Source organism: Sitophilus oryzae, unplaced genomic scaffold (assembly GCF_002938485.1).
Source record: "Sitophilus oryzae breed Bouriz unplaced genomic scaffold, Soryzae_2.0 scaffold_690_pilon_pilon, whole genome shotgun sequence".
Classification (NCBI taxonomy): Eukaryota; Metazoa; Arthropoda; class Insecta; order Coleoptera; family Curculionidae; genus Sitophilus; species Sitophilus oryzae.
The window spans coordinates 1,064,356-1,128,261 of NW_022147296.1; the positions used below are offsets into that span (position 1 = coordinate 1,064,356).

At 32.4% G+C, this 63,906-nt stretch overlaps 3 protein-coding genes across 3 annotated transcripts; all 3 read right to left on the reverse strand.

The window, feature by feature from the left end:
• Window positions 1-1,476: 1,476 nt before the first annotated feature.
• Window positions 1,477-20,056, reverse strand: LOC115888278 (UDP-glucuronosyltransferase 1-7C-like). Its single transcript, XM_030907951.1, has 4 exons — window positions 19,094-20,056; window positions 16,228-16,489; window positions 13,272-13,455; window positions 1,477-1,771 (listed from the first exon to the last, which is right to left on the reverse strand). The coding sequence occupies exons 1-4, from the start codon at window positions 19,904-19,906 to the stop codon at window positions 1,495-1,497; spliced, it is 1,536 nt and encodes a 511-aa protein (XP_030763811.1). The 5' UTR covers window positions 19,907-20,056; the 3' UTR covers window positions 1,477-1,494.
• Window positions 20,057-26,865: 6,809 nt separating this feature from the next.
• On the reverse strand, window positions 26,866-41,061 carry LOC115888277 (UDP-glucuronosyltransferase 2B33-like). The gene is made up of 4 exons (XM_030907950.1): window positions 40,186-41,061; window positions 36,673-36,895; window positions 35,830-36,049; window positions 26,866-27,937 (listed from the first exon to the last, which is right to left on the reverse strand). Exons 1-4 carry the CDS (start codon window positions 41,023-41,025, stop codon window positions 27,640-27,642), a joined length of 1,581 nt encoding a protein of 526 aa, XP_030763810.1. The 5' UTR covers window positions 41,026-41,061; the 3' UTR covers window positions 26,866-27,639.
• A 2,426-nt stretch (window positions 41,062-43,487) lies between these two features.
• LOC115888279 lies at window positions 43,488-53,770 on the reverse strand. The gene is made up of 2 exons (XM_030907952.1): window positions 52,854-53,770; window positions 43,488-43,650 (listed from the first exon to the last, which is right to left on the reverse strand). The coding sequence occupies exon 1, from the start codon at window positions 53,702-53,704 to the stop codon at window positions 52,988-52,990; it is 717 nt and encodes a 238-aa protein (XP_030763812.1). The 5' UTR covers window positions 53,705-53,770; the 3' UTR covers window positions 43,488-43,650; window positions 52,854-52,987.
• Between the last annotated feature and the right edge of the window lie 10,136 nt (window positions 53,771-63,906).

The following is a 63,906-nucleotide window of genomic DNA, read 5'->3' on the forward strand; positions in this document are numbered from 1 at the left end:
TACACTCCGATTATCGTTTCGATGGCGTTTTTAGGTCGGTCGACTGCAGGTAGCGGCTTCCATTTTTGCTGCCAAGTCTAGTTCTGCCGCTAAAGTGTCATAGTCCAAGAATTCTTTGTCTAATAGCAGATCAATAACAAACGTTAATCACGTTAATGACCAGCAAAACACACAACATTCAAAATCGTCCTTGTCAAACTTTTGCTGTTTTAAACACTTGAATGTTGAAAGTCGAAAATGACATTTGCTTTCAAAGTGAAAAAGTGAGGTTAGGGTGTATAATGTATATTCATCAATGACTAAAGAATACAAGGACAAATAGCACCCGAGACCAAACTGTGACCATTCTTCCAAACAGTGCCATATTCTTCCAACTTCCAACAAATATTTTACTTAACATTGCCGCTTGAAGGGATATTTATATTTTTGATATTATATGTTTTCACTACGCCTATGGTGTATCGGGTGGTATCATACTAATTAATTACGAAAAAAACGTATTAAAATGCTGACAAAAAGTACATAACTAGTATCGACGTATAGTACATATCAAGTACATATAATATCAGAAAAAGAATTATCGAATTCAATAAAAAAAACGCTAAAAAGGTGTAGGGGACTGTTTATTTCCCTATAAAACGTAACTCCTGGCTCTTTCTTATCATTGCGCCTTTTACACTTGAAAGCTGAACAAATTACCATTGTAATAAAGTTTATACAAAGTTCACTACACACAACCAACTATTAAAAATCGCTAAAATTGTCGCTGATGATGTCGTTATGTCTAAAAAGTTGGCGTATAAGGTCACAAATTCTGCTGCAGCCCGTATATGGGCGTTACATGTCCTTGTATTCTTTAGTCATTGATATTCATCCATCTTCTTCTTCTTCTTTTTTTTTCCCTTACTTACTTACTTGATGATCATTACTTTTTAAAAATTTTCGGCCATAATTTCGGGGGGGGTTTGAACCCCCAAAACACCACCCCAGATACGGCCCTGGAAACAGGCATTTTATGAGATCACAATCACGTGGAGCACCACGAACATCTCGCTCCGACTGTTTGCCATGTTTCTCGTGTTTCACGTGTTCGTTCGGCCTGCTCGCGAGCTATGTGGACGCAGCTTTAGGAATAAAAATGACACTTTTTGCGGAACAGCCTCGCTGTTCGTTTGACATACAGGCCAGCCATAAAAAGTCACTTTTACTCCGAATAGAACAAGCATATTGTTTTCAAATGCCACAAATAATTTTTTAAATCATTTCAAACGTTCCACATAATATGAAAGATTTAAAAGTAATACCTTGTATGTAATATGTAATTATATGTATATCGAGAAGCTATAGTTATGGCTCGTTGAAATTGACACTTCATGTCAGTTTAATAATATATTTTGGTCCTTTTGTGCTTAGGCGTAAAAGTGTTTTACTTTTATGCCTGATATTGTGTTATTATCAGGAATTTAAAGACAACAACATTTTCAAACTCTTTTATTAATTGCTTTTCTGTTTTTTCTTTGCTTTAAACCGTTTTGAAAAACTAGAAACAATCTTTTTACTTATATAAACGAATATGTAAAAGATGAAACCGACAAAAAGATAAACGTCTAACAAATAATACTGGTAGAAAGGTAACGTTAAAGTTGCCGGTTGCAAATGCGACGCCCCTTTGTGCCTGATGACGTATTCAATCCAAAATACTGCTGTGTCTAGTGCTGACAGGGGCTGGTCTCGCATTATTTCTGCTAGTTTTATTATGTTCGCCTTGTACCTACAAAACAGATATACTTATGACACAATTAATACTAATTGCATAATGATTGAGCTTTGATTGTGAATGGGTGAGGGTGGTTTTCTTCAAACAGAAGATCCTTATAATATTGTATTTATGTATTTAGTTTAGATCACCTAATACATAATCCCAGGTTATTATTATACGTAGAGCAAGATCCCATGGCCGCTTAACCCGGGATGGGATTATGCTATTAGCGCTGATTAAAGAAATAAGAAGATGCGCAACCTTATGGGCCTTATGACATTTCGTGGCACAAAAGTTGTCCGAGATGTAACTGGCGAACTCTCAGCGTGTCCGACTTAGACAAGGAAAGAGAGGGGACAGCTAACACGCATATTCTCCCATGATCGGTTAGTGAGGCCAAAATTCGATCGGCGGCCATACTTTGGTGACAAGATTTCGAAGTGACACCGAGAGAATTTTTATGTTTTTTGTGACAACTGTTTTGTTTTAAATTTATAAACTGTATTGTTTAGTATGTGGTGAGATGTTCAGCGTATGGCTGCAAAGGCCGAAGCGAGAAAAAAGTGGCTGGAATTAATTTCACAGGTAAAAATCTATACACAACTTTTGTTATGTGGTCATAAAATGTACATTTTTTCATTATAGCAGTAAAAATATGTAAAATGCTTTTAATATGTTTTGTACCACATCCAAACCAAACTATTTTTAATAATTCCAAGTAGTATTTTCAATATCCTTTATTATAATTAATGTTTGAAATTATAAATAATGCTACTCAGCATGGATTTCTCCAGTGGCGTAGGGAATTATAATAAGAGAAATACAATTTCTGCAATAAACATTTTTTTATATATTTTACATGTAAAAAAATGTATAAAGTATTGTTATCAAATATGTAAAATAATTTTATATATATATATATATATATATATAGTGATATATATATATATATATATAAATATATATATATATATATATATATATATATATATATATATATAAAAAAATTAATATATTATAGTGATAAAAAATCAATATTTCTATAAATATATATATATATATATATATATATATATATATATATATATATATATATATATATATATATATATATACAAGTTGTCCCAGAAATGAGTGCAGATATTTTAACTGGTAGTATAGTTCAACCCCAAGAAACACGCCTATGAGGGTTTTTTGCAAAAAAAAATGTTGAAAATTTTATATTTTTCTTGACATTTTCCGGAAAATGTTGAAAAACTTTTGAGTGCCACTGTTCACTCCCGGGAAATTCGTTTAGCGGGCATAGAGAGTGTCGGAGAGAATGCAACGTTGCCACCTCCTACCATACCCACATTCTGCATGTTTATCTATAAATTCAATTATTTTTAGTTGCTACAGAAAAAAATACGAAAATTAATTTTATTCATATTAGTGCAGATTGCTCTACTAATTCTAGAGAAACGCGCAATATTTTAAATACTTTTTACAGTGGAGTAAACTGAAAAAATAAATCTTAACAATTATAGCTTCTTTTTTGCCATATTAGGAAATATTTTCAATCGTTTCAATAAACAATTATAACCTTTAATGTTTAGTTAGAGCTTACCCTTTTAATGAAAGTGTTTTTTATCCAGCACACATATACGCAAACACATACACACCAAATATCTATTAAACTGAACATCACAAACCTATCACATGCCTATCACTTTTAAAATATTATTTAAAATTTTTCACATGATAATAATCAAACACTAAACTCATAAATACAATAAAAAATGTTAAAAAAAACTTGCTTTAATAACTACTTATATCCGGTGGCTGATGGTAGACAGCCCGGGGTTTTCTTTGACATTTCTTCAAAACCGACACAACCCCGACAACGATTTCGAAAACACTGAAGGAATTAGAAATTACAAATTTTTATTTAGGAATTTGTTGACTTAGCGTCCTCTAGATGATGTATTACTATTGGACTGATGTATTACTATTATGGGTCAACGTTTTGGTGGTTGTATAAAGATAGATAAATCAATTTTCTAAATGTTTATGTATGGGTAGGGATATCCCAAAAAATAAAATAAAAAGTACAAGAAAGAATTAAGGTAAAATCAAAGAATATTCTACGTTATCTAAAATATAAAAATATGGGAAGCCCCGACAAAAATCTGACACCTGATATCAAAGTGATAAACAAACATCGGCGCATGCGGCAGCGACCACTTACACTTAATTTTTCAGTTCATTGCTAGATGGCCTTTTACTAGGGATGCACTGCAAACAAATATTCCAGCAAAACTAAAGTGTTTTTTCTTATTCTAAATTCTAACAAATAAATAAACCTGTAAAACTGTATAAATAAAATCGGTCTTCGATTTAAAAAAAAAGATCGATTATACCAAAAAATCGTTTGATAAAAATCACGTCGATTTGATAATAATCGATTCGAATCGTACATCCCTAGTATGGTGTGTAGTTTAAGGTTATGTTTAAGGTTAATCGTGGGTTATTAAACTCGCACAAAAACAAAACAGAAAACAACAAAAAACAATGCAAACAATGCCAAATAAACCTGTAAAAAAGTACTTTTATTATTCAAAATGAAATATCATATAATTCAGTTGGTATACGAATATTTTTTGATTTATTTATAATGTTTGGTGTCAAAAATATGTGAGAAATGAGGTAAACAGTTTAAATGTCTTAATAAATTCGTTTTTAATTTATTAACCTTTCAGGTATCTACCTAATGGTAGGAAGAAATTAATTATGTAATGGTAGGAAAAATAATTTCACTTTAATTATGTATTAGAAAATCAGTAATCTTAAATTAGGATGCATCAATGGAGAAGAAGGCAATTGTAATCACAATACAATAATAGATCTACAAATACCAAGCAATACATTAAATCAAAAATCTCAGTAACACTGTTATTATGTACTCCCTGTGGTCTTATTAAGTTAAAGTTTTGTTTTACATGAAAATAATTATCCCATTTAATTATTCATTAAATTTTAGTGTCAGCTTATTGATAGCTCGATTACCAGTCAAATAGTTTCGATGTTTTCTATACTATGAAGAAAATTTGATCTGATTAGATTAATTCAGATGTAAATTTATGTTATACGGTAAGATATTTTTAAACAAACCAAGAAAGTTCTCTTCAGACAAGTTCTGGTCTGAAATTGCAAATATTAATGAAAAAGTTATACATGTAGTTTTCTATTCATAAATGATATTATTGATTTTATTCTAGGTGAATGTATCGAGTCATATTATATTCTGCAGAATATATTGAGAAAAATGGTAAACTAACTAAAAGTGCTAACAAAATTTCTTAGGAAGTTATCGATATACCTAATTATTAGAAGCTGTAACAAATGTTCAAAGAGTCAGAGTATACTTTATTAGAAGTGTGTTAGATAGAATTATACACTTTAAAGAAAATATCTTTTATTATTGCAGGTAATACTGAATGTAATGCATATAATATGTGAAATCTATTATTACATACAAAGATTGAAAATTATTTAAACAGCTACCTGTATGTTGTCTCACAATCTCATTTAGTGAATGGGTTATTAAAAATTGAACATATTTACACACAGAATATTGTGGATATGGATATCTGGAAAGCATGTTATAACCATTTTTATTTTTAGGATTTATGAAATGATTACATAAATATACTAACAACAAATTGCAATGCATCTGTATATTAGAGACAAAGATGAAAGAGAGTAACAAGAATATATGTATTCAAAAGAAAAATATCAAGACCATTTGTAGTAATTAAAATTAAAGAATAAAATACATAAAATGTACCATATGATCGAAAAAAAAACGGCGTCCAGTTGGCTGGGAAATGACGATCAATGACATTTCCTATATAAATTTACATATAAAATGACAGCGACCTTCATTTCATAGCCATCGTTGACGCCGTTTTTTCTCGATCATACGGTAGTTTATGTGTGAACAAATTCTCATTTCATATAAAAATTGGAGCTCTATCTAGAGTATATTTGAATATAAATGTTTTTATGTATTGGAAGGGGGACTGTAGTTTTCAAATATAATAAAGAAAATAGACTAAAAAAACATGTGTGTAAGTTCTTTTTTAAACTATTCTGTAGTTACGTAAATGTGTTTCAAATAGGTTGCTTTTCACAATAAAGTCAATACACAGTAATTATGCTTTACTTTTTCAAAACACACTCTTGTTTTTTATTATCAGAGAGTTATTAATATTAGAAAATTTAGTTACATGAATATAATAGGAGCAAATATTATGTTTCAAGTTTCAAGTAATTAGAATATGATATGAGTCATAATAGCTTAAATATGATTGCTCATAAAATACCTAGTATATACACATTTAGATATATCTCTTTAAATATAAATTAGTATTGCCACCATGCGATTAATGGGAAATACAATATGGTCGTGAAAAAAAAAACGGCGTCAGCGATGGCTATGAAATAAAGATCGCTGTCAATCTATGTGTAAAATTTTATGGAGAATTTCACCGACCGTTATTTTCAAGCCATTCTGGACGCCGTTTTTTCCGACCATACGGTATTTCTAGGTATGGAATTATGTCTCTAATATGTAGTTAGGTAATTTTTTCCATTTGCCTATTGTTAATTATAACGTCGTCAAACTATAAAATTTGCTATATTTTTTAGTTAATTTTTTTTAGTAATATCAAAACATGTTTTGAATAGTTTAATTAGTAATAAAGCTACTAACATGTTCAGTTATTTTTTTTTCTATAAAGCTTTTTTGATAAAAAAATAAGTATACCTGCTAAGACGTTAAATTGCCTGAGAAATTACGATCGATGCCATTTACCATCCACTTTTACACAATAAAATGCCATCGATCGTAATTTCAAAAGCAGAAAACTTGCCGCCGTTTTTTCCAATGAAATGGGCGGTGGGGAGAAAATTACAGATTCCTGTATTATATTAACGACTAACGACATTATTAATCGCATGTACACAAAGCATGTACACTATTAGAAATCGATCTAATTTCTAATATTATCGAGCTTTTAAAATTCGAGAAAGTGATCGGAGATTGTGTTTAAAGTGTTGTGAAATGTTCGTTAGTGCATATTTTTGTGTCGGTAATCGGTATCGGTATAGGCAAATCACGATGGAGTATAGAAATCCGGAGAAGGTGGATATGCTAAGAGCATAGGTACTTTCTGGCAGGGGAAAGCGCTGTAGAAGCTCGGAGACTTTATTCCGAAGAGTATCCGAATAGATAAATCCCTAATGCTCGAACCTTTGTAAGTATGGTTCAGCATTTGAGGGATACGGGAAAAGCAACGAAGAATTGCTGCAAAACGTTAAAAATTCCATGCTCAGAAGAAGGAGAGCATCTATTGGAAATGGAGGTCGTCATTTTGAACAATTATTATAATAGCATGCAGTCAAGAAGCGAAGGGTATACCGGGTGGTGCATCATCGTTGGAAATATAGGATATCCCATGCAAATTTTGAACTGTCGAGATATCGGATCCCCTTATGCAAATTTGTAATGTATCTTTAAAAACCATTTACGATTTAGCTCTAAAATTAATAGGGGAGCCAATATTTCCACAGTTGAAAATTTGCATAGTGTTGTTAAGTATTGTAGTGAAGTGATGTTATTAAGTGTAGTGTTATGTGCAATTTTAAGAGTGGTAAAATGGAAAAAAAAGAAAGCTCTGCAGTTGTATCTCTCTGCTATAGGGATATCTTGTTTATTTGGTAAGTTTTTTTTTCTTTTAGTTTATTTTGTGGAATGTGGAAAGTAGGGCTACTGGCGATCACCCACTTAAAAAAAGTAACGCACCTCTGCAGAACCTCTTGGGTGGTGTGGGATTTTGCAAGTACTTTTTAAGTTTTTCTAGTCGATGTGGCAACAGCGGGCGGCGAACAAGCCGAGATCCGCGAGATATCTCCCCCGCGCCGGGGGATCCGCGAGATTCCCCGGCGGCTCTCAAAATGTCGCAATTTTTTTTTAAACTTTCAAAGTTGAATAACTCGGTTATTTTCAATCTATTTTAAAAATGGTAAAGAGAAAATATGTTTCTTTTGGCCAGATCTACCACCCCTTAAAATATCTGCACTCATTTCTGGGACACCCTGTATATATATTAACATATTATTATATATATAACAACTATTTGTTATATAAAACTTAAATTTACCTGCCAAGATTTGCTGGGGGTGGACAAACTTGTGGTGGGCTACTTGTTACTACATATATTTTTTTAAATATTCTTTCAAAAAATTTGCTAATTTAGGTGCATAATAATAGTCTCAGTGAGTAATTAATAAAAATTTAAAAATAAATAAAATAACACAAAGCTTCTAGAATTGTTTATTTTTTTGTGGAAAATTAGGATATTCTTATGATTGAAGGTAACAAATATTAAAAATTACGTCATTCATTGAATCCGTACGCAAGTGTGAAGGGGAATGGCTGGATTCATTATTATATCGTATGGTCGGAAAAAAAACGACGTCCAGTTGGCTTGTAAATGACGATCGACGACATTCCCCATATAATTTTACATATAAAATGACAGCGATCTTCATTTCATAGCTAGCGATCTTCATTTCATAGCTATCGCTGACGCCGTCTTTTTTCGATGTCGTTTTGTATAGTTTTTATGTCATTTTATATGGGGAATATCATCGATCGTAATTTACAAGCCAACTGGACGTCGCTTTTTTTCGATTATACGGTATAATAATGAATCTAGTCAATTCCCTTCACACTTGCTTACGGATTCAATGAATAATGCAATTTTTAATATTCATTTGTGAAATTGTCATTTTCAAACAAACAAGACGCCGTTTTTTTCGATCATACAGTACATAGGTATATACACGTTTAAAACATAATATGTTATTACATTATTTTTTATTTAATTATACATTATACACACGTTAATAAATAAATAATTGTCTTGATAATCAGTCCACTGTGACTGTTAAATAAATTTTGCATTATCGACTTAGATATTCTAATATTATAAAGGTGAGACTATAAAATACAAAATTGTATATGCATTACTCAAAAATGAACGATATATTAGTTTACGTTTTAATAAATATTTTGTACCGTCTAGGTACAAGCTAATTTCTGATGCTACGCCATTGGAGAATCTCGCGTGGTTTGATCGCCACTTTACGAACTACTTTCAATTTAAGACATGTTTCACTCAACAATTTTAAATACGTATTTTGTTTTTTCGCTATTTTTTCGATGTATTTTGACAGCCCGACCGTCGCGCGTCGGCCAAGAGTGCCACGTGTGAACTGGTCCTTTGAGCTTTGAGCCGCGCCGTCGTGGCAGGCTTGCGTCAGACGACGATGTTAAGCAGCGTTGCCGTAGTTACAACAATTTCAAATTCAAGAGATTCGAAGCAATCAAATTTGTATTAAATTTTAAAAATAAAACAGAGAAACATGAAAGGAAACAAACAAAACGAAAATGAATTGATTATTTGTCGGGCTGTTTTCGATATATTGAATTCTGAATTACGATAAACAATTTAGAAATTTCTTTTTTGTGACCTTATCAATAATCAATTCATTTGTGTTTTGTTTGTTTCCTTTCATGTTTTCTGTTTTATTTAAATTTAATAGAAGTGATTGCTTCAGTATCTTGAATTTGAAGTGATGGCCGGCAACCTCTGACGCAAGCTCGACACGCCGGCGCGACAAAGAAGCAGTGAGCAGTTACCAACCAGTAATGCGTGGCTGTCTTGGCCGACGGGTGGTTGGGCTGTTGACGGAATTGTCGAAATACATCGAAAAAATAGCGAAAAAGCAAAATACGTATTTAAAATTGTTGAGTGAAACATGTATTTTCTTAGATTGAAAGTAGTTCGTAAAGTGGCGGTAAGAGACAATAATTCTCAACATTTATTCATTCAGAAAGATATGCAAAGTAATGTGTAATGTGTGCTTTTCAAGGTGTTTTGTAAATCAGTGGTTCAAATTGTGATGAAGCCTATACGAAAATAATGTGTTAAGTTAAAAATGGGGACTGTTATTTTAGCAGTTTTTATAATAGCACGTACAAGTAAAGCAGCACAATGGAGTGTATTTAGTTAAGCGTGTATCGAAAAAGAGAACTGTCGCAGTTACATCGATCTGTCATAAGTATCTTTTTTAATGTTGGGTAAGTTTTTTTAATTTAACTTTTAAACATTTAACTTTTAATTTATTTTATGTAATAATATCACAATCTTAAAAATGTAATGCATCTCTGCAAACTCCTCAGGTGTTGTGATTTTATGACTTACTTGTAAACATATACTTTCTTGTCCATATGGCAACACAGTGCGTCGAATTAACTGAAATCCGGGTAATTGGATGTAGTTGGCAATATCTGCCGGCGGTTCTCAAAATGTTGCGATTATTTTTTTAAATTTTCAAAGTTAAATAACTCAGTTATTTTCAATTTATTTTAAAAATGGTAAAGAGAAAATATGTTTATTTTGACCAGATCTACCACCTCTTAAAATATCTGCACTCATTTCTGGGACACCCTGTATATCTTTATTATTTGACATTTTAAGCAAAGTTTAAAAAATAATTACAAATGTTAGATTATACTAAAAATACTTTTTTTCCATAGCAACTGTTAAAATTTCCGTATATCTATCAAAAATAGTAGATAAAATAGCACTTTAACCGCAAGAATAGATTAAATGATACTTTAACAGCGAGGATAGGTTAAAAACTTTATTTCTTCTCGCACGTTTCTTAATTGCTTCCAATTTTGAAAATTTTTGTATTCCTTTTCATAAGTTATTCGGAATTTAAATGGAAGTAGTTTGGATATGGCATTTGTCGCCTCAGCCTGAATATTTGTTGGTAATTTACTTATTTCGTTTTGAGCCATATTCAATCAGCAATCGACACGGAAGAGAATTATAAAATATTGACTCAAAACTGACAACTAAAAAGACAGCTTTATTTATTTGTCAAATTACATAGAAACCAACGCCAACCCAGCACAATATTTTTCTACTCGTAATAAATTCCTTGAAACAATAATTTCTGAATATTTTTTAAAACGTAACTCGCTATGGAAAAAAAATTGTTCTATACACGACGATAAAATTGCATTATCGTCTTGTATAAAAAACAACAATTTTTTTAATTGAATTGATTTTGAATTTGAACGGTCCGTACTTCTGCTTTTAGTCGGCAGAGTGGGTGGTTTCCGGAGACTGTGTTGCCAGAACTATGGACTAACCCGTAAATTTGCGGATTTTGAGTACGGTACGTCAATAATACGGATTTTCTATCATTAAAATCTAAAAGTTTCCATCATATGAGGGGCTCATAGTCCATAGCGAGCGATATAATTAAAGAAATATAAATAAACCTAATTTTAATCAAGATACTAAAGCACAGAAATATTTTTCTATATATCTAGAATAATTATTTGTGTTGTTTATTCTATCTATAACACGAATAAATGTTCAATACATAAACGCGGATTTTTTATCCAAAGACATTTTCGTCAAACGTATTACAGATATTACACATCTGGCAACACTGTGCCTTTCAGTGCCACACCGTCACTAATCTCCAAAAAGTGAAGCCCAAACAGTGAAAGAGAAATATGGAATTCTGCATAAGTCTATTTCACCCGGATATTCATTTAACTGCGCATGCCTTACCTGAAGAAGTTTTCATTGGTCGGTTTTTTAAAGGGAAGTGGTTAACTGACATTTCACCTAACCTTCAATTCTATTTATATTTGTAATATTTATAACACATTATCGTGGAGTTAGAAAAATATCAAAAAATAGTTGAAAACAATAAACTAAACAAAATCATTATTTTACGCACACAAATAAAAAGTAATTCAAATAGAACTAAAACAACAATCAATCGGAGTTTGGCGCAATCGCAATTCAATCGATATCCGGGTGAAATAGACTTATGCAGCATTAATATGCAGCTGAGTTATGTTGTCTTTTTCTTACGGCACGAAAACTGCACACGGGGTTAAATAGAGAACACTGAATATATTTTAGTTATATGTATATGCTTCGATATGCCTACGCTGGCCGAATTAGATAAAATGAGTGTTGGCCGCAGAACAAGTTGAGGCTCCACCGTACTGCACTTGAGACGTAAGGGGAAATCAAATCAGTCTTGTCATGAATTCGCCCAATAGGTTGCGTATTTTCCCAATACTTTTAATCAACGATATTAGGATATTAGCAAGGATAACTTGCTAATATCATAATCAAATAAGCTCCTCGTAAAGCCAACAATGGGCCCAACTACAATGAGAGTATCTAAATATGTAAGGGAAGCTCTCGGGGAAGCTACATCTTAATACTGAAAATGAGGGTGATGATGACAGACCGTATGATCGAAAAAAAGGGGTCCAGTTGGCTTGACATTTCCCATATATTTTTTTCCCTATGACATTTCCCATATAATTTTACATATAAAATGACAGCGATCTTCATTTCATAGCCATCGCTGACGCCATTTTTATTCGATCATACGGTACTTTAGGTATGGATTTAAATAAAGTTCCTAAATTTATTATTAAAAGAGCTACAGATCTCCGACGCACTGTTGCAGGGCCCTGTATTTTATTTATGTATTAAAATCAATGACTAAAAAATATAAGGACATGTAACGCCCATATACGGGCATACAGAATTATTTCTTATTAAAATTTTATTTAATTAATAATTATTATTCTTCTTTCTATTATCTGGTCTCCAGCGACAATTTTAGCGATTTTTAATAGTTTGTGTGTAGTGAACTTTGTATAAACTTTATGGCAATGGTGATTAGTTGTTCGACTTTCAAGTATAAAAGCAGCAGCGATAAGAAAAAGCCAGGAGTTACGTCTAGTCACCTGTTTAACGTTTTCTTAGTTTTCTTATTGAACTCGATAATTATTTTTCTGATATTATATATACTTGATGTGTGCTATACGTCGATACTAGTTTTGTACCTTTTGTTAACATTTTAATACGTTTTTTTCGTAATTAATTAGTATGATACCACCGTATACACCATAGGCGTAGTCAAACCATTTATCAAAAAATATAAATATCTCTTCAAACAGCTAGGTTAAGAAAAACATGTGCCACGACACTGTTTGGTGACATCGTCACAATTTGCTCTCGGGTGTTATTTGTCCTTGGATTCTTTAGTCATTGATTAAAATTTATTTTTAGGAACCAATTTATCTCCATATTGCTTTTTAAAGCAGCAAAAATACTTAACTAATTCCAAACTAATGGCAAAGTATTGCCAATGGGGTAAAAAAAATGAAATAGAATAATCACAAATAAATGGAAATTAAATAATCACAAATAAATGGGAAATAATGCTCTGCAGCACTACGTCGTTAACAGGTCACGAGCCGCCACTGATATAGACAGCAAATTATATACTTGGTGATGCTAAATATACCTAGTAAAAGATTGATTTTGCTTAAAATTAAATATTAACTCACGATGAATTATTTAAAAGTGTGTCCAGTTTAGTTCGAAGCTCGTCGCTTGTAAAATCATAAATATTAATCCTTTCGGCGATGCCTCTGCTGACGCATTTATCAGCATTGTTTGGCTGATCCCCATACACCGGCATTATCAACATAGGAACCCTTCTATCCACTGCTTCGTCAATAGATTGACAACCTAATATGCAATAAAAAATATTAATTACTTAGCAGCAATTTATAAATATAAGTAATTTATTTAATAATTATATACAGGGTGGCGCCACTCATACGCCGCGGAAGCTCCAAGGAGAACGGTAGTTTATATCGAAATGAAATTTTGGCAGCAAATGTAGGTTAACTGAAAGCATTTTATAAAAAAATTTATAGAATTATACAGGGTGTCCCCAAAAAAGTTACACATCAAAGTTGTGTTTTTTATAACGGAACACCCCTACATATTAATTGATTTTCGGATTCTAGGAGAAAAATAAAGGTGAGTTTAATTAAAGAAGCATATGCCTAAAATCTAAGGATTTTGACATATTTCACATTTTGTGAAAATGAAAAGCAAATTTTAAATTTCGATAACAGCTACCTAAATTTTAGTTGTCTTTGTATAGCCTGATATTTAATTACAGTAACCATTGTATGTTAAACCAAATTTAAATTTGACCCGAAAAGTTATACAGGGTGAGACAAAATTAATATGGAACGTTAGTCACTTTTAAAAGCAAGTTACTCTTTTATTTTAAATGGAACACCCAATATATTTTGCCGGTGTTCAATAAGGAATTTATATATCTTCAAAATATTATTAAGGTTGCCTACCCCTCAGACAAAGATTTTCCTAGACATTTTAATTTTTATGACTTTGCGTCAGTAGATCTTTATTATTTGAAAAAATCTAGGTGGCTGTGTGATATACCTTTTGTTAAAATAACAAAAATTAAAGATTGTAGAGTAATACACTCAACGGTAATAAAAAGATACACGTTTAAAATATATTTTAATTATTACAGAATTAAAACTAGATATAAACCTATAATTATGTGAAAAAAATCAGCTAGATGAAATCAAATGCTCAAAATGCTTCCTTTCCTGTTAACTGCATAAAATGATTGTCTTTTCAAAAGGATCTTTTCATTTTAAAAGGCATATGTGGAGTTCGACCTCTAAAAGCAGCTACAATAATTTCTCTCATGTTATCGTCAATAATTGGTCGAGTTTTGTAAGTACTGTCTTTAACGCATAAGATAATAAGCATTAAATATTTTTTTATTCATTCACCAACAATTTTTTTTTTCACCAAATTTTATGCATTCACCAACTAACAGAATCATATCAATTCTTTCTGATGTAGGATAAGTTTGCATTTTTGGCAAAATTTTGATTTTTTTTTCTTTTAACTGATACAAAATTTAGTTTACTATTATATTTAGAACTTCAGTTAGTTTAATCATTCTGTTAGTTTCTATTAATTCTCAATTAATTCGCTCAAAAAGTAACTGAATAATAATTGGTGGAAAGTTTACAGGTATAAGAAGTGTAGAACTCTATACATATATTTCCGTGGTTACATTTTAGGAAATCAAAAAACTAATTACATATTCTCATAGCCACTTCATTAGGGCTATCTGATAGTAGTATTAGATTTTCAAATTCGCTGATAAATTGTGAGATACAGAGGCGAACTTAATTTTTTTAAATACGGACCTGCATTTTTTATTTCAGGTTTTGAAAGAACTCGGTCTCCTGAGTATAAGGATATGCCATACTTCATACTTATTTTTTGTTTCGGGTACCTTAACAACAACAAAACTATTTAAATATTATTTAAAATAATTTCAAGTACGACTGTGTTTTTTTTTTAATTAATTTTAATTTTTAATCTGATGATATTCATCGCAACAATATTGATCAGCGCTAATTAACGTTGAATAAAGAAAATTGAGCCAATTCAAAGATTCAAATAAATGATATCAAATAAATGATATCAATGTAAGTAAGCAATTTAAAGATATTATTTTTAACTTTTTTATTGTAAATTTGGAATCTCAGTGTACGATCTATAAATATTCATAATATTGATCGTAGTTATTATAAATAAATCAACTTCTATAAATTAATTTCTAATGCTCTACATGTTCGAAAGGGTTACCACCCTCCCTCTAATGCACACATTTATTTTTTGTTCAATCTTATTTATAGCTCTTTGGACATAACTTCTTGTTATAGTTCCGAATGGGTATTTTGTACTCTTTATTGTAAATGTTGAGATGTATTGGTTTCACTTTCGCAAATGGGACGCCAAGTAATGCCCGTTTAGTTATTGCATTTGATTTTCCGTATTCAATGTTCTACCCCACGTCATTGTTAAGTTTGAAAGCTTATCAATATTGTAACGATGAATAGATTAAATATTACAAAAACAGAGCCGGACTTGACATTATTTTAAATAAATTGTGTTAAAATAACCGAAACAAAAAAGTATCAAGTGTGGCATATCATCGTACTCAGGAGAACGAGTTCTTTCAAAAACTGAAATAAAAAATGCAGGTCCGTATTAAAAAAAATTAAGTCGGCTTCTGTATCTCACAAATTATCAGCTAATTTGAAAATCTAAAAATACTACCAGATAGCCCTAATAAAGTGGCAATGAGAATGTGCAATTAGTTTTTTGATTTCCTAAAAAGTAACGCAAGGAAAAAATAAAAATGATTTTCAAAAAAATCCATTTTTTCCAAAAAACTCAGCAATCCTTGAAATTTAAAAAAAAATTTGATGGCATCTTGGTGAACATCTTAAAGCGCAACTTTGCCCCAATTTAACCATGTTCGTATCTATTACGGTTACGGAGATACCAATGCTCGTACCTCGAATTTGTAGCACCCTGTATAACCATTATAATTTGGCTTTTTACGATATGAAAGCACTTATAGTTAGAATAGTTTGTTATTACCATACATACCTCCTTGTGTTATAAATAGCTTTATTTTCGCATGTCCCAAAAGATCTTGTTGAGGATACCATTTCCGAATATGGAAATTTTTGGGAATATTTTTTGGCAAATTGATAAGGTCGGATTTCCAGAGAATACTATAAGGCAGGGCTGCTAGAACTTTTATTATAATATCCATTGACTCCTTGGGTATTTTAGAAGATTTTACATTTGTTCCTAAACTAAAATATATCACATCTGTTTTTAGATTATCTAGATACTCTGCTAAATCCTAAAATAGAAAGAAAATATTAATGGCGTTGACACTTTATTGAAGTGAAACTTCTTTACAAGCGTTAGGAGAAGAATTCAAGACCGTGATATACAGAATTGAATTTTCCAGCTCAGAATTAGAATTTAGAGTTAGTAACTCGCATTCATTGGAGGACAATGTTCAAACCAATAATCAACGAGAATATTCGTATAATTTAATAAAATTAATTACGCTGTAATTTCTGTATTATTAATCCGGTAAATGATGGAGATAGACAATTGTGATTGATTAAAATTTTATTTTAATATGAAACTTTTGTTAACAATATTCTGAGAATTAGAATAATGAATTGAATAATGACAAGACAAGTGACATCTGTCTAAAAAAGACAGCGATTTAAAGTGACAATTTAGTTATGTAAAATTTAGAGTGACAATTTTGATTTTACAAAAGGAATACATATTCCTTAGTTTACTGGTTGTCTGGCCAATTAATATTAATTTAAAAATAAATCCCCAACATGATTAATGAACAAAACATTTAAATAAAAACAGATACAGACCACACAAAACAAATTGTTGGAGTAGCATTTAGTAGTAGTCAGTGATATGTAGTATGAGATGTAGAGAATTATTTTTTTTTTAATAAAAATTAAAAAATATTAAAAAATTATAAAGCTAGAATAGTATACGGTTTTATATTAACTCTAATTTTTTGAAATTTTATAAAAAGCATTCATAAAAAAATATATATTCTTCCTTCAATTTAATAGATGTTAGTAAGAAGTTTCACTTCACAATATGCGCACATGGTGCACACACAATTTTTTAAAAGTCCATTTCACTAGTCCGAAAAAGTAGCAAATTAAGCGTTCGGCATTTAACGTTTTATGTAAAACTGGCTAGGTATTTTTACACAAATGAAGAAGAAAATTAAAGATAAAGAATTATACTATATTCGTATTGTAGCACATTTTTAGACAACTTCTTTATTTTTAAGATTTTGATGGTCAAACATCAACAAAATATTCCTTATGTGTGCACTAAATTTTCTGGAAGATAAAGGCATAATTTAAAATTCCGTTACAATACGGAAATAGACTGAAATATTGTGATTACAGTGATATATAATTTATATTGTTTTGTAACAAATTGCTCGCTATTTTATGGCAAATGCTAAGTTCTGTAAACCCTAATCAATCCTTAATCAAAGCATGTGTGTTTGGAATTTTGGGTGTGGCTTAACACGACAGGATCGGGCTCAGCCTAAGGTATGTTCGGCAGGTTTTTTGCGCCGCGCACGACGTGTTAAGCTGAGCGTTTAACATCATGCACTCATTCCCGCGAATTTCAATAGGAGTGTTTTCCTAGAGGGCGCATTACACCAGCGCAGAACGTGTTACGTCGACGCGATAGACCCGACTGCTTTTGGAGGAGTCAGTTGCGTTGTACGCTACGTGATTTGACCAGTTTGTTTTGAAAATTGTTAAAAAAATGTCCCTAAAACAAGGAAAGAAAGTGTTTCTCTCCAGAAATAATTGACAGAGAGGCAGCAAGACAGAGGACATTTTAAAAGGTGCATCGAAGATCTCCTATTTATATTATAATTTTTCTTAATAAAAACGCAACAATTAACTTCCTTTTCATGCACATAGTCGCCATTCTACTTGGTTCGCGACTTTCCTAGGCCAACTGAACCACGCCACTTTTACGCCGCGTAAAAAAATGTGCGCTTCTGCCGACGTTTTTTTAGAAATTCAGTTACTGCTGCGCATAAAACCTGCCTCTAGGAAAACATACCTTTAGGCAGATTTCTGAAATATAATATAATATCTGACAAACGAATCTAAAACAGCGGAAGGAATTCGGGCAAAAAAAGTCGATGTTGTCACGTTTAATTATAGAAAAGCAAAGTTGCTCGATATTACCTATAAATTGAATATATTTTAGTTCATTTCAGCATACATAATTATATATATGCTAATATGTTGACGTAGTTCTTATTGTAATAATGTATATTTATCTAATTAACAGTTTTCGTTCATTCTGCCTATTATAAAAGGTAAAGTATTTCCTTAAGATAATGTCCGCTTCGGGTAAGCTGTCAACGCTGACAAAATTCATCATGGCATCCCGGATTCAACCAGTCTGACTGGACGAGATTCTCGCACGTCTTGCCGCCATTACCCCCAACTTTATGCCCCTCTCTAGGAATAGTAGAAAGTCACTACTATTGAAAAATCCAGTGGCGGGGTTATTGTATTGTGTTTTATATCTTTAACTTGATTTGTGTTTATTGTAATTAGTACACGCGTTTTAACAAATATTATGGCAATGACTAAACAAAATGTAGGTACATTGAAAGTAAAATAATATTATAAACTTTACTGGAAAATATTATAAAAATTCCTGATATATTTTTATGAAACGCCGCACGCTCGTGGATATTTTATGAATGAAATCGGTCATGATTTTAGAAAATTGCGATCTCGTCACCGTTGCCCCGTTGTTTCAGATCCGTTTGTCAGACTGTATATTTCCTTCGGCTACACACCCGCTTTACCCGACCCCTGAGAACGACCCGAACAGTACAGCGTAATACACTCTTAAGTAGGTAACTTACTTTTGGTAAAGGCTGTATAGGTTGAACGTGCAAAGAAGAAACAGGGATATATTTTCCATTTCTTGCCTTCACATTATCTAGAGCAAAATTAGAACTTCCAATAACTAATTCTACTTCTTTCACTAACTGGTTGGAGGATTTCGTAACATCGCTAAAATACTTTTTTATCTGTTTATCGAAAACAGGTGCAATTTTGTATCTAAAAAATAACCTATACGCCCAAGAAAATATCCAGCTCTCTAATCTTTCCTTAAAATTTCTGGCGAACGAAAACTTCAGGAAAACATCCGGATGAACTACCGGATGTTTGTCGATACCCAGAGCATCCGCCATAGTAGTACTAATCGGTATAGACAACAGTCCAACCATAGGAACTTTATAGACTTCCTTGAAGGCGTAGAACGACTGCCACATGAATTCCACAATCAGCAAATCGTACGTGTCGTTATTAACGTTTTTGATTACATCCTGTAGGAAGGAATGGTTAAGTTGTGATTCGGCTGCTTCGTTAAGTGCCAAAATCACATTCATAACGTTCTCATCTGATGCACTATCGGATATTTCAAAGTTACTGGCATTTCTAAATACTTCATAACTAAAACTCAAATCGTGTTCGGTCAAGTTAGTTAGAGATTTGTCGTTTATAGGACTGGGCGTGTATACAGACACTTGATGGCCTCTCAAAGACAGTTCTTTCCATACCGGTTGGAAAACAATTTGATGGCTGACACTAGGGGTCATAAAGATACATAAAATGTTTGCCCCATATGTAGACACGAACAATAAACACAGACACAGAGAAATATAAAACATTGTTTACTTCAACTTTACACGCATTTTATGGCAGTATTTGTTGGAGATGTTCTATTTTATAAGTGGATAGCAGCTTAGTTTCAATTATCTCGAAAACACTCGTTAATAGTATTTTAACCTCAATAATATGCAGGTGTATACGTGTTATCAGAGATTGATTATTAAGTTGTGTAAGGCTTTTGTCCGATATCACTACTTGTTTATCGATTTTTAATAACCATTTCCTGAAAGATCCATATATACGCAAATTATTATTATTGTATGGTTTCAAAGATATGAAAAAAATTATCAAGCGCACTTGAAGATTAAGTCAAGTAGTGAAGTTTTCGTTCAGATAGCATACACAAAACCAAACTTATATGAAATCACTCTTTATTTCTGACTAAATTTCTTGCAAGGATAAAAATTGGTATACGACTTTAAGATAAGGCTTTTTGTTGTAAATAAACATAACAATGAAGAATAAACGACTGCTGCGATTTACTTTCTTTTGAATTTTGTGTTCAGTAGTAAAATCACGATTGTCTGGTAATTTTCATTCGATCTAAAAAAAAATAAAAAATGCCTTATGTTGTATTAACAGATGTATAGAGGGGAAGAATTATTGCTCTAACCGAACATGGAATACTCCAAACAGACGTAGCAGAGACAGTAGGCGTTACCCAGGGTGTTGTATCGGAAACATATGCAAGGTACTTGAAATTAGGAACACACAAGAATAGACCCAGACAAAGTCGTCAGAGAGTCACAACTGAACAACAAGACCGCCTTGTGCGCCATATTGCTAGAATAAATCCCAACATTTCTCATCCAGAGTTGCAAAGACAACTTCTGGCAGCTAACGTTTTAGTTGAAACCATAACAAAAAGGCTTCATGCTTGAGGATTTTACAGTAGGAGAGAGTTACGGATCCCACAATTATCTCGGCAAAATAAAATTGACCGGCTAAATTGATACCTTCAACATCAAAACTGGACAACTAAGAATTGGCAAAATGTTATTTTTTCGAACGAGACCAGAATTTGCCTAAGATCAGATAACCATCGAATTCGGGTTCTCATAGAGCTCCAAAAAGACGAGCGCGATTTCAGGCTGCCAAATCTGTACAAAGATATAAAGGTGGAACTATAATGTTCTGGGGAGGTATTATACTGGGAGCAAAAACTCCATTGTTACCACTTCAACATACTTTAACGGGTCGGAGACATGTTGACTTGGTGCTAGACCCAATCGTTAGTTTATGGAGAGCTGCAGTTGGTTATAATTTTAACTTCTTGTACATATACCAGCAGAGTGACTAGAGAATGTCTTAAAACGGAAGGTGTCATAGTTTTGAAATGGCCTGCATATTCACCAGATATAAACCCTATCGGACACTTGTGGGACTAGCTCAAAAACAATCCAGGAAATCTTGCACATTTTATTGATGCAGCATTAGCAGAATGGGAAAAAATACCCCAAGACAACGTTGATAATTTAATAAGAAGCATGCCAGCGTGAATAGAAGCTTGCATAAGGGCTAGAGGTAGCAACAAGGAATATAAAAATTATCAATTTTCTTTTTGTTTTTGCTTTTTAGCCATTAAAAATTTAAATCTTAATTTCGTTTCAGAAACCAAAAAATACCATTTTGTTTATTTTGGGAATTCAGCCCCGGATCTACAATTTTTTTGAACCAGGGTAAAAAATTGATAGTAGCGCCCCCTCTCTCCAGCGCAGCGTTTGAAATAAATTAATTTAAAAAGCTTACAAATATCTAGATATAGTTCATATCATATAAACTTTTAGTCACGTGACTAAGCTTGACCGGCACAGCGTTGTCCACTTTTATATATTTTCTTTTAATCAAAATATTTTAGGTAACAAAAATAAATTATTTTTAAATATGTAAACAGTTATTATTTACATCAACAGAACTCACCTTTTTAACAGCACTTAAGGGACATAAAGGGCCTTTACTTACTCTTAAAATGTTCTCTAGTATGCCGGAATATACATTAAACCATCTTTCAGCCTTAATTAATATGTCATTTGAAGATGGTGCTTTTCCAAATTGCCTTAAGTCGGCGATAATTATTCCTTTGCATAAAGGAGGTGATAAAGAGCAAGCTTCCAACTATCGTCCAATTGCACTCCTTCCCACGTTATCGAAGATCATGGAGAGACTGGTTAAAAAGAGGCTTGTATCATTTCTTCTAAAATACAAAATATTCACCCCCTTTCAATTTGGGTTCTTGAGTAACAAATGTACAAATGACGCTATGTTTTCGCTGTTTAATAATGTATACTCCAGTCTGAACAACCGTCTCGTTACAGCAACAATTTTCTGTGATTTCTCGAAAGCTTTCGATTGTGTTAATCATAACATCCTAACTAACAAATTGCAGTACTATGGTATCAGGGGAACGCCTCTTGAATGGTTTAAGTCCTACCTTAACAACAGAAACCAGCGTGTGAGGGTTGATAAGACTGTGTCTTCTTGCAAGCCAATAGAATGCGGAGTACCTCAGGGCTCAGTGCTAGGTCCTATTTTGTTTCTGTTGTTTATCAACGATATTGCTAGTCTGGACATCAGTGGTAAAATCTGTCTCTTCGCGGATGATACTTGTTTCACATGGAGCAGCCCGGACACCACGGCACTTCATAGAACCATTTCCAGTGACTTAATCAACATAAAAACATGGTGCGATTCTAATTATCTGTGTCTCAACGTCTCTAAAACTAAAGTCTTATCATATAAAAGTACGTTGCTACCTTTTCAACTTGATAATACCACCATTGACGTCGTTGATTCTGTGAAATTTTTAGGCCTTGTTGTGGACAACTATTTAAAATGGGATTTGCAATCGATGCTTTAGCTAAAAAATTAAGTTCTGCCTGTTTCGCACTTAGATCAGTTGCTAATGTGCTTAATTTGTCAACATCTAGGACAGTCTATTATGCCCTTTATGAGTCGCATCTCCGATACGCACTTCCATTCTGGGGTGCGTGTTGTGCGACTCAATTTGAGCGTATCTTCAAATTACAAAAGAGAGCTGTGCGATATTCACTGAGGCTAACCAGTTGTGCTCACTGCCGGGACTTGTTTAGAAGATATAAAATATTAACTCTTCCTTCCCTATTCATACTCGAATCCGTCTGCCTAGTTCGCAAGCACGTATCGAGTATTTCTCTAGAGCCAGTTCATGGCTATCCAATTAGGAACGCAGAGCATAACATGTATCTGCCAACCCCTCACTCTGAGTTAGTAAAGAGTTCCCAATTGTACAATGCAAAAAAAAATGCACTATCATCTGCCATCTGAAATTAATTCCATTTCATCCTTTCCTGCATTTCGCAGAGCCTTGAGATCATACTTACTGGAGAAAGCCTTTTACGCGGTTAACGATTTTTTTATTAATATCTAGGGTTCTAAATTTAACACACATTCACTAAATTTAAGAAATGATTTTGTTTTCTATCCATTTAAATTTAGTATTGACATTATATACAGTTGTTTATTTACATGTATGTTTATATTTTATTTATATTTAATTAAATAAATTTTTGACAATGTACAATTTCTATAATTGTATAAAGTATTGTTTTAGTTTTGTATGTTTGCTGTTAGTTTTATATGTTTTTCTATTGTTAAGTGAAGTTTTGTATGTTTTTTATATTCTTTTTTTTTAAGCTTTGTCAACAAAATTGTAAAAATTGTTTTTATGACAATAAAGCAATTTCTTTCTTACTGCTGCTTTTCGATAATAAATTTTGCGATGAGTACTATCTTGTACACTTCGTACTAAAATAGGTTCTAAAAAGAACAATGTTCGACTGCAAGGTCTGCTAGTAAACATTTTCGAGCTTAAAGTATCAAAACACTATTTATTTAAACCAAAAACTCGTAATACAAAACTAAAGTGTTAAAACGAATGACAATGTTAGGAAATAAATAAATAAATGCGGCAACTTGACATTTTTTTACAGCAGAGCTACCACCTGAATCCTCAGCGCGAAATTTAAATTTCAGTTAGTCAGCACGGCGTCGAATATGTCCATGGTTGGCAACAATGAATTTAAAAATCGCGCTCTCGATTACGTAGGGGAAAACCGCTATGAAGTGGACATATTATTAAAAGGAGTTATATTAATTATTAATCGATAATGAAATGAATTAAAAACTACATAGGTTGAAAGCTTCATCAATATGCTTTTAAAATATATTACTAAATTTATTTTGGAAATATTGTAATTGGGAGTAATATCTAAGTTTGAAAAAAGTTGCTTTTGTCCATTTCAAAACATCGATGTATTGGAATGGACAGTGGTGGTTATGAAAAGGACATTTATGTTAAAAGACATTAATTGCTTCAAAAATAACTTTAATTTAAACAAACTATATCTTAAGAGCAGTATTACAATAAAAATTTCGAATACCCTGAATACCACATGTTTCATGTGCCCAAGAAGAACATAAGAAACACTTTAACCAGTCTGTCTTGCTACATTGATACGCTTCCTTGCAACAGACACAATTATCTTGATTTATTACGTTATTGTTTTCGTTAGGTTGAGTGTTGGGTTCTCTGTTTTCTCTTGGTATAAATTGGCATAGAGGAACTTTCTTACTTGACTGCTCACTTTCATTAAGTTTCTTCCGGTGGAAGTAATTCACATCCAAAAATCCTTCTTCCGTCATTCAACCACTTGGATTGGAAATTTCTTTTGCGACACTAGGTCCTTCTTTCAGCATAATTTCCTTAAAGTGCACTCTGGGAAATATAAAAACGGGAGGAATTGTTCCTCCAGAGGCATTAATAAATCCAAGCATCGTAACTAAATTACCTCTTTCGACTGAAGTCACTTGCCCGACCTGTTTTGAACCTCTAGTTGCTAAAACTTTTGAAGGATTTGTAACCGTGAGACAGGCGGTTTCGTCTAAATTCCAAATCATATGGGGCTTAAATTTATGTTTTTCCAGAGCTCGCTCCAAATTGCTATAAAAATTACTGACATTCGTTGGATTGAATGAAGTCGCTCTAGAGAGAGAAGTGTTTTCTGGGTTTTCTTAAATTTAATGTTGAATTTCTTTTCATAAAACCAAGTAGCCAGTCTTTTGATGTCATCTTCTTTTCTTTCCAAGGTTTCGATAAAATTCCCTGAGCCTTTGCATACTGGTAGGCAAGTTCCTTGACTTGCACGGTTGTGAGACCGTAACACATCTTTGATGATGTTTTCAGATAATCAACCAATAATTTTTCCTGTTCAAGGGAGAAAATACGTTTATTAACTATGTTAGGTCGATGACGATAATCTTCCTTCTGAGTTCTAGCTCTTTTACAAATTGAAGCTAAGTAAGGTTTGGAAAGTTATGGGCTGCCGCTACCGACCGGATAGATTGATTTTTATCAAAAACTTCTCTTACGGCGGTTTCGATTACATGACTGGCTGGTCGTAACCTTTTCTTTCGTGTAGAAATATTGATCTGAAAAATAAACAATTAATTTTAATGAAAAGTTTAAAAATTATCTACTATTCCTTAACAAACTTGTCACAAAGCCTTGAAAAGGACATCGTGTATTGAAACGGACACGTCCATTTCAATACGGCGTCTTGTGTCCATTTCAAGACAACACCCACTTAACCACTAAATGACAATATAAAGTGTAAATAGAGAAATATTTTATACGGTCTAAATCTTCATTTGTGTACTATAATAACTTAGTTTTAAACTTATTAATCTGAATTTGACAAAATTTCAACAGCTTACCTGTGACATAGTTCGATATTTTCACAAAGAAAATTAGTTTTTTAACACCTAATATTAAAATTCTTGCCGCCGAGACACGATCAGCCAGTTCAGCCCGCAATTTTGGTGGTAATGGAAGCGGCGCGCGGGGTTGCCAAATGTAACCGTAAAAGTTTCGGCTATTCAATCAAATAGGACTTAAGAATAGATAATAAGATAAATAAGATATATGTCCGTTTCAACACCCGTCCGTTTCATAGCGGTTTTCCCCTAACTAAAAGTTTAATTGATATGAAATATAGGTAGGTATTTTTCGTAAACGGGACAGTTTAGACTAACTAGACGTTTTAAAATTAAATGAGTACTTGATAGAAGAACGTAAGGTGCATACTAGGCGCTTTGTGGAGCAATTTTCTTGATTTCAACAAAATTATATTATGATTTTGGCGCCCCCTGACACGGCGCCCGGGGCAGGCGCCCCGGTTTGTCCCCCCTTAAATCCGGAGCTGTGGGAACTGATTATCTTTTTTATTGCTATATGGATTATTTTTCATTAAAAGTCATTGGTAGGGACTGGTGAAACATCTAGACCCTTAAATGTTTGAATTAAAGAACACAAACATTATTTAAGAATTGGCGATTTATACAAACCTAAGAAGCTGAATTAAGTTAGCATGGAATACTTGTGGAAGAAACTCAATCATATTCAAATCTAGAATGCCGCTCTGTCTGAAGAAGAAAACATTCGACCAATGTGTAATACCAGTCATGACCTATGTATGCGATACCTGGACACTTAAAACAAACATAATAAAGAAACTGCAGATCGCACAACGCTGAGTGGAACGAAATATGCTGAGAATAACCAAGAGAGACCGTACAAAAGACCCAGGTAATTGATGTCGTCCACAGAGTCAAATCTCTCAAATGGTAATGGACAGGACACCTAGCAAGAAGAACGGACAACAGATGGACCAGAAAAGTTACAGCATGGAACCCACGAGGAATGAAGAGACCTAAAAGAAGACCGATCCTGAGATGGGACCATGATATTAGGAAATTAGCAGGGATAACTTAGGACCGCATAGCCAACAATAAACAACAATGGGTCCAACTACAAAGAGAGTATATAAGTCTGTGAGGGAGGATGATGATGAAACAAATCTAAGATTTGTCAGAATTCATGGGATACAGTTCGCAGTGGTAAAATACCAATAGGACATTTTTAAAGACATATATTTTTGTAATTTACTGTAGAAGATAGATCTTCTAGCAATAGTACAAGTTGTTACAGTAAAACTGTAGTTTAACCTTTTACATTTTTTATGTTCATTTATATATCCAATTTATTATTATTATAATACATAAAGCACACTTAAATTAGTAAAATAAAATATATATATACAGAAAAATCTGATGCAACTGGTGAAGTAACTAAGTTATTTCAAACCCCCAGATGTAACTGAATGGTAACTAGTGTGTTAAACTAACAAAACAGTAATATAAGGTAGTAGATATCTCTATATAAATTAATCTTTACCTATATCTCATTATACTTAATTATAAATGTAAGCTTAGTTTATGCAGGGCTAATCTTAAACAAGTTTAAATATTTTTTGGTATAGTATTTTCGCCTATGAGGTTACTTTCGCGAAAAAAAATTGAAAATTTGGAGTTTTTCGAAAAAAAATCTATTTTTTTTTAGTTTTTAGTTAAAAATCATAATTTCTTGATAATACGGCAACATGGGTAGTAGATTAAATTTACAAGAAAGAAAACCCAGAAATGATCCAGTGGTTCTCAAAATTTAAGCAAAAATTCATTTTTTTTAAATTTTTGAATTAAAATACCTCAGTTATTTTGGAGTTATTTGCAAAACGGTAAAGAGAAAATATGTTCCTTTTATCGAGATCTACCAGCCCTGAAAATATGTGCACTTATTTAAGACTCGCCCTGTATATGCAAATTTTGGACATATTGGAGATGAAAACACATTTAGCGGTTATTCAGATTTTTTCTTAGTACTATTATCATTTTTCCTGAATAATTTTGATCCTAACTGAACAATAAACTTAAAGGAATAATATAAAACAAGAACTATAGCTAGGAAAATTGCCGAAATGAACGCGAAAATATCTAACATTAAATATTTCCACCATGGAAGGTCTACAGCTGTACTGCGAAGATGTTTGGCTCCCTTGTGTCTTATTACATATTCGATCCACCAGATGGCTTTCTCGAGTCCATCCTGGGGTTGGTCTTTCATTAATTCATCAAGTTTCTTAGCATTCTCAGCATAACTGTAAAAATGAAAAATATAAATGCATAAGCAATATCCATCATGTGACTTTTTTTATTTGCTTCATTTTAAGGATTTTTTTTAAAGTTTCAAATATTTTTTTCTGTAAAATAAAATGGGGAAAACTTATTCATCATTTTCAAAATTTACATGGAATGTCCTACCATTGCAACAAACTGTATATAATTTTTATGATATAACGTGAATGATACCGTATGATCGAGAAAAAACGGCGTCAAAGGCGGCTGGGGAATGACTATCGATGCTATTTTTGACGAGGTCGAACTCTGCTCAAAGTTAATTAACTTTATTTGGATTTTTTTAGTTAATTAAAATTCTTCTTCTTTTCACTTTAAAGATCTTCAAAAAAATTAAATTTTAATTAAAATGAATACTAAATGTAGAAAATCTAGAAGACAATAGTAAGTTCCCGGATACAGAAATCTATATCCAAAAAAAAATTTTTTCTGATAATTTGAACTATACCAGTTTTAATTAATAAAAAATCTATATTAGGTAAATCCAGTAAATCGTAATTAATACTAAATGCGTCTTTAAAAGTAAAGAAGAGAAAAATCAAAAAGGCTCTAACCTAACAATCGCCCGTCCCAGTTCCAGGCATTTCGATAACTCTTAGAGTTAACAAAAATCAGATTATTCTACTGTTAAAATGTATGGATTATCCTTTGTAATTGTCTAATACAGACTAGACCCTTCAGATTTAGTAAAACTGTAGCTGTAAACCAGTTATGTGTATTCATTACTATACATGGAAGAAGTATCGTGTTTATCAACAAGGTTAATTGTAGGCCTTTAAATTTTGCTTAATATGGTCATATTTTGTAATATTCAACTCATAATTGTTGATACTTCTCATGGATGATGTTCAATTTTATACATGTATAAAATATAAACACACTAACTTGAAGTACTAGAAACGGTAAGGTGGGATATTTTTACGAATCTGTATTATTACTTTTTTACTTATAGAATATCTACAATTGTGTATAACCTCTAAGAAACAAATTAAATGAACAAAACTATGTCCAAGAAATAGTCTATTGTATAGAGGATTTAAGAAAAACCTTAAAATGTTTGTACAATTTGTTTTTGAATTTCTTCTAGGTTTCTGCATCTTCGGTCAGTGAAAGTAGAAATATCATCAGCAGTTTTTTCAGTCCATAAGATTCAACATTTAAAAATACAGGGATACTTTAATCATTAATTAATCTTAATTATTCTTTTTTTTGAGATATAGGCACTATAGGCAGCAAAATATTAGCCTTATAATCCCTGAAGCTGTGGCCAATAAATTAAATGATAAATAATTGTAAATTGTTTATACATATATAAATCACTTGTTTTAAAAATAAAAATTGGCATTTTAATTTTTTATTGTATTTATTTATTAAATGATAAAATTATAATATTTATATACTACATATGATCTAACACTGTAAGTCTTAGTTTCTTTGGTTTGGTTTTTACTGTTTGCCGAGTATTATGGGTATAGTTCATTAAATTAATAGATTCTTTTCTTATGATTGACATATGCATATTAATTGTTTTCTTAAGTTATGTTACAATGAAACTCACTTTATAAACATTATAATATAGGTATTTATTTTCTTTCGAATGGTATTACAAAATATTTTTTACTGTGAACCCTACTAATTAATATACTATGCCTGGTTCAAGAGTCTAAATTTGTACTTATTACATTATCATTTAATTTAATAACAAACCTAAAATATTTGTTTGCGACTTACTAAAAAAAAACAATTATGATTTTCGAAAGTGATTAATACAGCTTTTTGTAAAATTATACATTACTTCTTGATGTATGTATTATATTAATTCATTTATTTACTTAAATTGTTCCAATGTGTATATTATTTCCTGCAATCTACCAGTAGTTACGTTAAAAGTTAAGTATATAAATAAATGACTTAGGAGCCTAAAATTATTGATATTAAATAACGTAATATATAAGTAAATAAAACTGACAATACACCAATAAAATATTTTAGCAATAACCATTAATTCCTGCATGGAACTTTGCTTGAATACAGCATTACCAATTTTGTTTTCATTAAATTCTCTAGGCAATAGATTATTTCTTGGACACAGTTTTGTTCATTTAATTAATATGCTTCTTGGAAAACAGAAACTTAGGCATACACAGAAACAGATACTCTATAAGTAAAGAAGTAATAATACAGGGATTCGTAAAAATAACAATCTCACCTTATTGCTTCTAGTACTTCAATTTGGTTTGTTTATATTTTATATATGTATAAATTGAACATCATCCACCAGAAGTATCAACAATTATGAGTTGAATATTGCAAAATATGACCATATTAGGCAAAATTTAAAAGCCTACAATTAATTTTGTCGATAAACACGATACTTCTTCCATCAACTAACGGATTATTTACTGGTATTAAACACACATTTTTATTTACAGCTATAATCAATGCAATATTAGTAAATCTGAACGGTCTAGTGTGTATGAAACAATAATAAAAGGCTAATCCGTACATTTTAACAATACAACAATAAAAAATGTTGTCGAAATGTCTCGGTCGGAGGCTTGTCGGACGACGAGATTTAGTTTGGTTAGAGTCTTACTGGTCTTGCTCTTCTTTATTTTTAAAGGCGTTTACTGCATTAAGGATGATTTAATATCGATTTTTTATTGAGTAGAACTGGTGCAGATCGAAACATTTGAAAAAACAATTTTTTGGAAATAGATATGTGTATCTGGAAACTTTCTATTCTTTTCTGGTTTTTCTATATAAGGTATTAATTTTTGACAAATTTTATGTCAGTTCTCAGTAACTGACGTCTAGAGTTCTATCTCGTCAAAAATAGCATCGATAGTCATTCCCCAGCCGCCTTTGACGCCGTTTTTTCTCGATCATACGGTATATTTGGATTATTTACTGTCCAACTCAGTTTAGAAAAAAGAGAACTAGAAGTGTAGATTTTCAAGCAAGAAATAGCTATTATATTATATGTAACAAGTTGCAAAATGAATGTGTTTAAGCACGGGACGCAAAATTGGCCGAGGCGAAAGCCGAGCTGGACAATGCGTCGAGTCACAACCCAACTAATTTCGTACAAGATTTTTTGTGAAAGCGGATAATTTGATATTTTCGTGCTATTATTATTATTTATTTTTAAACATGTTTTAAAATGTTCTGGTAATCGGTTTCTAAGGCATTGTTTATGCATTGTTTAATGACAAGGTTCTGTCAGGTTCCAACGTCGCCGTTAAAAGCAGTTCACGTAGAAGCAGGAGCTACCAGCATTGCTAGTACAAGAAATTTACATACTTATTCCGACTCCTACAACTTGCATTTCTCTTATGGTGCGTCCAGACCTGAGGAGTCGAGTGCGAGACGAGAGCAAGACATTTTCTATCCATTTTTTGACACAAGCCTGCCGCGAGACAAGCGAGTTGGATCATAGCACAGAATATCTAGCTACGCAACAGAAAAATACTCGAAATGAAAGAGCTAAAATTGCACAAATAGAATACTAGATGGCGCGACAATATCATAATCAGAATATAATTAGAAATTTTGAACTTTCGGTTTTGGATCGACGGCTCGTCGACGGCCTTATAGCTCGGCTAAATATGCACAGTTGCCAGATTCAAAAGACGTGAATTGGCATCCCATTCTTTTATTGTGTATAATGCAGTATGTGTTTCTTTTCTATTCTTCTTTTCTTGTCAAATACACTTATATTAATTATTCCTTTGGCTATTAAAATAGTTTTAAGTATATTATTACAAAACATATACATTTTTAATATACACTATACCTTATAATGTTAACTAAGAAAATACCTTTTAATTACCTTTTAAAATTAATAATATACAGGGCGATTGATAGTGATATTTATTAATGCTGGAACGTTAGTAATGAAATATAAGTTTAATAATAATGGAAATAATTTTTTAAAATGCAGTACAAAAAATGTTAACTGATTAAAAAATACTATAATAACAAATTTCTTCCGTTTGCCACGTTATTTATATCGACCTAGGTAGATTTTAAAAAGTGACACAGGTACAATTAATAACATATTAGTTCGGCATAAAAGTTGCTGTCACGACATCGAACAATAAATTAAAATTCGTAAAATAAATTAAAATTATTAATTAAACAAATCTTTATAAAGAAACGCAAGTATACCAAATTTGGGCCCAATCGAACTCCAGGAAATGATATCATAATAGTGTACTATATTATGGTACCACTCGATATACTTTAAGGTACCATAATATTGCAATGTCACCGAAGATCCGTAGTATACCAAATTTAAGAACAATCGAACGCCATGAAATGGTATCGTAATATGGTACTATATTAAGGTACCACTTTATATACATCATAGTTCAATCATATTACAATATAACCGAAGATACGTAGTATACCAAGTATGAGCCCAATCGAACGCCAGGAAATGGTATCGTAATATGGTACTATATTAAGGTACCACTTTATATGCATCATAGTACCATCATATTACAATGTCACCGAAAATGCGTAGTGTCCCAAGTTTAAGCCCAATCGAACGCCATGTACGTAATATAGTACTATATTATGGTACCAGTTGATATGCTTCATGGTACCATAATAATGCAATGTCATCAGAAATACGCAAGTATATATCAAATATGAGCTCAATCGAACGCCAGGAAATGGTATTGAAATATGGTACTATATTAAGGTACCACTTTATATGCATTATAGTACCATCATATTACAATGTAAACCGAAGATACGTAGTATAACAAGTTTAAGTCCAATCGAACGCCAGGAAATGGTATCGTAATATGGTACTATATTATGGTACCTCTTATTATGCTCCATGGTACCATAATATTACAATATCACCGAAGATAAGTAGTATCCCAAATTTAAGCCCAATCGAACGCTATGTACATAATATGGTACTATATTATGGTACCAGATGATATGCATCATAGTACCATCATATTACAATGTCACCGAAAATACGTAGTATACCAAGTTTAAGCCCTATTGCCGCCATGTACCTAATATTGCTATGTCATCAAATATGGTACTATAGAAGGTACCACTTTATATGCTCTATGGTACCATGGTATTACAATGTCACTGAAGATATAGTATACCAAGTTTAAGCCCAATCGAACGCCATGTATCGTAATATAGTACTATATTATGGTATCACTTGATATGCTTCTGAAAAAACGGCGTCCAGTTGGCTGGAAAAGAACGATCGCTGACATTTCCCATATAAATTTACATATAAAATGACAGTGATATTCATTTCATAGCTATCGCTAACGCCGTTTTTTTCCCGATTATACAATATGAACTTGGTATGAACACAATCGAACGTCAGGAAGTGGTATCATAATAGTAGAACAATACTTATTATATTGTCGCCGAATTACAATGAAAATTCAGGATTCAATTATACAATCAAACGTCAGGAAGTGATTGTAATTTAGCTCATAAGATCTATTTTAATATGTTTAAAATGATGTAGCAAATTTGAAGGTAGGCTTTATCAGGAAGTATTACGATATGAATTACAATAATGGCAACACTGCACAAAAAATCTTTTAAATTTTGTTTGTAGAAAACTGTTTTCTTTTAAATTTATTGCCCTCTATTATGTAGTAGCGAAACTACCACATCAAAATATCTGATTTGGAGACAGACTTTTAAAGCCTGTCTCCTTTTGCTACCTACAGTTTTATACATGTAACGAGGCTTCTGTTGCGTAGCTAGATATTCTGTGATCATAGTGAAAGGTGACCGGTTTGTGTAAACATGTCCGATGAAAAGCTGTAGCAAATAATAACGCATAAGTAATAAATTTATGTACCTTTAACATGATATTTGGTTCGTCCTATTTCATTCATCGTCATTTTTTCCCCTTTTACCCTTCATTTGTTTCGAGACACGACGCGACGTCTTTTACAAAATCCGTTTTTTAGAACAAAATGTTAAATAGAAAAGTTATAGGAAAGGTTAGGAAGCACATTTGAAAATTACTGGAGAGTATACAGGATACTTCAAAAAGTGTTACGGATATACCAGGTGCGTCTCAAAAGTGGCTCACCCCCTATAACTTTTTTATTTTTTCAGATAAAAAAAAACGAGATTTGGTATGCTAGTATATGACATAAATTAGGATTGATTGACATATTCAATTGTTTTCGGCCACTTCCGGTTTCACGAAATGACTACAACATGTGATTTTTAAATGGGACCCTCGGTATTTTCTTACTTTATTCTAGAAAAAATAACACTCTGAATCTCTCACACGCGGTATGTTTTAATGCGAATACCCTATTTTTTTATTTTATTATTAGATTCTACGTGCAATTCGGTTTTGCATATCATATTGTATACATATCTAAAATAATCGATTTTGTAATAATTCAATTTGTTTAAAGAAATATTAGATTTCGGAACGGTAAAAAGTGTCAGTGACGCAAAATTTGTAAATTCTATTAATAGAATTTACAAATTCTATTTTAAATAGTCGAAATTCATAAATATATGTTGAACACACTGTAGCATCTAAATAGAATTTACAAATTCTATTTTAAATAGTCGAAATTCATAAATATATGTTGAACACACTGTAGCATCTAACTCAAATATCTTTACCTATATCTCTTTCTTCGTCCCTATAAAACTATCAAATTAAACTAACTTAAATAAAACTATTAAATTAAATTAACTAACAAATTTTAGCAATCCAACTTCAGAAACAATAGCATTAATGACAATTTTTTACGACTCTGAAATCTAACATTTTTTGTTTAAGCAAATTGAAATATTACAAAAACTATTAGTTTTAGGTATATAACATTATACCTCGCATTATACATAAAAAAGTTATAAAATTTTACGCAGAATCTAAAAATAAATAAAATAATGTATTACATTTAGAAAACTATGTTATATCCGTAACACTATTTTGAACCACCCTCTATACTCTATAATAATTTTAAAATGTGTATCTTAACCTTCTCTACAGTTTTTCTATTTTTTTAATAATTCTAAAACACTTTTTAATAATTCTCAAAACAAATAAAATAATGAACTTTATCGTTGGCTCACCCTGTATATTTAATTTACTAGGTAACAAGATTCAATAATAATTAATGTTCCTATAATAACCTCCTTCCTGTATGTTGCCAGTAGAGCAATAATTTTTTACATTTTTCCCAAGTTTTATTCACATACTCGTTCACATATCTTAACCATCACGCATCGTGTTTTTTTAATATTCTTTAACTTTTGGATTGCATAATATTGGTTTTTCTTTATATAAATCGATTAATTTCAGCTGATCTTCTTGGCTGCGAGTTTTCTTTGATCTCTCTCTCTCTCTCTCTCGGCCGTTGAAAAACCGACAGGGAACGGATAGCAACGAGGCTCCGTGGGTTGTCTCGCGAGACGGTCGCGAGGCTCTTGCGAGACCCCTCCATCCTTTGAAAAATACCGCAAATTTGAAATGTCTCGCGCTCGTCTCGCACTCGACTCCTCAGGTCTGCACGCACCATTAGAGACGAAAAGTTGGATGCCGCTTGTATTCACTTTAATAATTTAAGTAATTTTACCTTTAAGATTTATAATAAATAAATATTTTCATTGTTTCTAACGTTTCATTTTTTTACTTTTAGGCACTAGTGCATAAACAAGTGTCACTTTTAGATACTAATGTCTAAAAGAATGTCATTTCGAATCTCAAATAAATATCAAAAATGTCAATTGCGAAAAGCTTTCACAAAAAAATATTTAAATGTAATTTCAAAGTAATTTCTTCAAAATCATAACGTCAATTCGACAAAAAAAACCTATACATTACCTAGGATTATTAATTATTTCTAATATATAACTTCTTAATTTTTCGGCGGTTAAATCTTCCAGTTCAATCATTTTGCCCATACCATACTGTACGCAAGTGTCTACATTTGTAGTCTGATCAGAATGAAACGGAATACCGATAATAGGTTTGTGAGCCGCTATCGTTTCTTCAGTCGACTGTAATCCACCTTGCGTTATGAATAGTTTAACATTAGGATGATCTGAAATCAATACATACAGGGTAATTCAAATTGGAACTCTACGATTGTAAACTCAAGAACTATAGAAGATGCGAGGATGATTAAGTTATAAGCCATATAGATACCAATTAAATTTTTAGTTACGCAATCGAGGGCGCGAGTTTTAAATTCATTGTTGCCAACCATGGACATTTTCGAGGCCGGGATGACTAACTGGAATTTAAATTTCCCGCTGGGAATTCAGGTGGTAGCTCTGCTGTAAAAAATGTCATGTTGCTACATTTATCTATTTATTTTTCCTGACATTGTCATTCTTTTTGGCACTTTAATTCTGTATTATTTGTATTACGAGTTTTTTGTTTTAAAGAATTGTGTTGTGATATTTTGAGCTTAAAAATTTGTACTTGCAGACCTTCCTGGCGAACATTGTTATTTTTAGAATCTCTTTCAGTGCAAGTGTACAAGATTAAAAAAAATATCGTTATTTCAGGATATTTAAATCGTTTTTTGTAAGTGCTTTTTATATCCTGTGTAGTTACTTTGTTACTCCCATTTTTTTTATACATTTTACACTTTGCAATTATTTTTTACTACCAGAATCGCGGTTTTTAATGCTGTCAAGAAGTTTTATTTAACTGTCATACCTAATACATTTATCTGCGGAATCCACTTGCTGAGAAACACATTATCAGGTTTCTGATCCATGGTATTATTTTCCCATTTCCATAATACATTATATGGCAAATTACGAAAAACGCTAGTAAATAACTCAACAGTTTTTCTAGGTAAGAATGTACCTTTTACGGTCGATCCCAAACTGAAATAAACGACTCCATTTTTCGAGTCGTCTAAGAATTTTTTCAATTCCTTAAATATGAAAAATGCAATTTACCATTATCCCATTAAAATTATGTATGGTAACTTGCCCAATTACCGTCACTGTCTTAATCATCGTCATATTTCGATATTTTTAAAACAATTAAGAAGCTCAAGGAAAAATTTCATAATAAATTATGTTTGATATATCTGGAAACGCCGCAATACACCTTTTTTTAAATGGTGCACTTCATTCACGTGGAGTAATGTCTATTTTGGTTGGAAGTTAGACACTGACGAGAAGCCACACATTCTAATAAGCTAAGTAGAGTAACAGTCTTTTTGTTTGACAATAATGTAATTTAGTATACTAAGATTCAAATATAATTAATTATATTTGGGGATTTTTTTTTTAGGGATCTCTACTATCAGCTACCAGAAATCAACCAAAGAATTAAATTAAGCATGGAATGCTTATGGAATTTCAATATGACATTTCATCAGTCATGACATGACCTATATATACCAAACCTGGACAGTCAAAACGGATATTATAAGGAAACTGCAGGTCGCACAATGCTCAATGGAACGAAATATGCTGTGAATAACCAAGAAAGACCGTAAAAGAATAGAGTGGATACGACAACAAAAAACAGGTGATAGATGTCATCCATAGAATCAAATCCCACAAGTGGCAATTGGCAGGACACCTGGCAAGAAGGACGGACAACAGATGGACCACAAAAATTACAGACCTATTTATTTTAGATTTTTTTATGCTGTATGGTTTACAACAAGGTTTACCAAACAACCTATATTAAGAGAGGCACTCGAAAAGGCGGTACAGGAGAAGTTTAATTAAGTCGACCGGTCGTTCTGTGAGAATAGCTAGAAATTCAGTTTTAAGAAGATGCATTTATGTATTCAAAACAATAGCGGATTTTTTGAACATTTTCTAAAATAATTTAAAGTGTATGTAGTGATATTATTTTTTTAAGTTTTAGTTTGTGTAATGTAAATTTGAAAGAGCCCTTTAATAATATATTTTGTCTTTTTATAAGTTATAAATCATAAAATAAGAACACCATGCCTACTAAGTGAAATTAGTCAAGAAAGATAAAAATTGGCTATAACTCAACAATTTTTGGAAGACGACTAAACTTGTTTCCATGACTAACTAAGTGAAATTATTCAAGAAAGATAAGAATTGGCTATAACTCAGATATTTTATGAAAGAAAAAACATATTATAGCTTATATCGCTGAAAAGCTTAAAAAAATAAATTAGAAATTTATTTTTTATTATTATTGAAATTAAAAAAAATGTGCTGTAGTGTCAGATTTAATTTCCTTGTATGCTCTATATACCGGGTGTTGCATCGTCGAGCGGGACATAGGAAATCCCATGTAAATTTTAGTGGGGTCAATTATTGGCTTCCCTAATTATTTTAGAGAATAATTCTATTTAGGTTTATTGAAGAGCACTAAAACCCACATTCAAAAGAATAACTTTAGATATTTTTGATTAGCCCGTTTACGAGTTATCGCCGATTTCTTTTTAAATATTTCTCCTTTCTTATGGCCCTGGATTTACTTATGAGCACCAGTCAAGGTAAAAGATAACTGTCAAATGAAGTTGTCATTTCAGAAATTTATCTATTATTATTATTATTCAAAACGCATACCTACATCGAAAATATTAGCCATGAATTACACTACCGATGAAAAGTATTGATGATTTAAATGGTATTATCAAGGAAATAGTTATCAAAACGTGTCGGACATGTTTGCTGCTCTGTATCCGAATAGACCGATACCTGGAAAATCTACAATCGCAAGGAATATCCAGAGATTTGAGACCAAAGGTACCCTAATAAATAACTGCAGATGTAAAGCAAGGCAGGACCAAAGAGAAGATGCAAGAAATGATACCGACTTGGTAGTTTTATTGTGCGTGGAAGAGAACGATGGAAATATCAGCACAAAGAAACTTGAGGATGAAATAGGAATAATCACACTACAGCGTTTCGAATTACGACACACAATTTTAGTCGAAACGACATAAATACTATTCCATCAAGTATGAAAAGCACCAAGAGCTACGAGATGGGGAAGAAATACGGCGGCAGGCGTTTTGTTTTGATATGATGGAAAGAGCAAACACGGGAATTTTTAAAACATATGTTTCACTGACGAATGAACGTTTACCTTAAGTAATGAACCCAATGTTCAAAATTATCGATATTGGAACAAAGAAAGCCAACACAGGTTTGTCGAAACAAGGACGCAATATCCACAGAAAGTAAATGTTTGGGCAGGGATATTCGGACACAATATTATCGGGCCATTATTTCTTACGCGAAATTTAAATGCAGAATATAGGAACTACTCGAAAATCATATTTTACCTGCTTTACATGATGCCGCTAGGGTAAATCAGCAAGTTTGGTACCAAATGGATGGCCGGATAGTACCCCGGCTGTTCGGGAATATTTAGACAATAGTTTTAACGGAAACGTTATTGGCCTAAATCATACAGCAAATTGGCCAGCAAGGTCTCCTGATATTTCGCCAAATGATTTCTTTCTCTGGGGCCATTTAAAAAACAGGATATACAAGGATAAAAAATACCCAAATCTAGACGAGTTAAAAAATGCTATTTCTGCCGAAGGCAATATAATTTCAGTTTACCAACTAGCGAATGTAAGAAGAGAATTTTATGATCGCCTGGGTTATTGTCTAGCAGTCGATGGAGAAATATTTGAACATCTTCTTAAATCCTAAAGTTCTAACAATTTAATAGTACCTAAATTAATAAGTTATTGAATATTGGAATAATACTATAATTAACCTTGTAATTGATTACTTTATTTTACTTTAATTCATATTAATTTGTATTTATAAATACATCTTTAAGATTTCCTATGTAGGAATGAGTTTTCAATAATAATAAAGCACTAAATAGGTAAATTTCTGAAATGACAACTTCATTTGACAGTTATTTTTTACCTTGACTGGTGCTCATAAGTAAATACAGGGCCATAAGAAAGGAGAACTATTTAAAAAGAAATCGGCGATAACTCGTAAACGAGCTAATCAAAAATATCTAAAGTTATTCTTTTGAATGTGGGTTTTAGTGCTCTTCAATAAACCTAAATAGAAATATTCTCTAAAATAATTAGGGAAGCCAATAATTGACCCCATTAAAATTTACATGGGATTTCCTATGTCCCGTCCAACGATGCAACACCCGGTATATCTACCAATAATTCGGATTTTGGCTAACTGAACGGAGATATTCTCTTAATGTGACGATAATTGGGACATTTACCATACCACTTACAGTTCCTAATTCCTGTCGTTCCTTGGGAAATTTAATACCACCTAGTTCAATCGTTGCAGGTGTTAACGACATCAATCTATGAAGGATGGAATTCCTGTTTAGCAACAACACACTAATTTCTTTCTCAATATTGCCGATATAAGGCAGCTCCTTGCTGAGGAATGCTTTAATAGAAGCATCCTCTCTAGGCAAAATAAGTAGGTGATAATGTATCCTGACGTAAATAGAGTAAAGTACTGTCAAAATCCGATCTTTCAAGCTCATACCCCTTGGTAACGGAAGGTTCATATCAGGTGATATTATTGGATGCCATGGATTTCCCACTGTATCCATAGAACTCAAAGGAGCTCCCAAAGATGTCACTCCAATCAGTGGTGCCTTGAAGAACGGAGCAAACGCACCCATCGTCGGGTATAACCACTCAACTATAACCGCATCAAAGTTAGTATTGCTGTTTATAAGCCTCCTGGTTTCGTTGTGTTGCAAAACCGCCGCGTAGAATCTGGTCCACACTTTAGTAATATAATAATCTTTTATAAAAGCTGTATGGAACTCAGGTTTTTTTGTATAATACTTAAAATCTTCCTGATTGGTATTTTTCAGGAGGTTGTAGAAGTCACTCAAATCGTATTCATGTAGGTTATTGAGGGTAGAAATGTTTAGTGGGTTAGGTGTTAAAGCATGCACCTCATGTCCTTTTTCTGCTAAGGCTCTCCATATCGCTTGAAACGGTTTTTGATGGCTTGGTGCGGGCATACAAGCGATAAATAGTATTTTTGATGATTGTACATTAATACAACAGTACACTAGTAGTACAAACACTTTAAACACAGCCTTCATGTTAAATAAACTTTATTAGTACTGGCATTTTTAATAATTCTATTCACTTATTACTTATAATATGTTTTCTTCATTTCAAGTGTATCAACAGTTTCGATAAGATTAAGTTATCTAAATGAAATACATATATATGATTAATTTATTTATATAATGATATATCTAATTATATTAAAAATAATGTTTTTGTTTTCTTGGGTATGAGGTTTTTTTAATTAAATTCTGCTATATATTTGTTCCGCCCAAATATTAATTAATTACATTTTTAATTGTGCTAGTTACTAAATTATTCTAAATAAAGTTGGATTTGAATCAGAAATCAATATAATAATAAGTTTTGAATGTGAACGCCTCTTTTGTTATAAATAAGCATTCGACAAAAATGAAATAACATTTATAAGGTTTTACTTTTTACCACACTGTCTAATACAAAACATACACATACACAATTCAGTTTTTTTCCATAGCAACTGTTAAAATTGCCTTATATCTGTCAAAAATAGTAGATAAAATAGTACTTTAACCGCAAGGGTAGATTAAATGATACTTTAACAGCAATGATAGGTTAAAAACTTTACTTCTTCTCGCACGTATTTTAATTGCTTCCATTTTTAAAAATATTTGTATTCCTTTTCATAAGTTATTCGGGATTTAAATGGATATGGCGTTTGTCGCCTGAATATCTGTTGGTAATTTATTTATTTCGTTTTGAGCCATTTCTGGCTCCAATTCAATCAGCAATCGACACGAAAGAGAATTAAAAAATATTGACTCAAAACTGACAACTAAAGAGCCAGTTTATTTATTTGTCAAATGACATAGAAACCAACGCCAACCCAGCACAATATTTTTTCTACTCGTAATAAGTTCCTTGAAATAATAATTTCTGAATATTTTTTAAAACGTAACTCGGCTATGGAAAGAAACATTGATTTATACATGACGATAAAATTAAATTAAATAAAAATTAATTTTTTCGGTCGACGATAAAATACCATTTTATCGTTTTGTATAAAAAAATAACTCTTAGTATTTGGAGCAATTATTAATCAACGCAAACAGTAAATTATTGTACTTCGAATACTGGGATCATATTAATTTGTCTTCTTTTACAAATATTTAAACATTTTCATTATTTTTTAATGAAATAAGTGAACTAGATCTACAATATTAGTATCTGGTACTCTTTGAAATTTTGTTACATCTTTAAAAATAATCTAAAATGTCAATATACATGGGTATATTGATAAATGAGATATAAATTAGAAGAAAATGCATTTTCTACGAAAACTTGAAGAGATAGGCAAGAAATGGTATAATACAATTTGATATAGAATTCAATTTTGCATCTGACTTTCGTAAAATATACAGGGTGTTCCATTTAAACTAAAAACAACTTATTGACGTTTAAAACCAGTAATTATTTAAGATAAATATTTAGACACTCTGCATAAGGTAGTATTATTTTTATTTTTGCAACACAAAATTTAATAAATAGAAAAACTTCAGTACAATATTTGGTTTTAAAAACTTAAATGCGCCTAGAGAAATGAAGCATTAAAATTGGTAACTGAATTTTCACGAAAACGTAAATATTTCAAAAACTGTAAGATTTAAGTGCGGTAAACCTTAATCAAATTTATCTTTGTTTTAATCGTAGAAACTGAAAATGTAATAATATACAGGATAATTCGCTTAAAAATACAACTTTAATATTATTTATTGATTTGGGACACTCGGTACCTTTTGAAAATAATTTTAAATTGTAGTTTTAATAATCCTCGAACAATCTCATCACTCACAATTCTTTTTGTGTGTTAAATGACCAGTTATCGAGTTAAATGAGGTGAATAACCGTGTGTAAAAAAAATTGGCGCCGGGAGGCACGTATAGCCGACCATACTAAAATATGTTAATAAAAAGTTGGTAGGCAGTTCTTTTAGTTTCAAAGTAAAGGAATTTTTCCAATTTTTTTATCTCAAAAACTGCGACTTTGCCTGATTTTGATGTTATTACAAATTTTGTTGCAAATATTATTCCTAATCTTAAATTGAAAATCGCGTTTCGCTAGCTACTGTAATTTTGGAGTTACAATTTTTATAAATTTTTAACCCCCTCTCATACCCCCTTACCAACGCCCCACCCCCACCAAAAACTAATGGCCAGATTCTCGGGTGCCACAGTATTTTTGTGCCAAATTTGGTTAAAATCGGTTTAGCGGTTTTTGAGTTATCCTGTTAGACGGACAGACAGACAGACACCATGAAAATATTTTGTATTTAGGTCATTTATGACACAAATAACTCATTTTGAGTGAAATTAAAAAAAAAATGCCGATCTTAGTAGCCTACCATACCTGTTGGTATGGTCGGCTAAAAAAGAGTATATCTAAGTGGCCATACCTAAAACAACAGACTGATTTAACCATTTGCTGACAAAAACGTTTTCTGGTTTTGATTCCATCGTGTCATTTTCGAATTTCCATAGCACATTATAAGGAAGTTTATTGAAGACTGACTTAAAAATTTGAACTTGATCTGGTGATAAAAAGTCTACTAGCTTTATAGCTGCGCCTAAACTAAAATATATCACTCCATTATTCGATTTGTCCAAGAAATCTTGTAAATCCTTCAAAATAAAAACACAAATATAGTGGAATCAAAGATATTTAAACTCGGGAGATACAACGATCCATTCATAAAACGCTCTAAATCTTCATCACACTTTGGTTTGCAAAAATCAACGAGTGCGAGAGAGAATGGACAAAGAAGGGAATAGGGTATCGGCGCAACGGCAACAATGTAGTGTTTACAAAGATTAGACGGTTGAGGTCAATTTCCAGTGGCGTGCCGATCGACCGATAGTATTTTAAGGAAATTCAAATAATCGTTTAATAAATTTTAAAAAATAATAATAACTGTTACATATTTGTCGCATTGTAAAAAGTTGAGGGAGGATAGTAATAGGAAAAAAATAAGTAAGAGGAAGGATAGGAAAATAAATAAAAACCGGCATAATTTTTTATTATAAGATGGCTTTTCGCATAAGAATAACGATTAAAAAAATCAATAAGCTTTTTTTACTTTATTTTATTAAATAAAATATCAAATTTTGGGTGTATTAGTAAATGTAGTTTCAATATCTTATTCCAAACCTTGATCATCTCCGGCGAATGAGACTCCCTCTATTAGCAATAACAAAATAAATCGACAGGGGGGTGCCGAGGAATTTTTTTTACGAAAAAATTTTGTATAACCGATTTGGTTATTTGATAATCTGTTTTAGACCCAAACACGTACTTTACAAAACTGTTTCGTTTTTGAGATTTGCACATTTTGTTCTCGAGATATTCGCTGCTAAATGTAGCGATTTGTTAGCACATTTTCTCAAATTGCTTGAAATCTATTCGAGATATCATTCTGCGGTTTTTGTCAGTGATGTCAGATTTTTGTCAGATTCTACGTAAAATTAGCTATCGGTAAGTATATTTTAGTTGCAATCTGAGACATTTTCATTTTTGACAAAATCGACAGGGGGGTGCCGTAGTGATGGGTTGTTATTTAACTATCTGTTATTTTATAACAATTATTTATAAATAACATAACGCAACCGTTACTACTTCTAAAAAATAACGACAGGTAGAGATCGGCCGCTCGTAAAACGAAAAACGAAGTCGGCGCTCTGCACCGTCACGAAATTCTATGCTGCTCGAAGCAATTCCAAAAAACAACTAGTATGGATGGAAAACATGTTATTTCGTCAACCATCGATACAGGCGGCGAGACAACGGACAACGGAGTGGGGAATGCGTCAGCGAACGTAGCTGCTTCGGTCGATACCGCTTAAAAATAATAGGATATAAAAGAAGCAGGTTTTTTGAAACAGTTGCGGGCATAACGCCTGGCGGTCGAGATAACAGGAGTGGGAAAGGAAAGCTGCTGCATCGGTCGATTGTCGATGGAGGCTCGCAACGGGTTGGAGAAGCAGTCATTTTAGACACGTTGTTTTTTCAACCTGTTATGAGCATAACAGGGCGGTGGTCGAGATAATCGGGGTGGGAAAGGAACGCTGCTGCATCGGTCGATTGTCGATGGAGGTTCGAAACAGTTTGGAGAATAACGCATCAGTTATTTTAGATAGTACATTGTTTTTCAACCTGTTACGAGCATAACGGGCGGAGGTCGAGATATTATGGCGCTGTATGTTTCAGTACTTACTTATTAAGTTTCAATATTTAGGTCTTTATTTATTCTGAAAAATTTTCAGAATAATATTTTAAGATTTTTTAAAAATGTATACAGGGTGTTTTGAAAAATCTGGTGATTGATTAATCACGATCCTGCTTAAAGCCCTTGACGTGAAAAGCTGATTTTTAGAAAACGGATTGACTTTAGGGTGTAGATGTTCAATAAGAAGGGATTTTTCGAAACTCGAATTCTAAGGGGGTGAAACTACCCTCAAATATTAGAATATTTTTTATTTAAAAACCGGTGAGTATATTTTATTATGTTGTTTTACATATATTCAGATTTTTAAAAAATATATACAGGGTGTTGCATAAAATATGACCATTGAGTAATCACTATTCTGCTTAAACTGCTTGACGTTTAAAGCTGATTTTTAGCAAACGGCTTGACTGTGGGGTTGAGGTTCGATAAGGAGGGGTTTCTCGAATCTCAAATTCCAACAGGGTGAAAACGCCCCTCAAATATTACAATATTTGTTATTTAAAAAACGGTTAGTCTTTCGGGAAAACGCCTGGACACGCATAATTTATTTTGTTTTTTTACATATGTTGACATTTTTTCAAAAATCATACAGGGTATTCCAAAAGCTGAGTAATTGATTAACCACGATTCTGCTTAAACTGCTCGACGTTTAAAGCTTATTTTTGGCACATATGAGAAAATTTTATCCAGTCTGTATTTTAATGGAAATTCTTGTTTTGCTTTATCATCACCATTAGAAATTATTAATTCGACACGAACGAAGTCGCGGGTACACGCTAGTTTAAGTGTACTTCTAATTCGAACTCTAGTGTGTAGTTGGTTTACTTATGAAGAATATACTACACATTTTCTTATATTGCTATTTTTTGACCGCAAATGGTAAAATCATAACTAAGAGCTTCTCGCCCGTCGAGTAAGATGCACCCTGTACACTGCTACTCAATTCAGGATCTACGCGGATCGAGGGGCAGGGCGTAGGTAGATCGGAATGTATAGGTATAGACGAGTGGCGGAATTTTGGCTTTTTTTATATCGCAATTTGTAAACAGCGCTTATTTGTAAACAACCACCGTTTTTAGAGAGGTATTTTAGATAACAATCGATATTTAGAAATGTTTTGACACCCTGGAAATATTACCACCGAGCACGTCATTGTTGCAACTTGCAACTGCGTTAATACGCCTGGCGGTGACCGCCTCATACTTTCAGATATTTAGCAGTAAAATAAAGAAACCTGTTATTTTTAAGCTGTTATTTTAAGCTGTTTTTTATAAATAACTATAACAGTTTCAACTGTTATCTAAAAATAACAGTTTTGCCCATCACTAGGGTGCCGAGGAAATTTTTTGACGAAAAAATTTTGGATAACCGATTTTGAATATCTGTTTTAGACCCAAACGCATACTTTACAAAACTATTTCGTTTTTGAGATTTGCACATTTTGTTCTCGAGATATTCGCTGCTAAATGTAGCGATTTGTTCGCACATTTTCTCAAATTGCTTAAAATCTATTAGAGCGGTATCATTCTGCGGTTTCTCTCACTACGTAAAATAAGCTATCGGTAAGTATATTTTAGTTGCAATTCCAGACATTTTCATTTTTGTCAAAATCGACAGGGGAGTGCCGAGGAAATTTTTTGACGAAAAAATTTTGGATAACCGATTTTGATTATTTTATATTATCTTGTAGACCCAAACGCGTACTTTCCAAACTTTCGTTTTTGAGATTTGCACATTTTGTTCTCGAGATATTCGCTGCTAAATGTAGCGATTTGTTCGCACATTTTCTCAAATTGCTTGAAATCTATTAGAGTGGTATCATTCTTAATCGAATACTAATATCAATATACAGGTAAATCTGACAAATGTTTTCGGGGTAAGAGAGATGCGAAAATAAGGATAGAATAATGGCCGCTGAAGGAAAAAGATAAACAATTGTATCTCTTGAGTTTAAATATCTTTGAGTGGAACGCTTTAAGCCCTTATGGGATACAAACCTCGGAATTCATTTACTGTAAACGATTTTTTATAAAACTTTTTGCATTGTATTGTTAATAAGATATATTACAAAGTTTACCCATTTAAATTCGTTGCTTTCACTTTAGTATTTAAAGATGGCTCCGTGTTCCGAAAAATCTCTTATCGGAATTCCTATTTGAGATTTTCACTTCAAACATTTTACAAGATATGTGTTTAATGGTAGCTCACATTTCAAGAATCTTTTTATACCTATGATGAAATGATATATATGTATATGATATAATACCTATAATGAAATGCTCTATATATGTTTAGTTCAGTAAATTTGCTATAAAATCCAGGTTTCAAAAATACCTTAATACCATAGGGTATACTAAGTGGTTATTGAATTATGACCACGTCCAAGAGGACGTCAATCTAGACGCTCAGGGACAATCGTATGAGAAATTCTAATCGAGACGATTGACTATTATATACTATTGTAAGTTTATTGCTAAGAAACCGCCGCTTACCAGCTTTTCAAATTTATAATGAATTGCACCTAGAATTTTTAGAATTTAGAATGAGTGGGAGGGGGGTTGATCACTTCGACCTTACAGATCCATTGTGTCCCCCTTTCTTGAATCATAACTCATCATACAGTCCCAGGGCTTTGACAAAAGCCAGTATCTGGGACGGTTTTATAGAGGGTAGTTCTCCATCTCCAATATCAGTCGTACCAAAATTCATGGCACGAATGGTTGTCGTCTCGGCGCACTCAGTGATGAGGTGTACTGGTGTTTCACCATCTTCCCCACAGAATCTGCATTCGCCGTTTCTTCTTAGTTTCAATCTACTGAGGTGTTCATTGAGGAGACAGTGTCCTGTTAAAACCCCGTGACAATCCGAAGATTGTTCTTACTCAGACCCAGGAAGATCTGTAATTTTTCTTGATCATAAGCCCTCAGAAACTTCTTCGAGTGTCTTAGACCATTGCAAGATTTCCATTCCAGGTTGCGGATGGAATCTTCCAAGTTCTTGAGTTCCGCCTTGAGTTGGTTACCACTTGGAAAGCAGAACGGTTCTGGTCCAGTTAGTGGAGTGTTAGCTCCTTTCCTAGCTAGATTATTTGCTTTTTCATTGCCTTCTATCCCTTGGTGAGCAGGCACCCAGAGTAGGAGGACTTTGTTTTCTTTGCCTAATTTATTCAGCTTCTCTATGCATTCTTTGACCAATTTCGAATTGATTGATACTGAGTTGATCGCCTTTAACGCTGCTTGACTATCAGATAAGATGGCTATTTCTTGTTTCCGATAGTTCCAATCTAAGATAAGTTGTACGCATCTCTCGATAGCGTAGATTTCTGCCTGTAGGATACTAGGGTAAGTGCCCATTGGTTCGAATTGCACCTAAGGAATGTACATATTAACTAACGGACTATAAGAAGAAGACTAAATGAAGCAAATCTTGTGTCAAGAAGGCCTGCTTCGGGACCAGAACTTACTAGATCTGTTGACTAGGATTAAAAGCAAAAGCATGGTCTTAATGTAAAAATTACGAAAAAATGTTAGTGTCTTCTTCAAAAGCGAATATGTCCTATAAAAATAAGTCTAATGAAGTGAACCAAGAAACAAACTATCGAGAAAGGGCGTATCTAGGTGATAAAATTTTTAAATGTCTTGCTCTTTTAACATATTCCACAGGGTGTTTCAAACTTTTACCAAAATATCAACATCGTATAATTAACAGATGGGGAATTTAATTTTTAATTTAGAAAGAGATACTAAAAAGTCAAATAATTTGGCTACATACTGCTTAAAAAATCATCAAAATCGGCCCACTAGAACAAATTATATTAAACTTTAAAATACATCAAAGTTTTAAGGTGCCCATTTTTCGTGCCACTGAATGTATTTCAAAAACTATACATTTTAGTCATATACCTTTCTAATGAAACTCTACTTTATTTTTTTCAAAAATATCAATAATATGTAGTGTGTTCAATTACAAAAAACACAACTTTGATGTGTAACTTTTTTTGGGGACACCCTGTAGAACTCTATAGACTTTTAGAAAATTCTTTAAATTCACATACATAAGCTCACAAAAATTCACTTCAATACAAACTTTTGTTCTCCTTGCAGAAACCGCGTCGTATATGACGCGTCACCCTGTATAATTCGATTTCAATCAAAACTTCAATGATTAGAATATAAGCAGAATAGATATATCGTTTATCTCAATAAATTTACTTTAAAATTTTTTAGAAATCAAAAAATTAAGAAGGAAATAACTAAGGATGTACTAAAATTACTAAAATAAAAAATTCACTGATTTTGCAACATGTGCAACCATCATAGGCGTATTGAAAATACCAGACACAAGTCGGCGGTTGTTGACAATCACCTGTTTTTTTACATTTTATATTAACTTGTGGCGTCATTTGGGAGAGCTCAATAGAAATATAAAAGAACTAAACCTTGTTCGTTGAAAAGCAATTTGACATTCGTGACGACAGCACTCTGGCAGTCTAACGCAAACGTATCATTGATAGCTATTCACAAATATATTCCAGATACGTATAGTGAACAAGTTTAACGTTCGCAACGTTAAATAATTTTGATATATGATTTTTATCGTGATGGTTTTGTGTAAAAGTGTGAAAACAATTTAGTGACGAAAATATTAATGATGGATATGAACGTGTGCGGATTCGTCATTGGTCACGATCACGGTCACGACACTATGACGGGCTCCTATACCCACGTAGGAGCCCAAAATATGCAAAAAGGGGGTCAGTTTAGCTTAAGTTTAGATTAGGTCTATATTTTTTATTAATGCAAAACCAACTAAAACCTAATTCTAATCTAACCTAAACTCACTTCTTCTTTTGCATATTTCTGGCTATTACCTGGGTATTCCTAGGTTTAACCAATATTCGAACTTAGGTGTAAATTTAAATTTATGGATGGCCCATAAATTTATATATTCGCCGTACAAAAAATACTTTTCCAATTTTCACAATAAAAATTAAAAGTTATAAATCATAATATTTTTTATAGAAATGAGGGAATAAGGGTGAACGGGGTGCCGCGCCGGTAGACCAAGAAGATACTTAGAATGTAAATGTTAATTTATACTCGAATGGAGTTGCCTCACAGTATAGGCATATTTTGAATCCCTACCGTGCATAGTTACTGTAGATAAAAATAAATTAAAATATAGTTGGCTCCAACGATAATTTAGTTTGCAGCTTCTTTTCATCATGCCTAATAATAAACCGTCACAATCACTACTCATAGTATGTACCTATGTATTTTTAAACATCATTATGAAATTAAAAATACATAGGTGCCCATAATATGAGTAGCGGTATTTTTTTTCGTTTCATCATAACGGATTTTGTTGGGCTGAAAATAAGCAGCAAAATATATTATCGATTGCAACAACTATACCTAGTTTATTTTTAGTATATTCAATTAATATAGAACATTATAACTATGCATACTTTTAAAAATTTGCTACCAATATATTGTGATAGTTGAGTATTTGAAATTATTTGTTAGCTTCTTAAACAAAACAGACCCATAATAATTCAAATCTTTATCATTCAAGACTTCCAAGAATTATGAAGTAATCTCACGTCAAAATTTTTTAAAATTATTGCATGCCTTAAGTATTTGCAAAGTTAACAAAAATATTTCTTTGGGTACCTTGCAATTAATATATTTATTCCAATTTATCAGTTCTGCATCATATCCGAAATTTAGATTGTGTGTGACACAACGAAGAGTTAAAGTGCAACGTGAACGACCAGAAAAATATCAAGTAAAAAAAAATTGTTAAGTTTTAATTACTAGTTACGCAGTCCTTCCCCCCCCCCCATATTGGCTTCCCTCTTGCCTAAAATCTATATTGTCTTTCCTAACATTTTAAATATAAATGATTGAAACTCATACAAGTTTACCATAATTTAAACTTAAGATAGTCCCTAATTATATTAAAAAATAACACTTACGAAGTTAATAAATATTAACCATTTCTACTTATTTTTAATCATTTAATAATTCTGATAAAAACACGCTTGATTTTTTTATTTTAGAAATCATACGGGCTATAATAATTAGTATGACTATATTAACAATACTTAAATATTAAAATTTATTTGAAGGAATGCTACTGTATTACAATAATTGTAAAACACGTATGTTTATCGATGTCGGCGTCTTGTCACTTTTATTTAGTCTTGTCAGTATAATTTTATTAGCCGTTTAGGTATAGTTTGATTTCAGATAATGCAGATTTTAATGGGCCATTTATGGTTTTTTTATTTGATTTTTTTTGCATATTTGGTATATTCTATGAAGTGATTTTAAGTGTTCCTGACCATTTTTCAATTATTAAAGTGCCTATTTAGATACATTTAAAATGAATTGATTAATGTATAGTATTTGTATTATGAGTTTGTTTATTTCTGAGATGTATTTTTTTCTCATTAAAATAAACATAGCTTACTAAATCACTAGCTAGCCATTTTTAAATACAGGGTGTTAATTAAGTATCTGGCCAAACTTCAGGAGGTGATTCTTTGAGTGTTTTAAGGTAAAAAGTTCATATAAACATGTGTCCGGAAATGTATAATTTTAAAGATACAGGGGTCAAGGTGTTTTCTAATAGACCTTTTTTATTAATATCCCAAAGATCCGTTAGCCGATTTTGTTGAAATTTCGCCATGTTGTGAACTTTGCTAAATTAGCACTAATTAAATGATAATTATTATTTACAACAATATTCAAAGGATAAAATCTTATTCCAATAAATATTTGGCAACGCCTTGGATTCATGTGTTTTTACGCCTGTTGGCGGTGGAAACCATGCAAGCTTTTTCTTTGGCATAAGTAGTTAATTAAAAAATAATAATCATAAAAAATATAGGTCCTAATAGCCTAAATTTTAGCAAAATGTATCAGCAGATCCGATGAGATCCGAGTTATTATGTTTTGGAACTTAATTATTTAATTAATTATTCCTTTTAATGCATTTACCTATCCTACGCGCCAAGAAAAAAATATTGCATTAGTCTAAATTTATTATTTATGGGATTCCACTCTTTCACGTATAATTTGCCCCTTGCTTCTCATACGGAAAGAGTTAGATTAAAATAGCCAAACTGTACCTAACAACCCATATGCCTTGACGCATATTCTTTTTATAATAATATGGGCTTTCTTTATCCGCCGGCCCAGACAAACATCCATATCCATAAAATAGTTGGCCCACACACACACACACACATTGATAAATTAATAAGACCTCATTTCGGCCATCAAACGTCCTTCGATGATCAACGCTGGCTAAACTATCGACTTACGTGTTGACAAGTTGATTAGGCAGGTTATTGAACTCGTGTGGCATCGAGAATGTTGTTTTTTCAAAGATGGGTATTTTTTCAAACGCGGCCAGAAGTATTTTCAATACTAAAATTAAAAGCAACGAAAAAAATGGGTAAACATTTTAGTATTTTATCTAAGACACAATTCAGAAGGTTTTACATGAATACATTCACAGTAATTGAATTCCGAGGTAAAAATCTCTGGGCACTCTACTAATATACTAAATTAGAACATATAAAAAAATACTTACCGGGTTTAGAGTTTGTACAGCTCTATTATAGTTAAGTCCCCCAAATTCAATTACACCAGGAACTACAGGCATTATTCTATGGGATATCTGATTTCTATTCAACAGTAACACACTAACATTTCTCTCAATTTGTCCTAAATATGGAAGGTTGTTCTCAAGTACTTCCTTACAGTCTTGTCTTCCATAGGGAGAATATGCCAATGATAATAAATTCTGATCCAAATTGAATAAAAAATAGAAAGCAAACGATCTCTAAACGAAAAATTTGATCTTCCTATTGGAACATTTTGATCGGGCGTTACTACAGGATTTAAAACGTTCCCTATAGCATCTAAACCATTAGTTGCAGCACCTAAGGAACAAATCCCAATTAAAGGTGCCTCATAGTATCCTCCCAATGCTGCCATAGTTGGATAGAGCCATTCAACTATAACGCTATCAAACCTGAGTTTAGGTTGGGCATTAATCAGCTTCGAAAATTCTGGTAAAGTTAAGGCATATTCGTTTACAGCATGCCAACCTCTGGCTACCGAAAATTCTTTCGTAAATGTATCGAAAAAAGTTGGTTTCTGTAAGGAAAATTTTACCCGTTGTTTAAATTTCTTATTCATTTCCGCTGCCCAGCTGTAAACAGCACTTATGTCGTACTGTTTCAAGTTGGGGATCGTACTGTTCACTAGGGGGTTTGGTGTTACGACATGTACCTCATGACCCCTCAATGCTAAAGCTTTCCAAATTTCTTGAAACGGTTTTTGATGACTGGGAGATGGTGTGACAGAAACAAACAAAATTTTAGCGCACGACACATAGCAAAGACATAGATATAGCACAAAAAATTCTTTTATCCACATAATTTGCACCTTTTAAAACCACTTTCTTAAATCAAAACGCGTTGTGTGTATTTTAATCTATTATTACCTTATCTCTGTATTTATTTAAAGTACCCTGCAGATTGATAAGTTCGTAGATAATATTTAAAAACTCTAAATATAAGGAACTTTATAATAAATTTAATAATAGTATATTGCTTTATTAGGAGTAAAAATGACATACAGGCGACCCATAAAAAGGCATCTTTACTCCGAATAGAACATGCTATTTTTTTCAAGCTCCACAAATAATTTTTTTAAACAATTTCAAACGTTCCAAATAATATAAAAAGATTCGGGAAACTATGGTTACGCTCGTTGAATTTGACACTTTATGTCAGTTTAATAATTATATTTTTATACTTTTGTGCTTAGGCGTCAAAGTGCTTTACTTTTATGCCTAGGCGTTAAAATGACTTTTTATATTGCCAATCACGTAGCAAAAATTAATATTTATGTGACGTTTGAAAAAAAAAGAGATTTGGTATATTAGTATGTTACATAAATTAAGATTGACGTGTTCAATTGTTTTCGGTCACTTCCTGACACCACGGTATTTTTACTTTATTCGATAGAAAATGACACTTCGAATAGAATGACATATCATATGTCAACTATTGACATTTTAGCATATGTTTTATTTGAGATTGTAACATGCGGTTTATAACGACAATTTGACTCAAAATATCAAGAGTGTGGTATCAAATTATGTATTGTTTGAAGGTATTATTTGAGGAACGACTGGGTTTTCGCTTGATGATACTTAAAGGAAACGTATTTACGTGTAAATGGGCAAAGAAAAATGATTTTAAATATTTTCAAGTTGACCGCTACTGGGCGTAATAGCGACACAAAATCAATAATAACAATTATCTCTTAAATTTTTCTATTAGAGAGATATAATATTATGGGTTGACAGCCTGGGTTGACAGCCGACGTCATTTATTTTTATTATTTTTTAAATAACCTAAAAAATGAAGTGTAATTAATAAAAAATATCATATTAAAAGGCCTTTTTCTATGAAACTGTGTATTGTGGTATTGCAGATAAACCTATTTCTGATTGTAGAAAACTATTTATAACAGGTATAATTAGCAGAAACAACATTTAAAGGACAAATTCATTAAACGAATCTGAAAAACATGTTTATTTCCGTTTAATAGTTCCAGATTTTATATCATAATACCATAAAATAGGTATATTTTAATTTTAAATGCTCAAAAATAGCACAAGTTTAAAAGGGCACTTTATACACTATTGAATAGACCGATTTATCGACAAATATTAAAAAATTATTGGGAATTTGATGACTATTCAAGTTCAAATTTAGCATTTGAGAGTCAGTGGAAGCTCTTTATGCGTTTTTGAAATATTTATGGATAAAAATATTTTTACAGAAAACTCGGGCGGTCTGTTATGATCCCTATTATTGTAAAAAGCTTTTCCAGCAAACATTTGCTATTTTAGATATTATTTATTACTAGCGTGTACCAGCGACTGCGTCCGCGTCGAATTAATCATTTGTAATGATGATGATAAAGCAAAGCAAGAACTTCCATTAACATACAAACTGGTTAAAATTTTCTCACATTTATGTCAGCATGAGAAAAAACAATATGGCGATATTATTATATAACTTGGTAATATTTGAGGGGTAGTTTCATCTTGTTGGAATTTAACTTTCGAAAAATCCGTTTGCCAAAAATAAGCTTTTTACATCAAGCAGTTTAAGCAGAATCGTAGTTAAGAAATTACCCAACTTTTTGAAACACCCTGTATGATTTTTAAAAAAATTTCAAAAATATGTAAAAAAAAACAAATAAATGATTATGCTTGTCCAAGCGTTTTCCCGAAAGACTAACCGTTTTTTAAATAACAAATATTGTAATATCTGAGGGGCGTTTTCACCCTCTTGGAATTTGAGAATCGAGAAACCCCTCCTTATCGAACCTCTACACCCCATAGTCAATCCGTTTACCAAAAATCAGCTTTAAACGTTAAGCAGTTTAAATAGAATCGTGATTACTCAAAGGAAATATTTTATGAAACACCCTGTATAAATTTATAAAAAATCTTAAAATATGTAAAACAACAAAATAAAATATATGTTTAAGAATTTTTCCGAAAAGCTCACCGGTTTTTAAATAAAAAAATATTTTAATATTTGAGGGATAGTTTCACCACTTAGAATTCGAGTTTCGAAAAATCCCTTCTTATCGAACCTCTACACCCTAAAGTCAATCTGTTTTCCAAAAATCAGCTTTTTTCGTCAAGCGCTTTAAGCAGGATCGTGATTAATCAATGACCAGATTTTTCGAAACACCCTGTATACATTTTTAAAAAATCTTAAAATATGTAAGAAAACAAAATAAAATATACGTTTTTTTAAGCGTTTTTTCGGAAACTTGACCTTAATAACTTGACTTAAATAAAAAATATTGTAATATTCCACCCCCCTTCTTACCCCCTTAGGGGATGAATTTTCAAAAATCCTTTCTTATCTCACGTAAACATCATAAAAGGAACCCCGGTGCAAAATTTCAGCTTTCTAGGGTCAGGGGTTTGGTTTGGGCGTTGATGAGTCAGTGATGAATGAATCAGGACTCTCTTACAGATTTATATACATTCATATATAGATTTCATGTTTACCTATAAATAGATTTACCTAATACAGTTATAATTTTAGACTCAATATTCAGATTTGTTATTTTTGTAGTACAATCGAAAGTTATATTTTTTGTAAACGAAGTGTGTCGTAAAGTCATATACAAGGGATGAAAAAATAAGAAACGGGTTTTAAAAGTTAGGATTTTTTTTAAATACAACGTATAAAGGTTGATTCTCACTATACCTTCCATATTCCAAATCAGCTCCTTTCCGTTTCCCCTTTCGTTTACATAAAATATTATATCGTGTAAATGAATAGGACAATGCACACTATCCGTTCCATATCCTTTCCTTCCATTTTTTTGGCGGACGGACTGAAGCGTATCGGAAATAGCGTTGTCAAGTTCTTACATTTGTACCAGCTCTGTTAAAATTTTGCTGATATTTATTTATTCTTTCGCCTCTTAATTAAATCTATTACCTTTTCCAAAAATACAAAACTTTCGTAATGATATAAATTGCACAATAAAAAGTATAGAACTGATACGGAACGGAAGCTTACGTACAGCGTCAATACAATAAAAAATACGGAACGGATATTGAATAAATATGGAATGAAAACGGAAGGTATAGTGAGAATCAACCTTAAAGAAGATAAAAATGTTCTTGAAATTGTTATATTAGCGGTTTTTTTATAAATTCTACGTAAAAAATTGAAAAATAAAACTATTTTTTTGAAAGGTTATACAGGGTGTTTCAAAAAATATGTGCCATCTATTTTGGGGAAAATTTGAAAATTTATTTTTCACATCAGCATATGTCCGATTCTGCTTTGTTTTGTAGATACAGGGCGTTAGTGTCTTAATATTTTTTCGATTTATTATAATTTTCTTCCAAGTAATTTTAGCGTTTCGAATGAAATTTTGAGGGTAAAAGTTACTATGAATGCGACATATTTTAAAGCTAAAAAAGTGTCGACATATTAACCAAGGACGTGCATATGGGTTGTCACTGGAATATTTTTCTAAAAAAAGCATATACGCCACTGATTTATTTTTCTCTTGTTAGCGAAATAGTGTAAGCAGTTTAAAGCCGATTAAAGATTGTCTCTTGATATTTTGTCGATTTCGGCCCCCTTGATGAGTTAAACGCAATTTTATTAATTTGCTTTGATCCAAATCTAATAGCAACCTTTAAAAAAAAATTATTTTATTCATTAACTTGCGACAGTTTTAAATAAGTACTCATTGATTCCTTATCAAAAAATGTAAAAAAGGTTCCTATAAAGATGGGTATGGAAATGCATAGTTTTAGAGTTACAGGATGTTAAAAGTTTTTAAACTTAGTTTTTTATATCATATTTTTCTATTTGAAATTGTTGTATGTTGGACTAATAGAAATAATATTTAATAATAAATTAGGTAAAATATACCTATGGTCTATTAATTTTATTTTTATTTTAATTTTAATTGTGATTAATATAATTGCGTTTATATCATCAAACCGAACATCAGGCCGAACTGGAAAAAATATCAAGAGATTTAATTTAATAAGAACTTTTAATTGGCATTAAACGGCCCACACAATTCTGATTTCAAAAGAAAAAAGTCAGTGGTGCATATTTTTTTTTGAAAGTGATAAATCATATGCACGACCCTGATGCATTTATTGACACTTTTTTAGCATTAAAATATGTAGCACTTATAGTAACTTTTACCCTCAAAATTTCATTCAATTTATTAAAGTACTTGGAGGAAAATTATCATAAATCCAAAGACTATTAAGATTTTAACACCCTGTAGCTACGAAACAAAGCAGAATCGGGCCTACGTTGATATAAGTATTATTTTTACGTGAGGAATCTTCCCCCGAGAGATGGCACATGTTTTTTAAAACACCCTGTATACAATACCCAGGAAATCGACAAATTGATAATTTTTATCTGAAATAACTCTAAAACTATTAATTTTCGCAAATATAGTTTAAATAGTGCAATTGTAAGGCTCACTAACTCTATCCATAAAAGGGTAAACGATCATTTAAAATATGTGCATGAAAAAAAAAGGAAATTCATGAACAATTCGAGATATAAAATACGTGGACGAAGTCGCGGAATAAAGCTAGTTATTATAATAATTCGTAGTTATAGAGAAACGATCAAATTGGAAGTCAGTTTTTGCTGACCTGCCTCTATCGTATCCAGAAACACAAATTAACTTTGTCGAACATAGATTCTCCGTCAGACTAAAACGAATTAATTCCAATCGATGTTTCGATCATTCCGTTCTGTGCCCGTTGACCAATTCGGAATCCCGCGAAGCATACATTTTTTGCCGCTGATCCCGCTGCCTGTTTGCTTTGTGGTTTTTGTGCTATTTTGAAACGTTACTTTTCAATTTTTTATTTCGGTAGCTGCTGCGGCGATCCATATAGTCACACGCAATGAAAAAATGTTTCCATTGTCCTAATGAACGATATTTACAGTGAGCAAGTTATTTTTTAAAATCGCTTAACAAAACTTTTTTGAAATTGTTTTATAATTTAGTTATAAAATAATCTTGCTAGAAAAGGAACGAGCAGTCTTACTTACTGGACCAGAACCGTTCTGGAACCGTTCTGGAACCGTTCTGGAAGAACCTGGAAGACTCCATCTGTAACCTGGAATGGGTGTCCTCCAACGGTCTAAGAGACTTTAAGAAATTTCTGAGAACTTACGACCGAAAAAAATCAAAGACTTTCCTTGATTTAAGTAAGAACAATCTTCGAATTCACTGTCTCCTCAACGGACACCTCAGTACCCAAGTAGCATTTTTAGACACAAAATCGACACAAAATCTCAGCTGAGAAACATTGCAAAACAGTTTCGACAAATTTTTGATACATATGTTTCGTAACATAAAGCACTTTTTGTTTCGAAACATTTTACGAAAATATGGTTTCGCTCCATAAGCTATAACAAGATCTTAGTGTCAGAAATTTTTCGAAACTTTTAAGAAACAGATGTGGCATTTACAGATTTAGTACCCGTCTTGTGCCTGAAAAGTTTCCATAATGTATTTGATATTCTGTGTCAAATATGAGAACATAACGTTACTTTATTGTTTTGATTCCCTTCTGCATTTAAGCATTCTACAAGTTTTTTTATAGTACTATAATTAAAAAAAGCAGAAGGAAGGACATATTTATGGTGAGTATAAATACAGATATTTTACTTATGCGATTTTATAATTATTTATTATACGCATTACAGAGATGATTTGTTTTAGGAATAAATGTAATAACAGTCACTACCTATATCCAAAAGGAAAAGAAGACCGAAGAAAAATGTGGCCAGCAAACGTTTGTTTTTCTTCTTTTTCCACAATAGAATACATATTTTTATGTTTTAATTGTGTTATAATAGGTAAACAAAAAAAAATGTCTTAATTATTTTGGCCAGAAGTTTTGATTGGCGTTGTTGACAGGTGACTAGTTCGAAATTTCTACACAGAAAGCGCTAAATCGAAACATTTTGGAAACAAGGTTTCCATTTATTGTCCATTCATTTTCGAAACACGAGTTTCTCTCTTTTTAGAGACAAATATGATATAATATAGATGATTTGTGTCCGACTCTATGACAATTTTATAAAATAATAAATTCTTAACTAAAAGTATACATAAATATGTTTTTTTGGGCTGTTGAGCTTTTAAACGTATAAAAATAAGAACGCGCATATATTTTTATTCTCAGAACCATGATATAAAAATAAAAATCTATATTTTAAACAAATATGTTTTGTAGCAACAAATAATGAAATATAGAAGGGACATTAAAAATATGAAAGTACATTATTAAATTAAACGACGAATTTACTTTTGCCAGACATTTTTTGTGTGAGAAACCCTAAAAATAAAGATTTTAAGACAACAAAATTATGACGGAGGTTGACATTGTTGATGGTTGTTTTCATTTTGAAATCCACACACAGACATAGACTATTTTAGTTTGGTATTTTGTTTCTTCACATTCATAAACAGTGACTGCTGAAAACGGGAACATCTTGGACACAAATTACAGAAAATGTTTCAAAACATTTCCTCTAAAAGTTTTGATTCAGCATCGAAACATTTCAGGAAACGGCTATTGCCACCACGTTGGAAACACATGTAATAAAGCCATATAAAATAGGTTTCGAAAATGTTTCCTATATGTGGCAAAGCACGGAGAGTTGACAGCGCGCGCCTCCACAGAATAGTAACAGGATTGTGTCGAACGATCACAGGGTTGGCGACCAGGGAACGTAAAAATTACGCGTCAAATAAACTATCCGGCCTGACCGAGAGGGAATCCGGTGATGACAGGCCAGACATCATATATTATATATAAAAAAGACATGTAACGAACTAAAAACGTTACAATACATTGATGCGGATTGTCTATGAACTCTTTCTGAAGGTCACAGAAACCTGAACGCTTAATTCGGTGTTCTTTCGCATCTGTTGTAGTTAATTTGTGCCAGAGATATCAGAGATGAAGAACTAACCTCTGTAAAGCCGTCTCAGATACTGGCTTTTGTCAAAGCCCTGATGAATTATAAAATAAATTCTAACGATGCTTTTATTAATATTTAATAAATTATAACCCATGCTTTTTAAGCTTAAGAACAAAATATTTGAAATACTTTATAACAAAAAACATTGTTGCAGTTTTTTCTATAACGAGCAAAGCATTAAGGACGCGAAGGAAAATATACCTTTTATGCCACCCCTAAATCACCTCGTCTGTATACACAGTGGCTACATTTACATTTTCATACTATATAGAGACAATAAAAAAATCTCTCATATATAAACTTTTCATTCCGCCTTTTAAATTTGTCACATGTGCTGCACATAAAGTTAAATTAAGCTCGAAAAGTTGGGTAAGAAGGGAAAAAGCTATGGCGCTGTAACATTTGTTAATTAAATAGGTGACCGCGGTCCGCGTCATAAAAATGTTAAATGCTAGATGGCACACGGGAACGTAAAACAGGGAGCCAGGAAACAGAGAAAAATCCCTGAAGAGAAACCAACAACACCTCTATGACTCGGGCCCTCTTTTCCTTAATTACTAAAGTTTCAAATTATCTGTGTGTCTGCTCGATAAAGCAGGAATGGCTCGACGTATCAACTAATTTCGTTTTGTTTAATACCGACCGGGTGCGTCTCAAAAGTGGCTCACCACTATAACTTTTTTATTTTTTCAGATAAAAAACTACCTTTTCCTTGTTCCATCCATTGTTGGATATAGGTCTCTTCTAGGTTTTTCCATACTTCGCGATCTGTAGCCAATTTTATCCCTTGTCTTCCAGAACAGTGGCAGTATGCCACTGTTCTGACGTCATCAACCCATCCCTTTTTTGGTCGGGCCACACTTCTTTTTGTTCACATAGATCTCCATAGAATGACTTTTTGGGGCCATCGGTCTGGATCCTGTCTTGTCGCATCTCCGATCCATTGCCACTTCAGACTTGCCACTCTTTTAACAGCATCTATTAGTTTTCTTTTTTGAGGTATGTGGGGTTCCTTATTTTTTCTCTCATGGTGACTCCTAACATGATTCTTTCCATGGCTCTTTGTGCAACTCGCAGTTGTTCTGCTGTTTTTCGGGTAATTGCCATAGTCTCTAAGACATATACGTAAGCACAGATAGGATGCAGATGTCGTAAACCTTTTTCTTTAGGTTGATAGGCACCTTTTTGTCCTTGAAAATATCGCTAATATTTCCAAATACCAAATTGGTCCTGCGTGTTATCTCCGTATTTTGGTTCTTTACCCAGCTTGATTTTATGACCTAAATATACAGGGTGATTCCTGTAAGTCCGTCATGCTTTCGAGGAATGATAGGGGACGTCGAAATATTAATTTTGATATAGCACACTATGGGTCGCAAATGCCTCTTACGCAAGATACAGGGTGTTAAAGTTTTTGAAAAATTAAAGATATTCTTTAATGGTTTTTTAACAGTTGAAGGTATCGTTATAAAATTTCATTATTGGAATCTACCTAACAGAGACACTTTAAATGTAAAAAGAGGTTTTAGTTTCAACCAGTGGCGTAGATGTAATACGCATCGGGTAACTTTTAAAAAAAATAGTACGCCACAGATAAAAATAAAAATTTCGGAGTTTTTTTATTTACTCGGTTTATTTCCAAGAAAAAATGTTTCTTGCAACTTTGTTCTATCTAACACTATTTTGTCACAATTTAAAAATACATATTTTTTTGATGAGAACCTTAAATATGCGAATTATTATAACTACCTGTGTAACTACCTTAAAACTACGAATTTTAGTATTAACAATAAAAAAAATTCTAGTTTAAATTTATAATTTTTTAAAAATTTATTTGGAGCTAATAGTAAAAAGTACTAAAGTTACCCAAGATGAAGGGAACTAACGATCGTAATGAAGTTCATAAGAATTTCTACACTCACTCCTGGGACATCCTGTATATTGTGTTAATTAATATTATACTAGAATAATAGAATATAATAATAGACTTCATTTTCTTTTAATAATGACAGTCAATGTATGTTATTGTTAATTGTCAAATCATTATTGTAATGAACTTCATTAGTGTTCCGATTGATGAATTAAATAAGTTAAATATTTAATTGCCATATTGTAAGAGAGTTTTGATCGGTTTTGGTCGCTATAGTTTAATACGTGAAATCGAGCCGTTCGCGCAGATCGCCCTACTCTGCTAGTGCAGGTTGAGTGGAAAGGAGCGCGAGTCGAGTACCTTGGCTGCAGCAGTTCCAGAGGGACAGTTTGTGGTCGCACGCGAAACAGTGAAGTCGAGTCCGGAATGCCCTGCCAAGTGACCTGCTCCCAGCCGCCGATCGTCGCCGCACTGTACAAGGTAAGCACCCACCGCCAAAGTGATAGAGGGTAGGTCGTATTATTTTTATTGTTATTAAGCGTTTACTCGACTACCTGGACGCGATATAGGGATAAGGGAGTTAGATGTCGGGATTGTTAGGATATTAAAAGCGCGGGAGAATAACCATTGCCGACCAGGCAAAGAGGGACTACGCTGTGCTACGGGCAGGTCACCAGGAATGGTGGCCCTTTCTTTTAAGGGTTCTGTCTGACATCTGCTCAGGTATGGCATATCCTTCGGTTGCGGAGTCGAGAGTTCTTAGTTTTCTTTATTAATATTAAAAATTACCAGGGTTGCCGACCAGGCAAAAGAGGGACTACGCTGTGCTACGGGCAGGTCGCCAGGAATGGTGGCCTTTTCTGTTAAAGGTTCTGTCTGACATCTGCTCCGGTTCAGTGTATCTCTGGGGAAAAGCTAATCACGGGCTAATAATTAATTAATCTTCTTAAGGGACAACCGGGGTAGTTCAGTAAACGCACGGGTCGCGAATATTCATGGAGCTAGAACAAGATCTCGCCCAAATCCCGAGGCTGGTTTTGTAGCTCCCCTATTTCTCTAGGTGTGCCGCCCGGACGGCACCCTGCAACAGTGACGCTGAACGGGATCTCGCCGAAATCCCGAGGTTGTCCTGAACGGGCGGTATGTGTGCGGGCTGTGGTTATCCGAACGAC

Coding starts and splice junctions, on each gene's coding strand:
- LOC115888278 (XM_030907951.1), bottom strand. CDS start 19,906: ATGTTTTATATTTCTCTGTGTCTGTGTTTATTGTTCGTGTCTACATAT. Junction 13,456..16,227: donor GCTATTTATAACACAAGGAG/GTATGTATGGTA, acceptor ATTGCATATTAG/GTTGTCAATCTATTGACGAA. Junction 1,772..13,271: donor ACACTTTTAAATAATTCATC/GTGAGTTAATAT, acceptor TCTGTTTTGTAG/GTACAAGGCGAACATAATAA.
- LOC115888277 (XM_030907950.1), bottom strand. CDS start 41,025: ATGAAGGCTGTGTTTAAAGTGTTTGTACTACTAGTGTACTGTTGTATT. Junction 36,896..40,185: donor AACGACAGGAATTAGGAACT/GTAAGTGGTATG, acceptor TTCATATTTAAG/GAATTGAAAAAATTCTTAGA. Junction 27,938..35,829: donor GAAATAATTAATAATCCTAG/GTAATGTATAGG, acceptor TCATTTTTACAG/TTATGCTGAGAATGCTAAGA.
- LOC115888279 (XM_030907952.1), bottom strand. CDS start 53,704: ATGTGGATAAAAGAATTTTTTGTGCTATATCTATGTCTTTGCTATGTG.